The 72,089-nt window shown below is 36.2% G+C and overlaps 1 protein-coding gene across 1 annotated transcript; it reads right to left on the reverse strand.

Moving 5' to 3' along the window:
* Positions 1 to 1,411: 1,411 nt before the first annotated feature.
* On the reverse strand, positions 1,412 to 4,183 carry LOC129250532 (uncharacterized). Its single transcript, XM_054890150.1, has 6 exons — positions 4,079 to 4,183; positions 2,398 to 2,464; positions 2,196 to 2,323; positions 1,912 to 2,124; positions 1,695 to 1,851; positions 1,412 to 1,530 (listed from the first exon to the last, which is right to left on the reverse strand). The coding sequence occupies exons 1-6, from the start codon at positions 4,181 to 4,183 to the stop codon at positions 1,412 to 1,414; spliced, it is 789 nt and encodes a 262-aa protein (XP_054746125.1).
* Positions 4,184 to 72,089: the final 67,906 nt, after the last annotated feature.

Below are 72,089 nucleotides of genomic sequence, written 5' to 3' on the forward strand. Positions count from 1 at the left end.
CAAAAAACCGTAAAAAAAAATTTAAAAAATAAAGAAAAAATAAAAAAAAATAAAAAAAAAATTAAAAAAAATAAAAAAAAAATAAAAGTGGAGTCTTCTAAACCTGTAACCTCCTCGTGGTAGGCTCTGGAAACTGCAAATGTTCACCAAACTTTGCAGGCTAATAACAGGCTTATGAAAGTGCTGGAATTTTCAACTTAGGCGCTTGGTATAAAGATTTTTCAAATTCTGAGTCCAGATTCGAAATCAGCGACCTCGAAAACCCCTGTATGCAAATATTTGTATAAAAAAATTGATTTTTTAAAATTTCGGTCGCCATATTGGATCCGCCATATTGAATTTTTAAATCCTGAGTCCAGATTCGAAATCAGCGACCTCGAAAACCCATGTATGCAAATATTTGTATAAAAATATGGATTTTTTAAATTTTCGGTCGCCATATTGGATCCGCCATATTGAATTTCTAAAATCTGATTTCAGATTCGACATCAGCGACCCCAAAAACATTTATATACCAAGTTTCACGAAAAAATGTTTTGATTTCGATTTATGGCCGCTTTTCCTTGATGCCAGCCCATAGTGCAGAGTGCTCTATATGTAAACACAAAATAATTTTCGTTCGAGATTGTGACTATGTTTTTACATACTCAATTTTGCCAGTACAAGCACCCCCAGCAAGAAAAGTGGTGGTCAGGTTACCCTGCACATAACCGCCACGCGTGGTCGTTAAACTGTCATTAGCCCCGCCCCTTTACAATCACTTTGTTCAAAGCGTTGGGAAAATTGTGCCAAATTTTTTGTGTACGTGTGATTTTTTATCCCTTTCATACATATGGATTCGTTTGCCAGTGCCAGTTTCATATAAACGTAGCGACGAACAAAATAACTTTTAGGCCAGCGCCGGCAGCATAGCGCGATAGCCGAGCGGCTAGCAATGCAACTTTCCAATCCAAAATCCCCGGTTCGAATCACAAACAAATTTTTTTTTTTTTTATATTTATTTCATTTTGTTTTAGTTTAATGGTTTTCTTTTACAAATTGACGACAAATATAACGTAAATAACATTTATTTAGCTCTATTAATATATTTACACTTCTATTTAAGAAACTGTGTTTTCACGAAACTATTTTAATAACAAAAGTACGTTTACATTTAATTTGATTAGTATTTTTGATTAGTAATTTATTTATTTACTAGTTATTAGTATACCTACTTCTTTATATATGTATATTATAATTATATTTAAAAAATTATATTAAGGCAAAATTAGTGTGAAAATATTATAAACTGTAATATTCGAAGGCAAAAGGTAAATACATTCATTGATTAATAGTTAATTTTACATTTTTTTTAGTTCTAATTAATAATTTATTTACATATAACTTTTTTATATATATTAAGTGTTAAATATTATTTTTGATTTAAATTCCGCTGCCGATAATTTCGCTGCTTAAAACGGTGGTGACTAAGCTCAATTGACCTACGAATGTTCTTCTCGTAAGTTGTTCGTCCGCATAGCTGAAAAATATCTGAAACAAGAAAACAGATACAATGTTATAGATGCGGTGTATATATGTATATATGTTAATTTTTTTTTAATTTTTGTGCAAAATTTTAGAACTAGTTATTTACCATATTATAATTTTAAATAAAGTGAATAACCAAAAACAAAAGAAAGTACAAATTTACCTACCAAAAAGTATGTCCGAAACAAGAGAATATTGGGACAATGCTTCCTTGTTGCCCCTACCATCCCAGTTGCAAAGCGACAACATTTCATCACTATAAAGTTGACGAAGCAAATCGTCAACAGTCGTTTCAGGACCCTTAATTTTCAAAAGTAAAGTTTTCTAAAAATTAAAACAAAAACATCTATTAGACAAGAACGAAGAAATTATTTTTTTACTAACCATTGCCTCAAGATATTGTTGTTGCAGCAGCTTTTTTTCAAATTCTTCAGCTGCAGCTACCGTTTGCAATGATAATGTGGACGATATTTCCGTTTGAATTTCATCCACTTCTTCTCCAGTCATTTTACAAACAGAATGATGAATCCTGCGGAGTAGGACCTTACATTCACGCACCGTCTTAAATTCTGTAAGCTGCTCACTGGCTTCGATTTTCTGTATAGTTATCAAAATAAGAATGTAAATAAATAGTTTGATACGACAGTGGTATGCCGCTAAATACGTACATTTTCATTAAATATGTTTTCTAAATTAGTTAGTCGCTTGCCGAAATGAAAGAATTGGTCCATAACTATTTTCTGGTTTTCCAATAGTTTTGCTTGGTTTGTTAAAACCGTTTTTAACAATTCCTCAACTGCTGGGAAAAATTAAAAATTTAAGTTTAAATTAACAATATAAATATAATATATATATATGCATTTAAAATACCCTTGTCGCCAACTGGCTGCTGAGCCTCAATGCCAATGCTTTCTTCGCTGAACAAAAACTCCCATATCTGTAATAATAGCATAAAAAAACAGCAGTATCAAATTTCTTAATATTTTAAATGTTAAATCTAATTTTCAAAAACGTGGAAAAGGTGATGCAGAACTGGTATAAGTAAGTGTTTGCCTTCATGGGGTATGCAAAAGTATTTGTATGCAATGTCCTCTTTGGGTATTTTTATTTCTTCATTACCTAATTGATCACCTAGTATTATACCTAGTGCCGGAGAAGATTGTACCGGTTGGTCAAAATAGTTTTTAATTTGTTAATTTGCCAAAACTGTATCCTATTAAATAATCACCTATACCTATTATTTTGACAGGCCCAACTTTTCTGCTAAAACAGTAGGAATCTTTTTCTTTTTTGTGATCAATTTTGAAAGCACTAATTTTTAAAATATTCTCGACATCATTTCCTTCTTCTAGCCTAAAATGTATTTGCTCAAGAATTTTGTTTGGCTTTTTAACGATTTTCTTTAAATATTGCATATAGTTTTCAAACTTATATGCCGAAAAACTATCAAGAGTTCCATACTGCCTAGCACAATCTGTTATGTGCAACAACCCATGCACATTATAACTAACTAAATAGTCACCAAAGATTTGCCCAAACAAATGAAAAAACTCCTGCAAAATATTCTGTGCTACGTCTGCTTCAGTTTTTAATGATTTTTGGCTTGATAATAGCCGTATTCCAGTGTGCAATAGGAGGAAGAGAAAGTAAAAATCACTACCAATACAGTCTTTTAATACAAAAATTCCAATATACAATAAAAATTGTCTGTATTCCGTCGATTTCCAATTATTGATTTCATTGAAATCCCTGCACACGCGACCAAAATCTGTAGGAACATATTTTGACAAAAAATTAATTTTTTCATTAATTTTAGTGACATTAGCTCTATTCATTAACAACTGAGTCAACTTTTTAGTTACACCAAGATCCAATGCACCTAGGATCCAGTGGAAATTGCGACACCATTTTAAAACCTGATTTTTCTAAAATGCTTTCGCAAGTTCTAAAAGTAGAACTATGATGTGCCGGTTCTGCTCTATATTTAAAAGAAATATCAGAGCGTAGATTATGAACTTTTTTCGAAAAGCAAATCCTTTTATTTACATAACTTCCTACTTGATCACACTTTGAGCAACTATTTTTACCATTGTGAGACTGTACACCTGTGACAAAGGCACGGGCAGGTGTATCACAGCAAAATAAACGGATATCAAACTTTTTCTTTATGGGATTTGATCCCACTTGAAGTCCGTTTTCTTTCAAATAAATTACTTCCTCACAAAAATCTTTTAAGTAATCATTGACGTTCCACGGTTTTTCCGTCCCAGAAAAGCAAGCAATGGTAAAAGGGTACTCGTTTGGAAAGCCAACGATTGCTCCAAGGATGGGCCACAAAACTTTACTTGAACTGTTATACAACTTAAGCCCATCAATGCCTACGTCAATTTTTACTTCATCCTTATCGTGAAGAAAAGCAAATGCGCCTATTTTAAAATGGTATTGGATTGAATCACAGCTTTTTTTTATTTGTTTTAAAAAGAGTTTTAGCTGACAGGGGCAAATCTTTGACGCCTATTCTCCTAAGCACTTGAAGTAGATGTGTAACTACATTATGGGACACCCTATTTTCTATAGCCCATTTTTTTATTTCAAGCGCACTATCACATTCCACCGTATCATTTTCGGGAGCACTACCGCTAATTTCACTGGACATTACTGACACATTGGAATAGTCTGAGCTACTCTCCTCCAAGAAAATTTCACTATCATCACAAACCCTAAGCATTCGCGAATATTTTTCCGCACTTGCCCTCCACTCTCTATTCTCGCAGCTCATTAAATTTGCAAAAGTTTTTTTATTCATTATAGGTACTTACCCCTTTTTTAATCAGCAAAACACAACAAAAACACCACAATACAATATTGTATAATAATTATATATAATTATAACTTTTAACTTTAATTATAACGTTTCAGAGCGAAATTCGCGCGCACAATATGAATATCAATGACAATTTTTTGACAATTTGATTCGCGGCCTACTTCGATCTTTTTGACTTATTGCTTTGACAGCCACTTATCGTTTTCTTTTGTTCTATTTCTATTGATGCAAAAATGAGAAAAAATATATGAATAAAGTTTGCTTACTGCTTACACATTTGCCAAAGGTTGACAATTTGATTCGCGGCCTACTTTGATATTTTTGACTTTTTGCTTTGACAGCCACTTGTCGTTTTCTTTTCTTCTTTTTCTATTGATGCCAAAATGAGAAAAAATATATGAATAAAGTTTGCTTACTGCTTACACATTTGCCAAAGGTGACGGAGAAAAAAAAGTCGATTTCCAAAGAAATACGAGTGCATATGTGTTAGTAACATACAAAAAAGTGTAAATGTTGGGCTACTCATTTTTGTGAAGTATGACAATAGTTCCAAAATTTAAAACTATGGCATGTTGTGGTGCAATACAGCATATGTTTTAGAGGTCAGTTGATGTGTGAGCTCGAAATGTGAATTTAATATGTAAGTTTGTTGCAATTTTTGGAACGCTCCTGTGGCTACGATGTTTTATTGCTTCACTGAATTGCTCTATGATTGATTTTACAAGATCCGTAGTTGCTTGGCACCAAGTTCAATGATAAGTATTATTGTTTAAATTTCATAAAAATATAAACATTAATTTTATTTTGTTAATAAATTATTTATTTAAATATACGCCTTTATGTAGATCACTTACATAAACATATTTATTTAAATATACGCATTTATGTAGATCACATACATTTACACACATACATATGTACGTACGTACAAACATGCGGAATGGTGAAAGTTAAAAAATTTGTTTAAATTTGAACCAAAGAACTTGGAATTAAGAGACTGATAATTGATAAATGTGTTTTATCTATACCTACCTGGTTTACTGCTGAGTGTAGGGAACATAGGATTCAATTATTAGACTTTTTCGGCCCAGTGCTTCTGTGAAAGCACTGTTTCTGGGCCGTTGAAAAAGTTCGATCGACCAAGTCATCGTATTAGATCGTATTTAATTCAAATTTCAAAGCGTGTTAGTTCGACTTCATGGTGATATCATAATATTACTTACTAAATGCATAAAGATACACAAATCATCATACGGCTCCTATCGCGGTATAGAATTGTCACCGAGTGGCCTTTTTGGGTTTCTTCTTTAGTTCTGCGTTTTCCTCTTTCATCTTTATGTGTACACAAGAACTTAAGGCAATAACGAAATAAGGCACAATTTAATGCAAAAATAATATTAGTATATAGCCAAATAAGGAATATTTTATTAAAAAAATAATGAAAACACGAGTATTTATTACTTTGTTGGGCCGCCTTTGCCTTTAATAACTGCTTCCAAACGTCGTTGCATACTTTTACAAATACCTTGGCTTCATTAGCTACAATTTTCTTCCACTCAGCACTTAAAGCTGTCTTTAATGACGCCTTTGATGTTATTTTGTGCTTTCTGAACTTCCTTTCTAAGAGCTCCTAGACATGCTCCATTGGGTTTAGATCCGGCGATTGAGGTGAATATTTAAGTTGCTTACAGTGGTAAAAAAACGATTCTTACACGAGATAAAATGAGTGTTTTGGGTCATTGTTTTGTTGGAACAAGAGCCCTCTAGCATTCAGTCCAAGTTTAACGACACTATCATGCAAATTATTCTTCAAAATGTTTAAATGCAGATGTTTGCCCATTTTATCATCAATAAAAACCATTTTCCTGCTCCAGATGCAACTATGCACCCCCAAACCATTGCATTCCTCCTCCATGCGTAATGATAGGAATACGATTTTTTTCATTATGTCCTCTATTTTCTTTTCGACAAACTTTTGGAGGCCCCTCTGATCCGGAAACATTAAATTTTTACTTATCACGTTTTCCCAAAAAGAATCTGTCGCATTTATATAGCGTTTGGCGAACTTCAATCTCTTCTCTCTGTTAATATCTGCAATGTAGGACTTGCGGCGTGCCACTCAGTGTGAGTTTAAATAACGGGAGTTTTGTTTGCGGCAATTCATCAGGAATGTAACGTTCTTACACTGGCCCAAAAAAAAATATATTGTCACAGCAAATATTTTGCGCAAAGCTAAAGTTTTTTACGTACTACGCAGGGCGTACGAATAAATTGTGTGGCCACCGTACATATTTGTATTCTGAACTTCTAGCAAAACAATGCTTATTAGTATACACATTAGAGCGGGCCGAAAAAAATTTTTTTTTTGGATCGAATTCTGGTAGTGCGGAAAAGTTGCACTGTTAGACTTATAAAGTGTGTGCCAAATGTCAGCCCAATCGAGCGATATCTTCTGTCGCCAGTAGAGGTCTCAAATATTGAAATTTTAATTGATATTCTGAAAAATTTTACTTTTCCAGGATATTTTGTTTTCCTCTATGCATACATTCCGGAGCACATTTCATACCTATAAACTAATTAGACATAAATTTATCTAATATTAAGCACCTGTACACTATAAATAATAATAAAACGTTATTGTTTGTGCAGCTTTTTGGCTACCTTTTATTGCGAAAATATTTTTGTAGCCCAGAACCCACCACGTGGAGGTTGCTGCCATTGGGCTCCTATTTTGTGTTTTTTTTTCTTTTGTTTTGTTCTTTTTTTAATTTTTATTATTTAATTTTTTTTAAACTGGTTTCGTTCATTATTCATGTTTTGTTATATCGTAAAAAAATAATAAAATAGAAGGTATTTCAAGAAAACACTGCGGCTTTTAAACTTATTCATTTCATGTTTACCAAAGTTTTTTATTTTTGTCCACATTTGGTAATATTGATAAGAAATTATGAAATAAAAAGTATTTCAAGAAACTCAGCGTTTTTTTAACGTAAAGCTATAGTTCATTTCATATTTAACAAATCAGAGAGAGTATTGTGCTTTGTTGTCAAACTGAGGTATAGTTTGACGGGATGCTAAAATACACCGAATGAATCCATCACGAGCGTCACTTCCGCATACTTGAAGCGATGCTTCAATAAGGAGTTTCACACAATACGGCCTGTACGAGCACCTCTTTATCCTGACAGAAAAGCTTGCTTTTTATGAGGAACTTTTTTTCTCTTGGACATGATCAAGTTGTAAAATCTTAACACTTCTTCTTCTTAATTGGCGCGATAACCGCTTACGCGATTTTGGCCGAGTTTAACAAAGCGCGCCAGTTGTTTCTTTCTCGTGCTAACCGGCGCCAATTGGACACACCAAGTGAAGCCAAGTCCTTTTGCACGTGATCTTTCCAACGCAGAGGAGGCCTTCCTCTTCCTCTGCTACCACCAGCTGGTACCGCGTCGAATACTTTCAAAGCCGGAGCGTTTGTATCCATTTGGACGACATGACCCAGCCAACGTAGCCGCTGGATCTTTATTCGCTGCACAATGTATATGTCGTCGTAAAGCTCATACTGCTCATCGTTCCATCGTCTGCGATATTCGCCGTTGCCAACGTGCAAAGGTCCAAAAATCTTACGCAGAATCTTTCTCTCGAACAATCCAAGCGTCGCTTCATCGGATGTTGTCATCGTCCAAGCTTCTGCGCCATACGTTAGGACGGGCATGATGAGAGTCTTGTAGAGTGTTAGTTTTGTTCGTCGAGAGAGGACTTTACTGCTCAGTTGCCTACTTAGTCCAAAGTAGCACGTGTTGGCAAGAGAGATTCTACGTTGGATTTCAAGGCTGACATTGTTATCGGTGTTAATGCTGGTTCCTAAATAAACGAAGTCTTTTACAACCTTGAAATTATAACTGTCTACAGTGACGTGGGTGCCGATACGCGAGTGCGCCGACTGTTTGTTTGAAGACAGGAGGTACTTCGTTTTGTCCTCGTTCACCACCAGACCCATTCGCTTTGCCTCTTTATCCAGTTTGGAGAAGGCAGAACTAACAGCGCGGTTGTTAAGGCCGATGATGTCAATATCATCCAATGCTCTCCAACATCAGGTTAAAGAAGTCAGACGACAGCGAGTCACCTTGTCTGAAACCTCGTTTGGTATCAAACAGCTCGGAGAGGTCCTTCCCAATTCTGACGGCGCTGCTGGTGTTGAGCAAAGCCGTCTTAGTTTTGTGGGGATACCAAATTCAGACATCGCGGCATACAGGTAACTCCTTTCCGTACTGTCAAATGCAGCTTTGAAGTCGAAGAAAAGATGGTGTGTGTCGATTCTCCTTTCGTGGGTCTTTTCCAAGTTTTGGCTTATTGTAAATATTTGGTCGAGGGTAGACTTTCCAGGTCTAAAGCCACACTGATAATTTCCAATCAGTTGGTTGACGATGGGGCCCACCCTTTCACACAATACGCTCGCTAGAACCTTATAGGCGATATTTAGAAGACTAATCCCGCGGTAATTGGCACAGATTACAGGATCACCCTTTTTATGGATTGGGCAGAGCACACTTAAATTCCAATCGGTAGGCATGCTTTCATCCGACCATATTTTGCATAGGAGCTGATGCATGCACCTTACCAGCTCCTCGCCGCCATGTTTGAATACCTCAGCCGGCAGTCCGTCGGCACCTGCGGCTTTGTTGTTCTTTAGTCGCGTTATCGCTATTCTTACCTCGTCATGGTCGGGTAGCGGAACGTCAATTCCGTCGTCCTCGATTGGGGTATCGGGATCTTCACATTCTCTGTGACATGCGCAGCTATCACTATTTAACAGGTTCGAGAAGTGTGCCCTCAATAATTTAAGATTGCTCTGGATGTTAGTCACCAGATCGCCGTCTTTGTTCTTACAGGAAAACGCCCCGGTCTTAAAACCTTCTGTAAGCCGCCGAACTTTCTGGTAGAATTTTCGGGCGTTGTTCCTATTGGCCAGCATCTCAAGCTCCTCGCACTCACGTATTTCGGCCTCTCGTTTCTTCTGTTGGATAATACGTCTTCTCATCCGAGGCTTTGTTGCTGTTTTCATTGGGGGGGGGGATTTTTAAGTGGCGGGTCCCAAACCCAGCGCACAACCAGCAATGCTGGAATGCTTCGCCATCTCAAGTTAGCTCACTCCCGAACGGGTGTTCGGAAGCTTGACACTTACAAGCTGAAATATCAAAAAGTCGGGAAGCATTTGCCCTTAAGTAATCAGCACTTTTTTTTCAAAGCAGGACTTCTATGTGCAGAATACAAACCCTTTTTAATTTCTCTGTACTTTTTATGATACTCATTTATCATGTATGTATATTGCGCGTGAGTTTGAAACTGTGGGAATTGAAGCCTTGTTATAAATACAAATGATTTTCTTGGCAACTTGTCCGGCTATGATCGAAAACGCCGGCTCTCTGTTTCCTCCTGACTCTACTCCCAGTTCTTGTCTTTGAAAAAAAGAACAATTCATTACATTTTCATAACTTGGTAGTTGATGATCTGGCAAATCTTTAGGAGTTCGAAACAATGGGCATTTAAACGTTTGTCTTAGGGAAAATTTGGTTAATGCCATTGTCGTCATATAAACTTTTAATAAAAGATTATAATTAAATGCTTTTATACAGAACAATCGTCATCATCAGGTAGCGATTACAGCTCAGAGTGAGCTTTAGCTTCATGCACAATCCTCTTCCAATCTGCACGGTTCATAGCAACAGATCTCCAGCTCCTAACTCGTAGCTTTTTCAGGTCGGCTATGGATTGGTCAAGTCAGGTTAACCTTGGACGTCCTCGGGCTCGGGTCATTAGTCAATGCGCACAGTGTGCCCTATCCATCGAAGCCTTTGGGATTTAATGTATTTTACGACGTCTTCTCCCTCGCATAAGTTTAGCAACTCATCGTTGTAGCGTATTCAGTACGTTCCATCGTTGCAGCGTATGGGGCCAAACACCCTTCGGAGTACAGTTCGTTCGAAAACTCTTAAGCTACTTTCGTCTTTGCTTGTCAATGTCCATAACTCACAGCCGTAGGACATCACCACATCACATTCAGGTGTGAGAAGTTTGGACTTCAGCAATTTTGTGTGGACGTAATATGCTTTGTTTGCTGCCATTATTCTGTCTTGTATTGTGTCGTAACTACTGTTGTCATTTTTTATTAACACTCCCAAATATTTGAAGTGTTGAACACCTTCAAAGGTTCAAAGGTCCCGATTTGGATGTTTTCAGGACTTCGTCTTTCTTCGCTGCGGGAGACCTTCAGATATTAAGTTTTGGCTTCATTTATTCTAAGGCCTACTGATTTTGCACGAAATTCAATATTACAGAAGGTTTCAATGAGATATCTTTTGTTCCTTGCCACTATTGCGATATCATCCGCGTACGCGATTGTTATTCCTGAGCGACTAAAAAGGTTTCCAAACTTCACTTCATTTTTTATCGCATAGTGAAGAAGGAGATTAAATAAAGATGTGGAAAGCGCGTCGCCTTGTTTTACGCCACAGGAGATTTCGAAGGGCTTTGACACTGCTTCTTGTACAAATACTTTTCCAGTGGTGTTAGTTAGTGTTGCCATGACCAGCTGAATAAGTTTGTCGCTGATACCCAAGTTGGAGAGCGCTTCTGGGATTTTGTCTCGGAGGATACTTGTTTGAAGTCGACGAACAGGATGTGTACGTCTAAGTTGCATTCATAGCATTTTTCAAGATTTTGCTTAAACATAAAGATTTGATCTGTTGTTGATCGACCTAGGCGAAATCCGCCTTGGTATTCGCCCAAGATTTTTTCTGCTTCCGCAGTTAGCCGGGATGCGAGGATTCGAAAAAAGATTTTATGTGTGGGATTTAGGAGAGTGATTCCACGGTAGTTTTCACAGTTTAATTTGTCTCCCTTTTTTGAATAGGAGTTACCAACCCTACACGCCATACTTCCGGAATGCTGCCTCGGTGCCATATTCTTAAAAAGAGGTGTAGCAGAACTGGACGTCCGTTGTCGTCGAGGTACTTCAGCAGCTCTATGGGAATGGGTTCCGGTTCCGCCGCATTATTGTCCGGCGTAAAGTTTATGAGAGATGATGCGCTTGCTGTAACGGGGTTATATAGATCTGAAAAGAATTCTTTCCACCGTTCGATAACGCTACTTTCTTCAGATAATATAACTCCGCTTTTATCCTTACAGATGTTAAGACGAGGCAGAAAGTCTTCTGTTTGTTGTTTGACACGCATGTAAAATTTTCTAATGTCTTTGGTGTGATAATCCGTCTCGAGTTGTTCTGTAATAAATAAAAGACGATTTTCTGTTTGATAACCAATGCTGGATAACCGGCAGGTTGTATTGTCAAATATTTATTGATTGATCATTAAGATATGGTCGAGTTTTTATACTTATTTTACTTATTTCTACATATTCTATAACTCATGTTTACTTACCGTTTATTTAACAAATTTTCGCAACAAAAAGAAATGTAATTTGATTCCACTGAGTGTGCGGACAAAGAATTTAGGCTCATGCCGAGAAATGCTTGTTGTCAGCTTGTGCAGCTCATGCAATGAACCTTTGAAATAGGAAGCAAGCATTAATTAAATTAAAAACAACTGAGTATACTACGATAGGCATGTTCAACTTATAATCATACTACAGTTCAAGTTCCCTCTTTCGAATAAAGCGGAAGAAAAAATAACCAAAGTAATTGCTGTAACTTGAATTCAATTCGCAGTGCAAGGACGAGCTACTGAGAGTTCCATAAACGTATTGCTTGATCAAACAAACAGAGTGGAGTGTAGTGAATTAAATTGTTTCGGTGGGCCTTCTCATATAAAATTTGTATTTAACATTAACCGGTGTGATAACAAACAGTATTTTCAAAAAAGTTAAAATTGATCAGAATTTAAACTGAAATTTCAAAATTTGAGACCTCTGCTGGCGGCAGTAGATATTGTTCGATTGGGCTGAAATTTGGCACACACTTTATTAGTCTAACAGTGCAACTTTTTCGCACTATTAGAATACAATCCTAAAAAAAAAAATTTTTCGGCTCACTCTAATACACATATCCGCACACACAGAGCACTCACTTTATTCGTCTAAATGCGTATGTTGTCCAAAGCTAAAATTCTATGTCTAGCGTCTATAAGAACAAAATGCATTCATAACCACAGACGTAGTGGCCATGATAGACGGAGAGCTCATGACCAAAAAACCCAACATATTTTATACCACTTGAAATTTTGTGTGAGATTAGTTTTTTAATACTAGAATCGATATCCCGCGGGCTGGCTGCTCAATAGCGGTCTTAATTATGGGTTTTTATTTTTTAAAATTGTTTATAAAAAACATTTTCCCAACATATTTTATACCACTTGAAATTTTAACAGAACTTCATTTACGGTCTGTATAAAATGAAACGATGGTTGCCAGCCCATTCTCATGGTCCCAAAGTACTGCCAGCCCATGTTGAAAGTGCGTTGATGGAAGCACAAGTCAACATATTTTATACCGGCTGTCTTTTTTACACGACATTGGCAATACAATAAATTGATGAAATCTGTAGAGCCAGCCCATTCTGATGGTCCCATCACAAGGAAAATTTGGAAAATTTCATTCATTTCATTCATTCATGAGTGCGAGCGAGACCGACTTACGTGAATGTGGGCGCGCGAGAGAGAGCGTATATCGTTTATATCGTTTATATACTGTCTGTCGCGCGCGCTGGCTCTACTTTTTTACTAGGAATTTTGAATGGTGATTCATAATAGTCTAAGAGCTCATGACCAAAAAACCCAACATATTATTTAAGACCGCTATTGAGCAGCCAGCCCCCGGATATCGATTCGAGTATTAAAAAACTAATCTCACACAAAATTTCAAGAAGTATAAAATATGTTGGGTTTTTTGGTCATGAGCTCTCCGTCTATAAGTCGCCATCTGCCTGCAATACAATACGGGCGGTATTCAAGGACAACAGTGTCCGGACCCAAAGTACGACGTCAGGTATAGTTAGTTCTTTCCACAGTGTTGGCTAGTAAAGACGTAAATTTTAACTCTTCGTTCGATTTTCTTACTTGTTATTTAAAATGGAATCTTCCATCAAGTGCGTTTTTTGTAACAGTAAAAGAACAAATGATAAACTCGTTGCTTTTACCGTGCATACGTTAAAAAAGTGCCGGGAAGTGTTGGACATTCGGAAAAAATTTAATTTAAAATATAAAGATATTATTTTACCAGCATCAGAATGTAATGACGGCTATCATATAAAATGCCATAAAATGTTCTTAGCAGTCATGAAAAAGTATTATGAAAAAAAGGCAGTTACATCATCGGATATTTCAGTTCAAACAGGTATGAAAATATTTATTTTACTGTAATAAGGGAAGGAATATAATACTAGTTCCGATTATAATTTTTTTTGTATTCAAATATATTTTCACAGATGAACCGACACCAAGCACTTCATCTGCTCACGAAATAGAACAAACTCATCAGGAAGGTCAATCTGCCATACAAGAACCTTCAGGTGAAAAATTAACGGAGGCAGCATTAAGTGTGGAGCAGGATATTTGTGCATTTTGTAAAATTTCGACGCATCGTCTTTACCGCCATGTAGAACCGAGTTACATCAGCAACTTCTGCGAGCTCAATATATTGGAAATACATGGCGCAACGCTTATTTGAAATCTCCAACTTGTTATATCCCCGAATCGAGTGGCTGGGTGAGAAATGGAGAATTTCTTTCTTTTAATTGGTTTGATGGCGACCAATTCCCTCAATCAGTTCTTGGAGCTGTCATAGAAACTTCTTCAACGAATGACAACATTGAATCAGGTATAGTATTTTACGCCTTCATTCATAGTCCGAAATATTGCAACTATCAGGTATTTTGATTGACGGTATGATTTTCTTTCAGATGCTGAAGCTGAAGAAATAGAAAATGACTATTTCAGTTCAGACTCGGAATCAATTTCTGACATCGAAAATTAAAAATTTAATTTTGTTTTTTTTCTATTCATGTAATAAATTAAATAAATAAATAAAGGAATAATAAATTAGAAATAAAAACTTTTTTAAGAAAAGGAAAAAAAAATTCCATTCTCTAATTTTTTGATGAACAAACCTTTCATCCTTCCCATTTTTGCAAGACTGTACGGAGAGACAGAATATAAGCGATATACGCTCTCTCTCGCGCGCCCACATTCACGTAAGTCGGTCTCGCTCGCACTCATGAATGAATGAAATGAATGAAATTTTCCAAATTTTCCATGTGATGACCATCAGAATGGGCTGGCTCTACAGATTTCATCAATTTATTGTATTGCCAATGTCGTGTAAAAAAGACAGCCGGTATAAAATATGTTGACTTGTGCTTCCATCAACGCACTTTCAACATGGGCTGGCAGTACTTTGGGACCATGAGAATGGGCTGGCAACCATCGTTTCATTTTATACAGACCGTAAATGAAGTTCTGTTAAAATTTCAAGTGGTATAAAATATGTTGGGAAAATGTTTTTTATAAACAATTTTAAAAAATAAAAACCCATAATTAAGACCGCTATTGAGCAGCCAGCCCGCGGGATATCGATTCTAGTATTAAAAAACTAATCTCACACAAAATTTCAAGTGGTATAAAATATGTTGGGTTTTTTGGTCATGAGCTCTTAGACTATGACTATTCAATCACGACGGCGGTGAACATATTTGTATGAGCAAAGTACTTTCATACATAAAACGAGCCGTCCATATGCGAATTTTTCCCAACGATTACAAAAATATATGTATGTAAATATGTCTTCTAAATGCTCGACGACGGCAGCTGCTGTTCGTCTAGTGCGCGCATGAGCATAAGATGCAGAAGAAGCAAAAAGTTCTGTCCCGGACATTTCTATACTAGGAGAAAATTTCGACACAATTATTTTATGTTCTCTGATAGTAGGAAATAATTAATTAGTATGTTACTTTACGTATGCAACGGGTGATTTTTTAGCTATTATATTTTTAAACAGTTGGTTTAAACAGCTAACGCACGTTTCGTGTTTTGTTTCACTGTCAAACATCTTCAGTTGGGTCTATAATTTAACCATGTATCGTCTTACAAACGAACAAAGCTTACAAATCATTGCAGTTTATTATAAAACTGCGTGTTCTGTTAAGAAAGTTTAAAGTCGAAAAATTGTGTTCAGACACGAAGCTCATTTTTGGATCAATGGGTACGCAAAAGAGCAGAATTGTCGATATGGGAGCGAAGATCAGCCAGAAGAATTGCAAGAGCTACCAATGCATCCAGAAAAGGTCACAGTTTGATGTGGTTTATGGGCTGAAGGTATCATTGGACCGTACTTCTTCAAAGATGCTGCGAATCGTAACGTAACTGTGAATGGTGAGCGCTACCGTGAAATGATATCCAATTTTTGTTTGCCCAAAATGCAAGAGCTTGACTTGCATGACATGTGGTTTCAGAAAGACGGTGCCACATGCCACACAGCACGCGTAACACTGGACTTGTTGAGATGCGAGTTCGGTGAACAATTTATTTCACGTTCGGGACTTGTCAATTGCCCACCCAGATCGTGCGATATAACGCCTTTAGATTATTTTTTGTGGGGCTATGTTAAAGCTCATGTCTATGCAGATAAGCCTTCTTCAATTAACGCATTGGAAGACAACATTAAGTGAGATACCGGCCGAAACATTGGAAAGAGTATGCCAAAATTGGACTAAGCGGATGGACCATTTGAAGCGCAGTCGCGGTCAACATTTACATGAAATAATCTTGAAACATCAAATTATATGGACTGTATTATCGATTTAAATAAAAATGTCATGCATTATTCTGAATTTTACGTGTGTTTTTTTGAAAAACTTTCCTATAGCTCTTAAAAAAACACCCGTTACTTTAATACATGTTGAACTTCATCATACTACACCTCCCTTCTTTAGAAGAATGCTCATATAACTGTATTGTATGAACATTCGTTTATAAAAATGATTAATATTATGTACAAATTTAAGTTTAAGTGTTTTTATGAAAGATTTATAATTATATTTAAATTAACATTATATTATTTATTTGTTGAGGACCGCGCGGTACTATGTGTATAATTATTGTTGGTATATCTTAAGTCTATTTTTGTGAACTTTTTGTTCTTTTGAGGATTTCTTATCAACTATTATTACATTATGATTATTATTATCTATTGTTTTAATTTTATAAGGCCCACTATATTGGGGTTCTAGTTTATGGGTCGCTTCATTTCTAAGTAAAACTAGGTCTCCTATACTATAGTTGTAATCTAATGTATTCCTATCATAATTCGTTTTTTGCTTAAGTTTAGATTGTTCTAACATAATTTTAACTCTCCTATGTGCTATTTCTAATTTAAATTTAACTTCCTTAACGTAATTGTCTATGTTATAGAGTGGCGTTATTTTGTCTATATCTTTGAATTGACGAAATTCGTTGGGTATTTTTCTGAAAACTAATTCATATGGACAATAATTGTGTACTGTCGAAGATGTTGTGTTGAAACAGTATGTGAAATATTGTAACCATTCATCGCAATCGTGTTTGTCAATTGATACGAAGGATCTTACGTATGCATTAAACACTTTATGGACGCGCTCGACAACGCCTATTGACTGATGTCTGTATGCGATTGAGGTTAATTTCTCAATTCTTAGCAATTCGCATAGTTCCGTTAGGACTGAATTTTTATATTCTCTACCCATGTCTGAAATCAACGTCTTCATTGGACCGTAGTTAAGAATAAAATGTTCAAAGATTGCTTTTGCAACCGTTTTTGCGTTTTTGTTTTGTATTGGCATTGTGACCAAATACTTTGTCAAGTCGCATATTATCGTGACTGCATAAACATTTCCATTTATTGAGGTAGGTAAGGGACCAATTGTGTCAACAAAAACTGAGTCAAACGGTGTTGGTGTTAGAGTCATTGGGCTTTTTTGGTGCTTTGTTATTTTTGTTTTCTGGCATTTGTCACAAGTCTTTACGTATTTAGTAATATCTTTTGCCATACCCTTCCAAAAGTAATGTCTTTTTATTTTCATGAGTGTTCTTAAGATTCCGAAGTGTCCTCCAAGAATTGGACCGTCGTGATATTGTCTTAGAATATCATTTACAGCTTTAGTGTCTTTAATGTGGTTCACCTCGTTTAGTAGCGCTACTTTTACTTTATTTAATATTTCATTGCCCTTATTTTTAAAATCATTTACCGAGATAAATTCGAAAATTGTCTCGCTTGATGCCACTTCCACATTTTTAATTCCATGTATGTCGGCCACTTTATCGAGCCTAGAAAAAAGTGTCTCTAAAGACATGTTTCCGTTAACAAACAAGTCATTAATTTGTGTACAGTAGATTGTTTTTATGTCTGTATAGTCTGTTTTTATGCGGTATATACGTTCCGCAAGAAACAGCATAAAAAAACAGCATAAAAAAAACTACCAGTTCTATAGTAAAAATCGCATAAAAAAAGGGTACTAGTCCCATATTATAACTATAGACACGTTCCATAGACCGCACGAATCTGAAATAATTAAATAAAATCGCATAAACAAAAAATTGTATTTTTGAAAATTATATCTTTATTTAAGAAACGTCAGAGTCGAAAAATAAATTTACATCGTCAGAAATAGAATCAGACAATACCCGCATGTTGCGCATTCGTTTAGGATTTGGCGTAAAATCACTTCCGTCACCTGAGGATATGTACACGTCTGATCTGGATGGTGATGCAGGCGGTTCCATACTTGTAGGGTTAGCTTTTTTGATGTAATCTGTGATGAGTTTTTGCTTAGCTGGTTTAGAATCTTGTTTATATGTACAATTCCCGATAGGTCGACATGCATTTTTTAATTTTTTTAAAAACCGCATTATTTCAAAACCGAATAAAAACAGAATCTACTGTATATGCTTTTATAGATTTTCCCCGTTTGATGTAGCATCTCGTGGGAGTGATCTTTAATTTAAAAAATTTCCTGACTTCAATATTGTTTATAGGAACATATATACTGGGCTTATCATTATTATGATTGTATGCTGCTGTGTATTTGGACTAGCGTTTTTATTAGACATTGATCTTTTCACTATTTTATATATTTTGTTATTGTTCTCATTTATTTGTTTTAAATCTGTTATTGTTATGCGCGACAGAGCGTCCGCAATGTTATTGTCTTTTCCTCTATGATACTCAACTATAAAATCGTACTCTTCTAAGTCTAGTCTCATTCGTGTTAATTTAGAACTTGGATTTTTCATAGCAAATAGGTAAGACAGTGGTCTATGATCAGACCTTACGAGAAATTTTGTACCGTAGATATAGGGTCTGAAATATGTTATTGCCCAATGTATGGCGGCTATTTCTTGTTCTATAGTCGATTTGTTGCTTTCTCCTTTTGTGAAACTTCTGGAGGCATATGCTTTTGGTAAATGTTTTCCTTCATACTCCTGAATTAGTACTGCGCCACAGGCGTTTTTGCTTGCGTCTGTTGTTAATCAAAACGGTTTTTTAAAATCGGGATACTGCAATAGTGTAGGACTCATTAGTGCCTTTTTTAGATATTCAAATGCATCATTGCATTCTTTTGTCCATTTGAAGACAACTCCCTTTTTTGACAATTTTGTCAGGTGTCTTGAATATTCTGCGAAGCTTTTAATGAATCTTCGGTAGTAATTGCAAAATGCTACAAATATTTTTGCACTATCTCCGTCTGTGGGTGTTGGATAATTTTTAATTAAAGAGTACTTGTTATCGTCTGGAAGTATGCCCTTATTTGTAAATTTATGCCCGAGGTAAGTTACTTCGTGCATAAAAAATTAACATTTTTCTGGGTGTAATTTTAGATTATGTTTTCGACATAAATTGAAAACGTCTTTTAAATTCGAAAGCATATGTTGTTCAGAGCAACCAAGGACTACTAAATCATCCACATATAAGAAGGCTTGCTCAGATTTTAAACCGCTGAAGGCAATCGTCATCATTCTTTGAAATGAATTAGGGGATATTTTTAGACCATACGGTAATCTAGTGGATCTTTATGAACCATTGTTGGATGAAAGAGATGTTATATCCCTAAATTTTGTCTCAAGTTCTATTTGATGAAATCCGGTCATTAAGTCTAGACAGAAAAAGTATTTAGCTCTTCCAAGTTGATCCAAAATATCGTCCATTCTTGGTAATGGGAATTTATCTGCTATTAACTTTTTGTTTATTTGTCTATAGTCGATTACTAGTCTCCACCTTTTTTCAATTGAATTTGGTAGTGACTTTTTTGGTACTAGTAGGATTGGACTATTGTAATCAGAAAATTAAGGTTCAACTATTTCGTTTTCTATGAGTTTGTTCACAATTTTTTCGATCTGCTCCTTGTGTGTGTGGGGTATACGGTAATTTTTTATGTATACCGGTTGTGTGTCTCTAACCGTTAATTTTTCTTTGTACAAATTATTAGTTGTAACTGGTTCGGTGTCTAACCCAAAAATGTCGCTGTATTCGGAGCAAAGTTTTGTTAACTGTTTTTCATGTGGTTTTGGAAAATTGTTTGTCAATTTTTTAAGAATTTCCGATTTTCTATGTCTGTCATTTGTGCTATCAGTTATTATGTCGTAATCAGAGACATTTTCTGTAAGGATTTCGTTCTGTATTAAAGAGATTGTGTTGTGAGTGGTATTCATTATACGGATATAGGCATTGTTTGTTTTTACCAGGGTATTTGTTATAAAGATACCCGGCTGTGGTTCTTGGTTTGGGACTAGTGTGTCTTCTAGAGAATATGGTAGATTAATTTTGCGTATTACTTCTGACCGTGGTGGTATGGTTATTTCATCGTTATACGTTGTTGATATCGGTATTTCTATGTTATATGACAAATTATCCGGTCTTAATATTAGGATATAATGGTTTTGTGTAAAGTTCAATATGCAATTGAATTTTTTCATAAAATCCATGCCTATTATGCCATCGCAAGGTATTGGAAAATTGTCATGTATAACGTGAAATTCATGAGGTATTAGGTAGTTTCTGAATTTTAAATCGAAAAATATCGTACCAATGGATTTAATTTTGCCTTGTCCTATACCGCGCAAGTTTGTTATTTGTCCAGTATTGATTTTTTGAAAAGTGGATTTATTATATTTTAATAAGGATATATCAGCTCCTGTGTATACTAATAATGTTATAACTGTATTTGAGTCTGATATTTAGTCTATTTTGTCTGAATCAACCTCTATTGCTATTTCCGTAGTTTTGGTTACTATTGCCAAAACTGTTAATGCTGTAGTTGCCATTATATTTTGCTCTATTTGGATTATTTGAGAAATTTTTTCTTCTCTGTTGTTAGAATTATTAATTGTATTTGGCCAAAATGTAATATTGTATTTTGTTGACCAGTAGTTTCGGTACAACTTCCATAAATTTACTTATTGCCTCATTCATGTTATTGAATTGACCTGCTTCCATAATCAATTTCACTTTTTCAAGGCTGAAATTTTTGGCCATTGCTTTTACGGCTATTTGAGTAGAATATCTGCTGGCTAATTCAGTAGATAATCCATTCGTAATATAAGCATTTTCTAACGATTTTGTAAGAGTGTTACAGTAATTGTTAGCTGGCTTACTGTTTTGCTTTAGGTATATTCATTATTTTGGCCGATATTACTTCAACAGATTCACCTTTGACTGTCCTTTGAAGTGTAGCAATAACTGCTGCAATAGTGGTTTCCGCTGTAATAAGGTTTCTCGCGTTTCCTTTTAACTTTGTTTTAGTAAGTGATATAGCTGTAGTTTCGCGTTCACCTTTTATTGTAACTAGAAGTGCTAGAGCATCTAGAAATGAACGTAAATTTTCTGGCTTACCGTCGAAATCAGTCACTAGCCTTGCGGCTGTGTTTAGAAATTCTACTATGTTTTGTGTCATTTCAACTTCTTGATCAGAATCTATGACTGTATCGGAATCTGTTGTTTCTTCTAAAACTGCTTCTAATGTGGTCGTTAACAAAATTTCGTTGAAGTTAAGTGTTATTGGTTCACTTAGTGAATAAGATATATCTTGTTTAATGTTATACTTGGCTATTATTTTTACCAATAAGTCTCTTAATTGCCAAAATAAGTCACGTGTTTCTTTTTGATGTATATTAGTAAATTTGCTATAATTCTCTTGGATAATTTTTCTTATTGATTCTAATGTAATAACTAGATTTTCTAAATGTTTTCTAACTGTATCTGGCTTAATACATATATGTACTCTGACTTATGCATTTGTATGCTTTTTTAAAGTTGTCCCTTCTAAATGTAACTTTTTTTGTATAATTAACCATTTGTCCATCTGTTAAGTTTTTTTATTATTTAAGATTATAGTGTTTAGACTTGTTCTAAGTTGTTTGCTAAGCTATTACTGTATTTTTTCTTTAAGCACTTGTTGTGCAATCTATACATTGTTATGCAAATGTTTGCACTCACTAAAGCTACCATAATATTATAGTTAATAAAATTGTGATTGTTTCTAAGTCCGGAGAAGTAACGTCTACCTTGTTAATAACGTTTGCTGTTGAGTCTACCGTCTTTACATCCAAAAGTCCCATATTTGGATATGTCTTTAAAATTAGTATTGGAATGTCCAGAATAAAAAATTTTGCTATAGTGTCAACTCTTCTTCTTCTTAATTGGCGCTATAACCGCTTACGCGATTTTGGCCGAGTTTAACAAAGCGCGCCAGTCGTTTCTTTCTCGTGCTAACCGGCGCCAGTTGGACACACCAAGTGAAGCCAAGTCCTTCTCCACCTGATCCTTCCAACGCAGAGGAGGCCGCCCTCTTCCTCTGCTACCACCAGCTGGTACCGCATCGAATACTTTCAAAGCCGGAGCGTTTGTATCCATTCGGACGACATGACCCAGCCAACGTAGCCGCTGGATCTTTATTCGCTGCACAATGTCTATGTCGTCGTAAAGCTCATACTGCTCATCGTTCCATCGTCTGCGATATTCGCCGTTGCCAACGTGCAAAGGTCCAAAAATCTTACGCAGAATCTTTCTCTCGAACAATCCAAGCGTCGCTTCATCGGATGTTGTCATCGTCCAAGCTTCTGCGCCATACGTTAGGACGGGCATGATGAGAGTCTTGTAGAGTGTTAGTTTTGTTCGTCGAGAGAGGACTTTACTGCTCAGTTGCCTACTTAGTCCAAAGTAGCACTTGTTGGCAAGAGAGATTCTACGTTGGATTTCAAGGCTGACATTGTTATCGGTGTTAATGCTGGTTCCTAAATAAACGAAGTCTTTTACAACCTTGAAATTATAACTGTCTACAGTGACGTGGGTGCCGATACGCGAGTGCGCCGACTGTTTGTTTGAAGACAGGAGGTACTTCGTTTTGTCCTCGTTCACCACCAGACCCATTCGCTTTGCCTCTTTATCCAGTTTGGAGAAGGCAGAACTAACAGCGCGGTTGTTAAGGCCGATGATGTCAATATCATCCAATGCTCTCCAACATCAGGTTAAAGAAGTCAGACGACAGCGAGTCACCTTGTCTGAAACCTCGTTTGGTATCAAACAGCTCGGAGAGGTCCTTCCCAATTCTGACGGCGCTGCTGGTGTTGAGCAAAGCCGTCTTAGTTTTGTGGGGATACCAAATTCAGACATCGCGGCATACAGGTAACTCCTTTCCGTACTGTCGAATGCAGCTTTGAAGTCGAAGAAAAGATGGTGTGTGTCGATTCTCCTTTCATGGGTCTTTTCCAAGATTTAGCGTATTGAGAATATTTGGTCGATGGTAGACTTTCCAGGTCTGAAGCCACACTGATAATTTCCAATCAGTTGGTTGACGGTGGGCTTCAGCCTTTCACACAATACGCTCGCTAGAACCTTATAGGCGATATTTAGAAGACTAATCCCGCGGTAATTGGCACAAATTGCAGGATCGCCTTTTTATGGATTGGGCAGAGCACACTTAAATTCCAATCGGCAGGCATGCTTTCATCCGACCATATTTTGCGTGGAAGCTGATGCATGTGCCTTATTAGCTCCTTGCTGCCATGTTTAAATAGCTCAACCGGCAGCCCGTCGGCTTCCGCGCCTTTGTTGTTCTTTAGCCAAGCTATCGCTATCGGAACAAAAGTCCCGTCGTCAATGATTAGTTTATCCAGATCTTCACATTATCTGTTGCGCATGTCACTATTTAACAAGTTTGAGAAGTGTTTCCTCCATAATTTAGCACGCCTTGGATGTCACCTCTAGATCGCCGTCTTTCGGTTTGAGATTGGTCAGTATCTTCTCGCACTCACGTATTTCGGCTTCTCGTTTCTTTCTTCTTCCCAGTAGCAATCTCACATGGCTTGTTCTGCTTGTCCTGATCGCAGCATGGTCTTATCGGCAGGATCTTTTCTTTACGCGGCCGCATGATATTCCTCGTCGTTCCAATTAGTTTTTTGGGCACGCCGAAACCAATATCTACTTTTTTCGGCAGTACGTAATGAACGAGAAATATTGCTCAATCGCTCGTGCATGTCGGATGTTGGCAGTATTCTCTGAGAGCAGTAGGGAAGTCGAGTGGCGAATCTTCTGGCTGTCTGTTGTGATTGCAGCTTTTCGATGTCGAACATTCTTTGCGTAGGTAGATGCACGTTTTTTGCTGCACAGAGGTGTGTGCGCAGTTCGGCTGCAACAAGGTAGTGATCCGAGTCAATGTTGGGTCCTCGAATCGTACATACATCTAATACACTAGAAGCGTGTCTTCCATCTATCACAACATGATCGATCTGGTTTCGTGTTTTTCGATCAGGAGATAGCCAGGTGGCTTGGTGAATCTTCTTATGCTGGAATCTGGTGCTGCAGACTACCATGTTTCGGGCCCCGGCGAAGTCGATCAGCCTCTGTCCGTTACCGGATGTTTCGTTGTGCAGACTGAATTTTCCGACTGTGGGACCAAAAATTCCCTCCTTGCCCACCCTGGCGTTGAAGTCGCCAAGCACGATTTTTATGTCGTGGCGGGGGCAACGCTCATAGGAACGTTCCAGGCGCTCATAGAAAGAATCTACTATTTAGAAATGTATAGTCAAATTTTACCCATATATGAATTATTATGGGGAGCCTTATATAATTATATAAACAATTTAATTAAAAATGATTTTTATTCATTATTTTATATTTAATTTATTTTTTAACTTTTAACTTTGTTTTAATAAGTGATATAGCTTTGGTTTCGTGTTCACCTTTTATTGTATCTAGAAGTGCTAGAGCATCTAGAAATGAACGTAAATTTTCTGGCTTACCGTCGAAATCAATCACTAGCCTTGCGGTTATGTTTAGAAATTCTACTATGTTTTGTGTCATTTCGACTTCTTGATCAGAATCTATGTCTGTATCGGAATCTGTTGTTTCTTCTAAAACTGCTTCTAATGTGGTCGTTAACAAAATTTCGTTGAAGTTAAGTGTTATTGGTTCACTTAGTGAATAAGATGTATCTTGTTTAATGTTATACTTGGCTTTTATTTTTACCAATAAGTCTCTTAATTGCCAAAATAAGTCACGTGTTTCTTTTTGATGTATATTAGTAAATTTGCTATAATTCTCTTGGATAATTTTTCTTATTGATTCTAATGTATTAACTAGATTTTCTAAATGTTTTCAAACTGTATCTGGCTTAATATATCTATTCTGACTTATGCATTTATATGCTTTTTTAAAGTTGTCCCTTTCTAAATGTAATTTTTTTTTGTATAATTAACCATTTGTCCATGTGTTAAGTTTTTTTTTTATTTAATATCATAGTGTTTAGACTTGTTCTAAGTTGTTTGCTATGCTATTACTGTATTTTTTCTTTAAGTACTTGTTGTGCATTCTATAAATTGTTATGCAAATGTTTGCACTCACTAAAGCTACCATTATAGTTAATAAAATTGTGATTATTTCTAAGTCCGGAGAAGTAACGTCTACCTTGTTAATAACGTTTGCTGTTGAGTCTACCGTCTTTACATCCAAAAGTCCCATATTTGGATATGTCTTAAAAATTAGTATTGGAATGTCCAGAATAAAAAATTTTGCTATAGTGTCAACTACTATTTAGAAATGTTTAGTCAAATTTTACCCATTTATGAATTATTATGGGGAGCCTTATATAATTATATAAACAATTTAATTAGAAATGATTTTTATTCATTATTTTATATTTAATTTATTTTAAAATCATTTTGGGTAATTCTTTCATAGAAAAAACATTTTGGATATATTTATTATTAGCTTTGCCAAATGTCGAAAGTTTTAATTTAATAAAAAAATTTTTTTTTTTTAAATTGTTTCCATATTAAAAGGAAAAAAATGTGTTGGCAAATTATTTTTGTCTCGAGCGGTTAACGCTTTCAAACTCTAACTGTCTGCATTCAATCTTGCACAGTGTTTTATTTAAAAGATATACATTTACTTGATTTGTTTTCTGCGCTGGAGCAGGAATTCTAGTTGGGTTATGCGCTCCCAGATTGCGCTAGATTTCTCCCAAGATGGTGGAGGTTGCTGGTTTACCTCCCTGCTGAGTAAGCTTATTTCCCTCTTTAGTCTGGTGGTGTAGCCTCCTCTTCTTTTTGGTTTGCTCACCTTTGGGATGGAAACTTCTGTTGGTTTTTTGTTAAGGCCGTTCCGTCTTCTGTATTCCTCCAAGGAGATTGGTTGCGGGCTTTGAGCTGGGTTGGACAGCTATTTTTCTTCTGGTTGTATTGGCTTAACCAGGTTCTTCCTTTCGCAGCTGACGGATCGTTTTGGCTGATCATGTTAGGACTTAATAGTTTGTGAATTTTTGGTGCCGTTTAGAGCACTTGCAAATATATTGCAATTTTGGTGCAGATATGGTATAAGAAACTTGCATTTAACAGCCTAGCAAAATCAATGCTCAAGCTGGCAGGATCGCCATGTAATAAATAAAAGACGATTTTCTGTTTGATAACCAATGCTGGATAACCGGCAGGTTGTATTGTCAAATATTTATTGATTGATCATTAAGATATGGTCGAGTTTTTATACTTATTTTACTTATTTCTACATATTCTATAACTCATGTTTACTTAACGTTTATTTAACAAATTTTAGCAACAAAAAGAAATGTAGTTTGATTCCACTGAGTGTGCGGACAAACAATTTAGGCACATGCCGAAAAATGCTTTTTGTCAGCTTGTGCAGCTCATGCAATGAACCTTTGAAATATGAAGCAAGCATTAGTTAAATTAAAAACAGCTGAGTATACTACCATAGGCATGTTCAACTTATAATCATACTACAGTTCAAGTTCCCTCTTTCGAATAAAGCGGAAGAAAAAATAACCAAAGTAATTGCTGTAACTTGAATTCAATTCGCAGTGCAAGGACGAGCTACTGAGAGTTCCATAAACGTATTGCTTGATCAAACAAACAGAGTGGAGTGTAGTGAGTTAAATTGTTTCGGTGGGCCTTCTCATATATGCAAATGAACGTCTTCATTTGACCGTAGGTAAGAATAAAATGTTCAAAGATTGCTTTTGCAACCGTTTTTGCGTTTTTGTTTTGTATTGGCATTGTGACCAAATACTTTGTCAAGTCGCATATTATCGTGACTGCATAAACATTTCCATTTATTGAGGTAGGTAAGGGACCAATTGTGTCAACAAAAACTGAGTCAAACAGTGTTGGTGTTAGAGTCACTGGGCTATTTTGGTGCTTTTTTATTTTTGTTTTCTGGCATTTGTCACAAGTCTTTACGTATTTAGTAATATCTCCATTATGTTTCCCCTTCCTTTTAATAAGATCACCATGTCTGCCACGGTGGACGGTGATCGTACGAAACAGATGGAGTCCTTCAAACCAAAAATCTCTATGGACAAGCAGTCCTTAAATGCAAAGGAAACGATAGCTCCCACCCCCAAATCTGGATCAAACCAGATGTTTTCTAGTACGGCGGAAGCTGGGATACTCAATCCTAGTGGAAGTGTCAGTACATCCAAGCCCTTCACGGCTAGCCCATTTCGTACGGCGGAAGCTGGCGCTGAGGACAAACCTGGCAACAGCAGAAGTGGCGGTACTTACAGCAAACCTCTGACCAAGAAGTCAACTTCCTGTACCACCAATACCGGGACTAGCCCTGGTAAAGGTGGTAAAACTGAGTCTGAAACGACTGATACCTCCACAGTAGCAGAGCCTGCACGTCATGGCTACAAGGAGAGACGTGCTGCCTTCAGGCTACTGGAGCGCCTAAAAACGATTCCAGAGGGGGAGTGGTCTGACAAGCAAAAGCACTCTTTTAGCTGGGCGACAAGGGTAACGGAGGAGCCCCCTCGGGGTTCTGAACCGAACCCAAAACGTCAGTTGTCAGACGACCCACCCAGCAACCCCAGCTTGTTGAAGAAGCCCCGAAACACCAAGACTTCTCCAGCTACATACAGCGAAGCTGTCAGAGGCCAACAACTATGGGCGATGGTTGACAAAAGCAACTCTGACGGCACTATTTCGCCTGACAACTGGAAGAAAGTGGAAGCCAGGCTCTCAAGCGTTTTCTTCCAAATTCTGAAGGAGAATCCTGGTCCAGCTCCTTTTTGTCGCGATAGTGGATGGCATCAGAGCCACGTGAAACTTATCGCCTGTGCCGATCAGAGATCAACTGATCTGTATAAAATAGCGATTTCAAGGATCGGCGAAGTATGGCCTGGGTCTAAACTCGAGGTAATTTCAAGGGATGACATCCCCAGTTTACCAAGAGCTAGGGCCTGGTTACCAGCGGAGCCATCGGACCCTCAGAGGATCCTTGAAATACTTCGGGTATGTAATCCGGAGCTTCCCACATCGTCGGGGAAGGTCACAAGGCTGCACGATCCCAAAGGTGAGTACCGAAGCGCTACTTTCGTAGTCTGCAAGGACTCCGTGGACGCACTGGCGCGATCTGACGGTGTAGTAAGCTATGGGTTTTCGTCCATAACACTGAGGGTCTATAACAAAGACAAGACGTCTAATTTAAAGGACCCGGTTGGAGCTGAGATAGCCCCCACGGCGGAATCTGGCTCCGGTCCTAATACTGCTACAGCGCTAAGAAAGGCATCTGCTGACGGCAGTATCTCTTCCTTGTTAGATAGAGTGCTTGATACTACTCTCACTGATGAGGAGGAGTTACTGGCGTCAGACTAAGATGATCCCAACAAAACGGTGGTGGAGAGGAAGCCCAGTAACCATGATGTTACGGGTTCTTCAAATTAACCTTCACCACTCAAAGGTTGCGTCCGCAAACCTCATAATCCACCTGGCCAAAGGTAGACATCATATTGTCCTGATTCAAGAACCATGGGTATCACATGGACTTGTGTGCGGACTAAGGACTCAAAAATATAAACTGATGTATGCTCGCAACAAAGGTAACCCTAGAGCGTGCGTACTAATAAGAAAAGGGATAAATGCTTTCATGCTCTCTAATTACAGCGACACCGATCAACTGACCATTAGCCTGGAGTCGGGAAATGAACGGATGTGGCTATCTTCCTGCTACCTCGCACATGACCATGAGGAGCTACCGAGATTAATATTCAAAGATCTGGTAGCGCAGGCGCAGAAGCTTGGCGCAAAGCTAATTATTGGTGCGAATGTAAATGCGCATCACGAGATATGGGGCAGTACTGATACTAACGCTAGAGGTGAGTGTCTCTTTGATTATCTGATAGGTACTAAACTACAGATGGAGGATGGTTCCATGTGTAGAAGTCCACGCAAGTGGGGAAAGTTACTGATCGCCATTCACTTGGGAGTGGCCAGGACGATTCTTCTACATATGGTTCAAGCAGCTCACAACGTCCGGGATTAGCCCACGTATCCTCTAGTTAGCTTCCGAACACCCGTTCGGGAGTGAGCTAACGTGAGAAGGCGAAGCATCCCAGCATAGCTGGTTGTGCGCTGGGTTTGGGACCCGCCACTTAAAAAGCCCCCCCCCCAATGAAAACAGCAACAAAGCCTCGGATGAGAACTTCCAACACTGATGACGACCCCTGCAAACGAAATAAGGAATACGATTTGAGGGCATACACCTGGAATGTCCGGTCCCTTAATGGGGAAGGTGCCTCTGCCCGGCTGGTTGATGTCGTCGTGAGAGTAAAGGCTGACATCACTGCCATCCAAGAGATGCGATGGACGGGGCAAGGTAAGAAAAACATAGGACCTTGCGACGTCTACTACAGCTGCCATGTAAAGGAGCGCAAATTCGGTGTCGGATTTGTTGTGGGAGAGAGACTTCGTCGCCAAGTACTGTCGTTCACTCCGGTGGACGAGCGTCTCGCAACAATCCGCATCAAAGCGCGATTTTTTAACATCTCGCTAATTTGCGCCCACGCCCCGACGGAAGAGAAGGACGATGCGACCAAGGATTCTTTCTATGAGCGCTTGGAACGTTCCTATGAGCGTTGCCCCCGCCACGACATAAAAATCGTGCTTGGCGACTTCAACGCCAGGGTGGGCAAGGAGGGAATTTTTGGTCCCACAGTCGGAAAATTCAGCCTACACAACGAAACATCCGGTAACGGACAGAGGCTGATCGACTTCGCCGGGGCCCGAAACATGGTAGTCTGCAGCACCAGATTCCAGCATAAAAAGATACACCAAGCTACCTGGCTGTCTCCTGATAGAAAAACACGAAACCAGATCGATCATGTTGTGATAGATGGAAGACACGCTTCTAGTGTATTAGATGTATGTACGATCCGAGGACCCAACATCGACTCGGATCATTACCTTGTTGCAGCCAAACTGCGCACACGCCTCTGTGCAGCAAAAAACGTACATCTACCTACGCAAAGAATGTTCGACATCGAAAAGCTGCAATCACAACTGACAGCCAGAAGATTCGCCACTCGACTCTCACTCCTGCTCTCGGAGAGCACTGCCCAACACACCGGCATGCGCGAACAATGGAGCAACATTTCTCTCCCTACGTACCGCCGCCGAAGAAGAAATCGGATTCCGGCGAGCCCGAAAAAACAATTGGTACGACGAGGAATGTCATGCTGCCGCCGAAAGAAAAGATGCCGCCTATAGAGCCACGCTGCGATCGGGCGCAACGCGAGCCATGTGGGATCGCTACAGAGAGCTGAAAAAGGAAGAGAGACGTATTATCCGACAGAAGAAACGAGAGGCCGAAATACGTGAGTGCGAGGAGCTTGAGATGCTGGCCAATAGGAACAACGCCCGAAAATTTTACCAGAAAGTTCGGCGGGTTACAGAAGGTTTTAAGACCGGGGCGTTGTCCTGTAAGAACAAAGACGGCGATCTGGTGACTGACGTACAGAGCAATCTTAAATTATGGAGGGAACACTTATCGAACCTGTTAAACGGTGACAGCTGCGCATGTCATAGAGAATGTGAAGATCCCGATACCCCAATCGTTGACGACGGAATTGTCGTTCCGTTACCCGACCATGACGAGGTGAGAATAGCAATATCACGGCTAAAGAACAACAAAGCCGCGGGCGCCGACGGACTGCCGGCTGAGCTATTCAAACATGGCGGCGAGGAGCTGGTAAGGTGCATGCATCAGCTCCTATGCAGAATATGGTCGGATGAAAGCATGCCTGCCGATCGGAATTTAAGTGTGCTCTGCCCAATCCATAAGAAGGGCGATCCTGCAATTTGTGCCAATTACCGCGGGATTAGTCTTCTAAATATCGCCTATAAGGTTCTAGCGAGCGTATTGTGTGAAAGGCTGAAGCCCACCGTCAACCAACTGATTGGACCTTATCAGTGTGGCTTCAGACCTGGAAAGTCTACCATCGACCAAATATTCACAATACGCCAAATCTTGGAAAAGACCCATGAAAGGAGAATCGACACACACCATCTTTTCGTCGACTTCAAAGCTGCATTCGACAGTACGGAAAGGAGCTACCTGTATGCCGCGATGTCTGAATTTGGTATCCCCACAAAACTAATACGGCTATGTAAGATGACGTTGCTCAACACCAGCAGCGCCGTCAGAATTGGGAAGGACCTCTCCGAGCTGTTTGATACCAAACGAGGTTTCAGACAGGGTGACTCGCTGTCGTGTGACTTCTTTAACCTGATGTTGGAGAGCATCGTACGAGCCGCAGAACTTAATCGATCAGGCACAATTTTTTAAAAGAGCGTACAATTGTTGGCGTATGCCGATGATATTGACATCATCGGCCTTAACAACCGCGCTGTTAGTTCTGCCTTCTCCAAACTGGATAAAGAGGCAAAGCGAATGGGTTTGGTGGTGAACGAGGACAAAACGAAGTACCTCCTGTCTTCAAACAAACAGTCGGCGCACTCGCGTATCGGCACCCACGTCACTGTTATAATTTATAAGTTATAATTTCGAGGTTGTAAAAGACTTCGTTTATTTAGGAACCAGCATTAACACCGATAACAATGTCAGCCTTGAAATCCAACGTAGAATCTCTCTTGCCAACAAGTGCTACTTTGGACTAAGTAGGCAATTGAGCAGTAAAGTCCTCTCTCGACGAACGAAACTAACACTCTACAAGACTCTCATCATGCCCGTCCTAACGTATGGCGCAGAAGCTTGGACGATGACAACATCCGATGAAGCGACGCTTGGAGTGTTCGAGAGAAAGATTCTGCGTAAGATTTTTGGACCTTTGCACGTTGGCAACGGCGAATATCGCAGACGATGGAACGATGAGCTGTATGAGCTTTACGACGACATAGACATAGCGAAGCGAATAAAGATCCAGCGGCTTCGTTGGCTGGGTCATGTCGTCCGAATGGATACAAACGCTCCGGCTTTGAAAGTATTCGATGCGGTACCAGCTGGTGGTAGCAGAGGAAGAGGAAGGCCTCCTCTGCGTTGGAAAGATCAGGTGGAGAAGGACTTGGCTTCACTTGGTGTGTCCAACTGGCGCCGGTTAGCACGAGAAAGAAACGACTGGCGCGCTTTGTTAATCTCGGCCAAAATCGCGTAAGCGGTTATCGCGCCAATTAAGAAGAAGAAGACTAAACTACAGATTTGCAATAAAGGTAATAAACCTACTTTTGTCATTAGTAATAGACAGGAAGTGTTAGACGCTACTTTTGCTTTTGACTCCGTTATTAGCAGAATTAGGAACTGGAAAGTTTTGGAAGAACATTCCTTCTCTGACCATAGATATATCTCTTTCGAGGTTAGTAAAAATCTACCGAAACCTAAGGAAAACAGACTGGGAAAAGTATGTAGATTGTATCGGGTTACCCTAGGAACATGTCCATCAGTGGTACCGCAAAGCATAGAAGGACTAGAAGATTTGGTGCACAAAATTACCTACAACATGAATGCTGCCTTAGCGGAAGCCTGTCCCATAAGAAGACTGAGGGGTAAACCCAAGCCTAAGTAGTGGACGGTTGAACTAAGCAAGCTTCAAAAAACAAGCAGAAGTGCTTTTAATAAGGCAAAGAAAACACGTCTCGCAGAAGATTGGAAAGATTATAAAGATGCTCTGAAAATCTACAAGAAGGAAATCAGGAAGGCCCAAAGGCAATCTTGGAAATCCTTTTGTGAAGAAGTTGAGGGGGCAACTGAGACCTCCAGACTTCGTAAGATCTTAGCGGGAAGTCCTTAAAATTGGGAACTGCTACAGAAAAGTGATGGCACGTTCACTACAACCAGTAAAGAGTCTTTAGAACTTTTGCTCGACACTCATTTTCCAGGCTGCTCAGACATTACTGGGCAGGGCATGGAAGATACAGTACACTGTCGTGAAGTCAGAATAGATGCTATATCTGAGGATCGGCTCTTATGGGCGATTGGAAGTTTCAAACCCTTTAAATCACCGGGTCCAGATGGTATTTACCCAGTGGAACTGCAAAAGACCGCCGGATATCTAACACACTGGCTGCTAGCAATCTTCAAAGGTTGCTTTCTTTACGGTCATATACCTCTTAAGTGGAGACAAGTCAAAATTGTTTTCATTCCAAAAGCGGGTAGAAACTCACATACCCATCCAAAAGACTTAAGACCGATATCTCTTTCTTCCTTCCTATTGAAAACTTTGGAGAGGTTGATAGAATTTCATTTAAGCCTATCTATAGATAGAAATCTTATCTCTACGTCACAACATGCCTACACGAAAGGGAAATCGGTAGAGACAGCTCTACATAACCTTATTTACACGGCAGAGAGTTCACTGCACAAACAGGAATTTACTTTAGCCGCTTTCCTTGATATTGAAGGGGCCTTTAACAATGTTGAAGGGGGGGGCAATTACTGCAGCACTCACTGATCTTGGGGTAGAACCGGGCTTGGTAGGCTTCATTGGGAAAATGCTAAATAGCAGAATCATTGAAGCGGAACTAGGAGAATCGGTGCTCAGGAGATTGGTAAGTAGAGGTACACCGCCAGGCGGAGTCCTCTCACCGTTTCTATGGAACGCAGTTGTAAATAAAGTTCTGTTAATACTGGAATCGGTGGGCTGTAAGGTGATAGCTTACGCCGATGATGTTGTCATTGCTGTCTCTGGTAAATTTGTATCTATATTAAGAGACCTAATACAAAATGCTCTAGACATACTTTCTAGGTGGGCAGGAAAGTGTGGTCTAGGAGTCAACGCAGACAAAACACAACTTATATTGTACACTAGGAAACACAAAATCCCTCAACTAAGTCCAATTATGCTCAAGGGGGAAGCTCTTGTGATTTCGGAAGAAACCAAGTACTTGGGACTAAACATAGATAGGAAACTGACTTGGAAGTCGAACATTGTAGAAAGAGTCAGGAAAGCGAACCTAGCTTTTTATGCCTGTAAGAGAGCTTTAGGTAAGACCTGGGGAATTAAACCTAAGGCTGCTCATTGGCTTTACACTGCTGTCGTCAGACCCATTCTTCTATACGGAAATATTGTCTGGTGGTGTGCTATGCAGAAAAAAACCTATTCTAATTTATTGAATAAGGTGCAGAGATCAGCGGAATTAGCAATATGTGGCGTCATGAAAACCACGCCATGCATGGCTTTGGATATCATACTACATCTGCCCCCCCTAGATCTCTTCTGCAAATACTTAGCGGCCTGCTCCGCTGTAAGGCTCAAAGCGAGCTCACAATGGAAGACTGTCACACAGGGACATTCAACCATCTTAGACTCCTACACGGATATACCCAGTGACTGTGATTATCACTCTCCCATTCTCTGCTTCGAAAGGAATTTCCTAATGAAAATCCCTTCTAGACTGGAATGGTTTGAAGAATGGTTTGTTGGGTACACCCGTTAAGATCTACACGGACGGGTCTAAAATGGATATCGGTGTAGGATCAGGGTTATTTTGCGAAGAGCTTTCTATTAGTGAATCCTTTAAACTACCGGATCACTGCAGTGTTTTTCAAGCGGAAATAAACGCTATTCATGAAGCCTTAAAATGGCTAAAGATAAACAGAATATCATCAACGGATATCTGCATTCTATCAGACAGCCAAGCTGCCCTACGAGCCCTGGATGCATTCCAAACAACATCAAGGAGTGTCTTACGTTGTCGCCAATCTCTAAATGAGATGGCCAAACAATATCGTATAATCTTATGCCGGGTTCCAGGCCACAGAGATATACCAGGTAACTGCAGGGAAGACCAACTTGCAAGAGAAGGTACCTGTTTTCCAGACATAAGTAATTTTATGGAGATACCTCTCGCAACTTGTAAGCTTCTCATTAAGGACGCACTAATCAATTCTGCAAATCAGAGATGGATTAGCGTTAACACCTGTGAAATTGCTAGGCAAACATGGCCAAGGCTAAATTTACGTCTGTCCAAGAGTATTATAAAGCTGAATAGACTTCAAATCAGGACCCTAGTAGGGGCCCTCACAGGACATTGTCTCATAGGAAATCATGCAAAGAGATAAGGCGTTTACACGCATGATTTCTGTCGTAGCTGCAGAAATTAGGAGGAATTGGAAACAATTCAACACCTTTTTTGCACATGCCCAGCTCTAGCCAGAAGCAGGAACCGATTTTTAAAATCCTACTTCTTAACGAATATAGATAATCTATACATTTTAGGTATCAACAACCTTTTACGCTTTGTCAAAAGCTCAGGATGGTTTAATATGGCGAGGGAAATGTAGCTCAGCCCCCGCGGTTCACAACGGACCCATTTCGTGGTCTAAGTGGCATCGTTGTCCCCATGTGCGATGCGGCTGCCAAACCTAAACCTAAACCTAGTAATATCTTTTGCCATACCCTTCCAAAAGTAATGTCTTTTTATTTTCATGAGTGTTCTTAAGATTCCGAAGTGTCCTCCAAGAATTGGACCGTCGTGATATTGTCTTAGAATATCATTTACAGCTTTAGTGTCTTTAATGTGGTTCACCTCGTTTAGTAGCGCTACTTTTACTTTATTTAATATTTCATTGCCCTTATTTTTAAAATCATTTACCGAGATAAATTCGAAAATTGTCTCGCTTGATGCCACTTCCACATTTTTAATTCCATGTATGTCGGCCACTTTATCGAGCCTAGAAAAAAGTGTATCTAAAGACATTTTTCCGTTAACAAACAAGTCATTAATTTGTGTACAGTAGATTCTGTTTTTATGCGGTATATACGTTCCGCAAGAAACAGCATAAAAAACAGCATAAAAAAAACTACCAGTTCTATAGTAAAACTATAGATACGTTTCAAAAGTGCTAAGAACCACATAAATCTGAAATAATGTAATAAAATCGCATAAAAAAGGGTACTAGTCCTATATTATAACTATAGATACGTTAGATAGACCGCATGAATCTGAAATAATTAAATAAAATCGCATAAACAAAAAATTGTATTTTTGAAAATTATATCTTTATTTAAGAAACTTCAGAGTCGAAAAATAAATTTACCTCGCATTCGTTTAGGATTTGGCGTAAAATCACTTCCGTCACCTGAGGATATGTACACGTCTGATCTGGATGGTGATGCAGGCGGTTCCATACTTGTAGGGTTAGCTTTTTTGATGTAATCTGTGATGAGTTTTTGCTTAGCTGGTTTAGAATCTTGTTTATATGTACAATTCCCGATAGGCCGACATGCATTTTTTAATTTTTTTAAAAACCGCATTATTTCAAAACCGCATAAAAACAGAATCTACTGTATATGCTTTTATAGATTTTCCCCGTTTGATTTATCATCTCGTGGGAGTGATCTTTAATTTAAAAAATTTCCTGACTTCAGTGTTGTTTATAGAAACATATATACTGGGCTTATCATTATTATGATTGTTATGCTGCTGTGTATTTGGACTAGCGTTTTTATTAGACATTGATCTTTTCACTATTTTATATATTTTGTTATTGTTCTCATTTATTTGTTTTAAATCTGTTATTGTTATGCGCGACAGAGCGTCCGCAATGTTATTGTCTTTTCCTCTAAGATACTCAACTATAAAATCGTACTCTTCTAAGTCTAGTCTCATTCGTGTTAATTTAGAACTTGAATTTTTCATAGCAAATAGGTAAGACAGTGGTCTATGATCAGACCTTACGAGAAATTTTGTACCGTAGATATAGGGTCTGAAATATGTTATTACCCAATGTATGGCGGCTATTTCTTGTTCTATAGTCGATTTGTTGCTTTCTCCTTTTGTGAAACTTCTGGAGGCATATGCTTTTGGTAAATGTTTTCCTTCATACTCCTGAATTAGTACTGCGCCACAGGCGTTTTTGCTTGCGTCTGTTGTTAATCAAAACGGTTTTTTAAAATCGGGATACTGCAATAGTGTAGGACTCATTAGTGCCTTTTTTAGATATTCAAATGCATCATTGCATTCTTTTGTCCATTTGAAGACAACTCCCTTTTTTGACAATTTTGTCAGGTGTCTTGAATATTCTGCGAAGTTTTTAATGAATCTTCGGTAGTAATTGCAAAATGCTACAAATATTTTTGCACTATCTCCGTCTGTGGGTGTTGGATAATTTTTAATTAAAGAGTACTTGTTATCGTCTGGAAGTATGCCCTTATTTGTAAATTTATGCCCGAGGTAAGTTACTTCGTGCATAAAAAATTAACATTTTTCTGGGTGTAATTTTAGATTATGTTTTCGACATAAATTGAAAACGTCTTTTAAATTCGAAAGCATATGTTGTTCAGAGCAACCAAGGACTACTAAATCATCCACATATAAGAAGGCTTGCTCAGATTTTAAACCGCTGAAGGCAATCGTCATCATTCTTTGAAATGAATTAGGGGATATTTTTAGACCATATGGTAATCTAGTGGATCTTTATGAACCATTGTTGGTTGAAAAAAATGTTATATCCCTAGATTTTGTCTCAAGTTCTATTTGATGAAATCCGGTCATTAAGTCTAGACAGAAAAAGTATTTAGCTCTTTCGTGTTGATCCAAAATATTGTCCATTCTTGGTAATGGGAATTTATCTGCTATTAACTTTTTGTTTATTTGTCTATAATCGATTACTAGTCTCCACCTTTTTTCAATTGAATTTGGTAGTGACTTTTTTGGTACTAGTAGGATTGGACTATTGTAATCAGAAAATGATGGTTCAACTATTTCGTTTTCTATGAGTTTGTTCACAATTTTTTCGATCTGCTCCTTGTGTGTGTGGGGTATACGGTAATTTTTTATGTATACCGGTTGTGTGTCTCTAACCGTTAATTTTTGTTTGTAAAAATTATTAGTTGTAACTGGTTCGGTGTCTAACCCAAAAATGTCGCTGTATTCGGAGCAAAGTTTTGTTAACTGTTTTTCATGTGGTTTTGGAAAATTGTTTGTCAATTTTTTAAGAATTTCCGATTTTCTATGTCTGTCATTTGTGCTATCAGTTATTATGTCGTAATCAGAGACATTTTCTGTAAGGATTTCGTTCTGTATTAAAGAGATTGTGTTGTGAGTGGTATTCATTATACGGATATAGGCATTGTTTGTTTTTACCAGGGTATTTGTTATAAAGATACCCGGCTGTGGTTCTTGGTTTGGGACTAGTGTGTCTTCTAGAGAATATGGTAGATTAATTTTGCGTATTACTTCTGACCGTGGTGGTATGGTTATTTCATCGTTATACGTTGTTGATATCGGTATTTCTATGTTATATGACAAATTATCCGGTCTTAATATTAGGATATTATGGTTTTGTGTAAAGTTCAATATGCAATTGAATTTTTTCATAAAATCCATGCCTATTATGCCATCGCAAGGTATTGGAAAATTGTCATGTATAACGTGAAATTCATGAGGTATTAGGTAGTTTCTGAATTTTAAATCGAAAAATATCGGATCTAAAATCAATGGATCTAATTTTGCCTTGTCCTATACCGCTGAAGTTTGTTATTTGTCCAGTATTGATTTTTTGAAAAGTGGATTTATTATATTTTAATAAGGATATATCAGTTCCTGTGTATACTAATAATGTTATAACTGTATTTGAGTCTGATATTTTGAATTGTACGAAAATACTATAACTAAGGTTGAGTGAATATATCTTAAAGGAAATTTCTAGTTTTCCGGATTAATTTCTTCGGACTGAGTACATCTGGCATTGTTTGTTACTTTCCGGTTTTTATTTTGTCTATTTGATCTGAATCGACCTCTATTGCTATTTCCGTAGTTTTGGTTACTATTGCCAAAACTGTTAATGCTGTAGTTGCCATTATATTTTGCTCTATTTTGATTATTTGAGAAATGGTTTCTTCTCTGAAATCTAGCGTTTCTTGGAAATCGATTGTTAGAATTATTAAATAGTATTTGGCCAAAATGTAATATTGTATTTTGTTGACCAGTAGTTTCGGTACAACTTCCATTTACTTATTGCCTCATTCATGTTATTGAATTGACCTGCTTCCATAATCAATTTCACTTTTTCAAGGCTGAAATTTTTGGCCATTGCTTTTACGGCTATTTGAATAGAATATCTGCTGGCTAATTCAGTAGATAATCCATTCGTAATACATATAAGCATTTTCTAACGATTTTGTAAGAGTCTCGATCTCGTTACAGTAATTGTTAGCTGGCTTACTGTTTTGCTTTAGGTATATTCATTATTTTGGCCGATATTACTTCAACAGATTCACCTTTGACTGTCCTTTGAAGTGTGGCAATAACCGCTGTAATAAGGTTTCTCGCGTTTCCTTTTAACTTTGTTTTAATAAGTGATATAGCTGTGGTTTCGCGTTCACCTTTTATTGTATCTAGAAGTGCTAGAGCATCTAGAAATGAACGTAAATTTTCTGGCTTACCGTCGAAATCAGTCACTAGCCTTGCGGCTGTGTTTAGAAATTCTACTATGTTTTGTGTCATTGTGTCTTGATCAGAATCTATGACTGTATCGGAATCTGTTGTTTCTTCTAAAACTGCTTCTAATGTGGTCGTTAACAAAATTTCGTTGAAGTTAAGTGTTATTGGTTCACTTAGTGAATAAGATATATCTTGTTTAATGTTATACTTGACTATTATTTTTACCAATAAGTGTCTTAATTGCCAAAATAAGTCACGTGTTTCTTTTTGATGTATATTAGTAAATTTGCTATAATTCTCTTGGATAATTTTTCTTATTGATTCTAATGTATTAACTAGATTTTCTAAATGTTTTCAAACTGTATCTGGCTTAATATATCTATTCTGACTTATGCATTTATATGCTTTTTTAAAGTTGTCCCTTTCTAAATGTAATTTTTTTTGTATAATTAACCATTTGTCCATGTGTTAAGTTTTTTTTTTATTTAATATCATAGTGTTTAGACTTGTTCTAAGTTGTTTGCTATGCTATTACTGTATTTTTTCTTTAAGTACTTGTTGTGCATTCTATAAATTGTTATGCAAATGTTTGCACTCACTAAAGCTACCATAATATTATAGTTAATAAAATTGTGATTGTTTCTAAGTCCGGAGAAGTAACGTCTACCTTGTTAATAACGTTTGCTGTTGAGTCTACCGTCTTTACATCCAAAAGTCCCATATTTGGATATGTCTTTAAAATTAGTATTGGAATGTCCAGAATAAAAAATTTTGCTATAGTGTCAACTACTATTTAGAAATGTTTAGTCAAATTTTACCCATTTATGAATTATTATGGGGAGCCTTATATAATTATATAAACAATTTAATTAGAAATGATTTTTATTCATTATTTTACATTTAATTTATTTTAAAATCATTTTTGATATATTTATTATTAGCTTTGCCAAATGTCGAAAGTTTTAATTTAATAAAAAAAATTTTTTTTTTTAAATTGTTTCCATATTAAATGGAAAAAAATGTGTTAGAAAATTATTTTTGTCTCGAGCGGTTAACGCGCTGGAGCAGGAATTCTAGTTGGGTTATGCGCTCCCAGATTGCGCTAGATTCCTCCCAAGATGGTGGAGGTTGCTGGTTTACCTCCCTGCTGAGTAAGCTTATTTCCCTCTTTAGTCTGGTGGTGTAGCCTCCTCTTCTTTTTGGTTTGCTCACCTTTGGGATGGAAACTTCTGTTGGGTTTTTGTTAAGGCCGTTCCGTCTTCTGTATTCCTCCAAGGAGATTGGTTGCGGCCCTTGAGCTGGGTTGGACATCTATTTTGTGAATTTTTGGTGCTTTTTAGAGCACTTGCAAATATATTGCAATTTTGGTGCAGATATGGTATAAGAAACTTGCATTTAACAGCTTAGCAAAATCAATGCTCAAGCTTTCATGATCGCCATGTAATAAATAAAAGACGATTTTCTGTTTGATAACCAATGCTGGATAACCGGAAGGTTGTATTGTCATAATATTTATTATATGATCATTAAGATATGGTCGAGTTTTTATACTTATTTTACTTATTTCTACATATTCTATAACTCATGTTTACTTAACGTTTATTTAACAAATTTTAGCAAACAATTTAGGCACATGCCGAAAAATGCTTGTTGTCAGCTTGTGCAGCTCATGCAATGAACCTTTGAAATATGAAGCAAGCATTAATTAAATTAAAAACAACTGAGTATACTACGATAGGCATGTTCAACTTATAATCATACTACAGTTCAAGTTCCCTCTTTCGAATAAAGCGGAAGAAAAAATAACCAAAGTAATTGCTGTAACTTGAATTCAATTCGCAGTGCAAGGACGAGCTACTGAGAGTTCCATAAACGTATTGCTTGATCAAACAAACAGAGTGGAGTGTAGTGAATTAAATTGTTTCGGTGGGCCTTCTCATAAAAAATTTGTATTTAACATTAACCGGTGTGATAACAAACAGTATTTTCAAAAAAGTTAAAATTGATCAGAATTTAAACTTAAATTTCAAAATTTGAGACCTCTGCTGGCGGCAGTAGATATTGTTCGATTGGGCTGAAATTTGGCACACACTTTATTAGTCTAACAGTGCAACTTTTTCGCACTATTAGAATTCGATCCTAAAAAAAAAATTTTTTCGGCTCACTCTAATACACATATCCGCACACACAGAGCACTCACTTTATTCGTCTAAATGCGTATGTTGTCCAAAGCTAAAATTCTATGTCTAGCGTCTATAAGAACAAAATGCATTCATAACCACAGACGTAGTGGCCATGACTATTCAATCACGACGGCGGTGAACATATTTGTATGAGCAAAGTACTTCATACATGCGGTTGAGGTTAATTTGTAAATTCTTAGCAATTCGCATAGTTCCGTTAGGACTGAATTTTTATATTATCTACCCATGTCTGAAATCAACGTCTTCATTGGACCGTAGTTAAGAATAAAATGTTCAAAGATTGCTTTTGCAACCGTTTTTGCGTTTTTGTTTTGTATTGGTATTGTGACCAAATACTTTGTCAAGTCGCATATTATCGTGACTGCATAAATATTTCCATTTATTGAGGTAGGTAAGGGACCAATTGTGTCAACAAAAACTGAGTCAAACGGTGTTGGTGTTAGAGTCATTGGGCTCTTTTGGTGCTTTGTTATTTTTGTTTTCTGGCATTTGTCACATGTCTTTACGTATTTAGTAATATCTTTTGCCATACCCTTCCAAAAGTAATGTCTTTTTATTTTCATGAGTGTTCTTAAGATTCCGAAGTGTCCTCCAAGAATTGGACCGTCGTGATATTGTCTTAGAATATCATTTACAGCTTTAGTGTCTTTAATGTGGTTCACCTCGTTTAGTAGCGCTAATTTTACTTTATTTAATATTTCATTGCCCTTATTTTTAAAATCATTTACCGAGATAAATTCGAAAATTGTCTCGCTTGATGCCACTTCCACATTTTTAATTCCATGTATGTCGGCCACTTTATCGAGCCTAGAAAAAAGTGTCTCTAAAGACATGTTTCCGTTAACAAACAAGTCATTAATTTGTGTACAGTAGATTGTTTTTATGCGGTATATACGTTCCGCAAGAAACAGCATAAAAAACAGCATAAAAAAAAACTACCAGTTCTATAGTAAAACTATAGATACGTTTCAAAAGTGCTAAGAACCACATAAATCTGAAATAATGTAATAAAATCGCATAAAAAAGGGTACTATATTCCCATATTATAACTATAGATACGTTCCATAGACCGCATGAATCTGAAATAATTAAATAAAATCGCACAAAAAAAAATTGTATTTTTGAAAATTATATCTTTATTTAAGAAACGCCAGAGTCGAAAAATAAATTTACATCGCATTCGTTGCGCATTCGTTTAGGATTTGGCGTAAAATCACTTCCGTCACCTGAGGAAATGTACACGTCTGATCTGGATGGTGATGCAGGCGGTTCCATACTTGTAGGGTTAGCTTTTTTGATGTAATCTGTGATGAGTTTTTGCTTAGCTGGTTTAGAATCTTCAATTCCCGATAGGTCGACATGCATTTTTTAATTTTTTTAAAAACCGCATTATTTCAAAACCGCATAAAAACAGAACCTACTGTATATGCTTTTATAGATTTTCCCCGTTTGATGTAGCATCTCGTGGGAGTGATCTTTAATTTAAAAAATTTCCTGACTTCAGTGTTGTTTATAGGAACATATATACTGGGCTTATCATTATTATGATTGTTATGCTGCTGTGTATTTGGACTAGCGTTTTTATTAGACATTGATCTTTTCACTATTTTATATATTTTGTTATTGTTCTCATTTATTTGTTTTAAATCTGTTATTGTTATGCGCCACAGAGCGTCCGCAATGTTATTGTCTTTTCCTCTATGATACTCAACTATAAAATCGTACTCTTCTAAGTCTAGTTGTTATAGTAAAACCCTTAAGTATAATATAATACGCATAATAAGTTCTTAATATTCATAATTTAACTGAAATTGCATTTCCGGCATATGCCAATACCCTTTCACATTTCATAAATGCTGAAATGGCTAAAGAACCTTTCCCCACTTATTAATCGAAAGAATATTGAACTTGCTTAGCAAATGCTGAATTTGCTACAGAACTTTTTATCATATATTAATTAAACTTACTTAACAAATGCTGAATTAACATTTCCGGCACATGCCAATATTTTTGTATGGCAAAACAATTCCAAAGAATCGATTTGCAAATAATAATTTAATTTCCTGCTGACCAAATATGCAAGGTAGACATATAGAAAGGTATAAGTAAGACAATTGTAATAAACTTAAGTCAATCTGTAATTAGCCATCTAAAGATAGATTGGATAATTGAATAAAGTGAAATTTAAAATCAATTCGTTGTTTTTTTTCCTTTAAAACGGACTCAAAACAAAAGTGGCGCAGTCGGTAGGATCCCGTGTATCCTTATGTGAATTATTCAGTTTCGAGGATATTGGATATTTTAATATCCGTAACGGAAATTTTAGTTAAAGTAACGTTTTCGAATCCTTTAAAAGATTAAAGGAAATTCTTTGTGAAAAGAAAAGAACTTTAATTAAAAGAGACATTTCCGAATCCTTTAAAAGATTAAAGGAAGCACAAATTTTTTGTGAAAAAAAAAGGAAAAAATAACTTTAGTTAAATTTCCAAATCCTTTAAAAGATTAAAGGAAACACAAAATTTTAATTGAACTTCAAAAAAAACACAACAACGATAGGACACCGTAATTATCCTATCTATAAGATTAGTAAGGATAAGTGGGTTTTTCCCTTAATACAGTCCTTGGACTCTCTCGCGAACTTGTTGGCTAAAGATTGTAACAACGGTGAGGATACATTAAGTAAGCAAAAGATTGCTACTTTAAAAGCTCAAAATTTTTTTGTGTGTGTGAAAATATAGTTAGCAAAGGATTGCTACTATAGAACCAAAGTGAAAAAGGCGAAGAACAGCTTCATTCCGCCCAACAGAAGGAAAAAGGCGAAGAAGAGCTTCATTCCGCCCAACAGAAGGAAAAAGGCGAAGAACAACTTCATTCCGCCCAACAGAATGACATCGAGTTCCAGTATCCACCAGTATCTGGAAATCGTTCACCTAAAACAGATTAAACAATAACAGAAGATACAGAATTAAGTTCTATTAATGCACAACAGTATCAAATTACAAAGTGAAAGATAGTTTTAAGAAAAAGATACATAAAAAAAAAAAATTCTGTATTTAAAGAAGAAAATAGTTTTATATGAAAGTAGAAACAAAGAATATAAAAAAAGGAAAGAAAAGTGAAAATTATTGAGGAGGAAGCTAAAGAAATTAAGCAGAAACAAGCAAATATTCATACAAATTCCTTTTTAGTAAAGCAAGTAAACCTAGTTAAGTCATTATACATGAGTGACTCCGAATCAGACTATTTTACTGATTCAGAAATTGAAACAGTAGAAACCATTAGATACCTTCCTGATTCAGGGTTCGACTCGAACGACGGTTACAGCACGGACGAATTCATACCTACCAGACAAATCGATAGACCTCAAGTAGATAGAAGAAGACGTAGGACACACATATGAATGATTTACGAATTTATCGTTGAATACATATAGACATCGCAGAAGTGAGTAAAATTATCAAAAGTTATCATAAAAATATATAGTAAGGTAATATTGTAAAATACCGAAAATGGCCCAAATAACAGAACCCTCACACACAAAGGTCCAACCCCCTTCCAGTAGGCAAAATTACAACCACCCAGATAGAAGACAGCACTATCAAAATAGAAGAAATTTTCAACCACAAAATAGTGGACAATTTAAATCGAATTTCTACCCACAAAATAGTGAAAATGGCCGCCTACAAAATAACGGACAATTTAGACCAAATTTCTACCGACAGAATAATAGACAATATAATGAAAATTTCCAACCAAATAACAGACATCTGAGACCAAATAATTATTATGGGCATAACGAACAAAGAAATAACTTTACTCAACCAAACCAGAACAGTTACAATAAACAACCACCACCCGAACCCATGGATATAAATCAACACGAACTAACTAAAAATGAAAATTTTCATTATACCGCCTCGGAGAACTTCCATATATAAAAGTAAAGACAAAATTAGGACACATAAAACTAATAGTGGATACAGGCGCTACTAACTCAATCCTTAATCCTGGTATCTGCCACCCAAAATGGATTCAAAAAATAAATCCCATCTACATAAATACCTTGCAACACAAAATCTGTTTAAACGAAAAGGCAAAGATTAAAGTTTTTGAAGAATTCGGTACATTACTAGACGTAATCAAGTTCTACATAACAAAATTCCATGACTTCTATGACGGTTTAATAGGCAACGATTTATTAAGGCCTTTAAAAGCAAACATAAATTATGCGGATAATACAATTAAATTTGGAGAACGCATATTAACTCTTTTTGTCAAAAGCAAAGATGGCGACAAGACAGAAGAACACGTAACTTTAGGTAAAGACCCTTCTAATAACACAGAATTAGATTTAGCTTCCAAGTCAGACAGCGAATTCACACAGGAGGAAGATAACGTAAATTTCAATATCATCGAAGAAAAGGAATACAAACCACTTAGAGAACAGATCAGGATTCAGCACCTTAATCTTGAAGAAAAAGCTAAACTTTGGCCAGTCATAAATAAATATTCAGATATTTTCTATCAGGAAAATACCAAATTGAGTTTTACATCAACAATTAAAAATCAAATTAGGACTACTGATAATATCCCAATCTCTACTAAATCCTATAGATATCCCTTTATTCATAAAAAAGAAGTAGAGATGCAAATTCAAGAAATGCTTAAAAATAAAATAATAAGACACATCAATTCCCCATATTCAGCACCCATATGGATCGTAGCAAAGAAGGCTGATGCCAGTGGAAAGGCTAAATGGAGACTTGTAATAGACTATCGTAAACTAAACTAAGTAACTATAGATGATAAATATCCAATTCCAAATATCGATGAAATATTAGACAAATTGGGCAGATGCCAATACTTCACCACCCTCGATTTAGCGAAGGGATTTCACCAAATAGAAATCGAAGAAAACGATATTCACAAGACCGCCTTCAGTGTCGAAGGAGGGCACTATGAATTCTTACGAATGCCGTTTGGTCTGAAGACAGCACTAGCGACATTCCAAAGACTCATGAATAATATCCTTAAAGATTTCATAAATAAAATTTGCCTCGGTTATTTAGATGACATTTTTCTACTTCTCTGCAAGAGCACATCGATTCCATTAAACTAATTTTTAACCGCTTAAAAGAAGCCAATCTTAAAGTACAATTGGATAAGTCAGAATTTTTGAAAAAAAAAACCGAGTTCCTTGGACACATAGTGACACCCAGTGGTATAAAGGCAAACCCCAAAAAAATAGAATGTGTCAAAAATTTCCCAATCCCTAAAACTCCTAAACAAATTAAACAGTTTCTTGGTTTAACCGGCTATTATAGGAAATTTATAAAGGATTACTCTTTAATCGCCAAACCCATGACTAAGTATTTAAAAAAAGGACGCAAAAATAAATATCTCCGACCCGCAATATCAAGAAAGCTTCAATACTCTTAAAACATTGTTAATTCACGATCCGATTCTTGCATATCCCGATTTTTCAAAAAAATTTACTCTCACAACGGACGCTAGTAATTATGCCTCAGGTGCAGTACTTTCACAAGATAACCACCCCATTTGTTACGCGAGTCTCACTCTTAACGAACATGAAATTAACTACAGCACTATAGAAAAAGAACTACTAGCAATAGTCTGGGCAACTATATTAAATACTTTAGACCCTACCTTTTCGGACGCAAATTCCTAATCGAAACCGATCATAAACCCTTAACATGGCTTTTTTCCATTAAGGAACCTAATTCAAAACTCGTTAGATGGCGATTAAAATTATCTGAATTCGACTATGAAATAAAATACAAAAAAGGAACGAAATGCATTAGAATCTGATCCTTTAACCATTAAAGAAACTTCGTCTCCATTAAATCTGTTTAAAAATCAAGTGATTATAAAGAAAATTGCATCAGGATCCGTACGAATAAAAAAACAAGTTAATTTTTAAAAATAAAAGGAAAATTATACAAATTAAGGAGTTAGATAGAAATACAACTCTTACCCTACTTAAAACTCATTTCAGCCCTGCACAATTAAATGCAATTTTAATAGATGACGTATTTTACAACACTTTTAAGACTACTTACGAGGAATTTTTCTCTAATAACAAAGATTTTAGAATATTAAGATGTTTTACTTTATTAGAAGATATAGAAGACGAAAATAAATTAAGTGGCATTATTGAAAAAGAACATTTAGATAAAAACCATAGAGGTATACAAGCAGTTTTCGGATAAGGATAACGCAATTTATAAATAATTGTGAAGTTTGTAATTTAGAAAAATATGATAGAAGACCTTCTAAGATACCCTATAAAATTACCGAAACACCCTCTAAGCCTCGTGAAATCATTCACATCGATGTCTTTTACACATTACAAAAACAAATTTTTATGACAATAATTGATAAATTTACAAAATTTGCGGTAGCTTATAGAATTAATGGAAGGACATGGACAGAATTAAAAACCAAACTATTACTTTATTTTAACACTTACGGTAAAATTGAGAAAATTATTGTCGACAATGAACTTGGCTTCAAAGCTATGCCAATGCAACAGTTTTTAAAGGACGAAAATATCACAATACACTACACATCTAACAGTAACCATACATCAAATGCAGACATTGAAAGATTACACAATACGATTAATGAACACATTAGACTTTTACGACATGACGAAAAGTATCATCATGAAACGGTGGAAGAAAAAATTCTAAGGATAATAGGTTTTTATAATAACACGATACACAGTACTACAAAAGCTAAACCAATTGATTTCATAAATGGGAAAATTCATGGAGACAAATATGAAGAAATCCATGATTTGATTTTGAAGAAAAAAGAAAATTACATAAACAAATTAAATAAAGATAGAAAAGATGTTAATATTCAAGAAGGAACCAACTTCATAAAAGAAGTTAATGGGGGCAAAAACCACAGAAGATATAGAAAAATAGATGCCAGTATAATTGATACCGAACATTTAAAAGACATTAAAACCGGACTAAAATGTTACAAAAAACATGTGAAGCAAAATAAGAAATATCAGGATAAAAATAACCCCTAAATAAAAGCTAGACATTGAAAACCCATACACATTATTCCGGATGACACCCTGGATTTTGACGATTACATTTTTAACGACCATCTATGCAAAATCTATCGACATTCAAGACTTAACTACCAATAATGGATACATACCGATCAAAACAGGAGAACAAAAAGTGATTGACCGACATAGCAAAATCTTCCATATTGTCAACGTAACTGCCTACGCGGACACATTAAACTTAATCTTTGAAAATATACAAACACTTAATGCTGGCACGGTTGAAGCCAAGACACTATTAGATACCATAAGTAAAAATTTTGCGCTATTAAAAGGAAAAATAGAAAATTTAAATCCACACGTTAGACAAAAAAGAGGACGGATAAATGTACTAGGAAAAGGACTTAAGTTTATTGCAGGTACTATGGACAACGACGATAAACTAGAAATAACCAACTCACTGAAATCATTATATAAAAACGAAGAATCCTTGACAAACAAAATTAACAACTTCACCTACGTCAACCACCTCATATCCTCTCAAATACAAAACATTACCAACCACATAAACCAAAAACAAATTCTGATTGGAAATTATTTAAATAAATTCAAAGACTTTATGCAAAATAAAATAGCGACAATAGAAGACGAAATAACATTTATAGAACAAATTTACCAAATAAACAATGACATTTCACTCTTAAGAGACCACATCGATATGATGGTTACACAAATATTAAAGTAGCCGTCGCCTTACACGACAATAGTATCGTAATAATTCTTCAGATTCCTCAATATTCAAAAGAAATTCTATCGAAAATCAAATTTGAGCCAATTCCCAATGTAAAAAATAAATCAATTATATTGAATACCTACGAAATACTAATATATTTCAAAAATAATATTTTTGATGTAAACGTTAAAGATAATCTTAAGAAAAATTTAATTCAAATTTCGAACGAATGTATTTCAAACATATTAAACTACGAAGAAGCATACTGCGATATGCGAACGTTAGACGAATCAGTCGTAATAGAAATTTTACCCGGTATACTAATATTCAAAAACTTCTACTTCAAAGTCGAGCATAATTGTAATAAAATTCATATCAGAATAAACGGAAACTTTTTAGTAAAATGTGAAAGTTGTGAAATTAGAGCAATGAACAAAACTTTTAGTAATGTCAAACTAAAATATTACGACCAATTTATTCTACCTAATGTTATAACAAAAATCAAGGAAAAATCGAATGCAACTTTTTCAAATTTAAAGTTAGAATCATTATATTTAGAACAAATTAAACATGTAAAATATATCGAACAAATACAATATCAAACAAAGAAATCAAATTTTATAAATATAAGCATAAACATAATAATTGTTCTCACGATCATAGTGTTAACAATATTTATTACATACTAGCAAACCCGGCCCCCTTCGCTGGGCACACTAAAATAGAATAGATATGGTTTAGAACAGAAAATATATGGTTTTCATATTATTTATTTCTTTATTCTTTATTCAAGCGCTTTGGCATAAACAATATTTTTTGTTTTTCTATTTGGACAAAACGAAGTACCTCCTGTCTTCAAACAAACAGTCGGCGCACTCGCGTATCGGCACCCACGTCACTGTAGACAGTTATAATTTCGAGGTTGTAAAAGACTTCGTCTATTTAGGAACCAGCATTAACACCGATAACAATGTCAGCCTTGAAATCCAACGTAGAATCTCTCTTGCCAACAAGTGCTACTTTGGACTAAGTAGGCAATTGAGTAGTAAAGTCCTCTCTCGACGAACAAAACTAACACTCTACAAGACTCTCATCATGCCCGTCCTAACGTATGGCGCAGAAGCTTGGACGATGACAACATCCGATGAAGCGACGCTTGGAGTGTTCGAGAGAAAGATTCTGCGTAAGATTTTTGGACCTTTGCACGTTGGCAACGGCGAATATCGCAGACGATGGAACGATGAGCTGTATGAGCTTTACGACGACATAGACATAGCGCAGCGAATAAAGATCCAGCGGCTACGTTGGCTGGGTCATGTCGTCCGAATGGATACAAACGCTCCGGCTTTGAAAGTATTCGATGCGGTACCAGCTGGTGGTAGCAGAGGAAGAGGGCGGCCTTCACTGCGTTGGAAAGATCAGGTGGAGAAGGACTTGGCTTCACTTGGTGTGTCCAACTGGCGCCGGTTAGCACGAGAAAGAAACGACTGGCGCGCTTTGTTAAACTCGGCCAAAATCGCGTAAGCGGTTATAGCGCCAATTAAGAAGAAGAATTTGTTTTTGAGTAAATATAAAATATAAATTGAAAATCAGGAAAAAAGAAGATTGTTTTTAAATTTCAAATCAACGCATATGAATAAACAATCGTCTTTTTTCCTGATCATCCATGAATTTTTCGTTTCAATTTATATGTTTTATTAAGCATTGGAGCTTTTTTAACCATTATCCATTTATATTTTTCAAAAAAAAAAAAAACGAAAAAAATTGTTTTTTCCACGAACACATAATTTCATTCGGATTTCACATTAAATTCTCAAATTTCGTAAGAAATTATTCACTGTTCCAAAATCCACTCCAAAAAAATTCACAAATAATTTTTACATGTTGCACTTACGTTTTTTCCTTATGGCATCCAAATCAGAAAGAAATATTGACACATTGTAACTAACACTGTCAATTTGACAGTTCAGTTCCGCCCCAAGCGTTAAAAAAGTAAGCGACATTATGGCTGGCTCAAAAGAACGCTGTACCCGTTGCCACTGCTCCGAATTACAACCAAACTTTACGAAACCCATTTTCAATACTTACTTAACAATGTGCATAAGTTTGGTTTAATTCGGTGCAAAGACACGGCGGGTCCACGTTTTGGCATATATTTCGAGACCCTAGTCATCAATAGGTATGAAAATTACCCCGTATTAAAGCACTTATCAACAGCTTTCATTTGATACCTATATTGTACATACACAACCAAATGTTACCCGGGTCCACGTTTTGACCTACATCTCGAGACCCCAGTCACGTAGCGGCATGAAAAATACTCTGTACTAAAGCATTCACCAACAGCTTCAATTTGATACCCATATTGTACAAACACATTCTAGGCTCCACGTTTTGGTCTCTATCTCGAGATCCTAGTCACGGAGCGGATGGAAATACTCTGAACTAAAGCATTCACCAATAGCTTTCATTTGATACCCATATTGTACATACACGTCCGAAGGTTATCCGGGTCCACGTTTTGACCTATATCTCGAGACCCTAGTCATCAATAGGTATGAAAATTACCCCGTATTAAAGCACTTATCAACAGCATTCATTTGATACCCATATTGTACAAATACATTCTAGGGTCCACGATTTGGTCTCTATCTCGAGACCCTAGTCACGGAGCGGATGGAAATACTCTGAACTAAAGCATTCACCAACAGCTTCCATTTGATACCCATATTGTACATACACATCCAAAGGTTACCCGGGTCCACGTTTTGACCTATATCTCGAGACCCTTTCTACCAATAGGTATCCAAACTATACGGAAACCATCTTCAATACCTACTTAACAATGTGCATAAGTTTGGTTTAATTCGGTGCAAAGACACGGCGGGTCCACGTTTTGGCATATATTTCGAGACCCTAGTCATCAATAGGTATGAAAATTACCCCGTATTAAAGCACTTATCAACAGCTTTCATTTGATACCTATATTGTACATACACAACCAAATGTTACCCGGGTCCACGTTTTGACCTACATCTCGAGACCCCAGTCACGTAGCGGCATGAAAAATACTCTGTACTAAAGCATTCACCAACAGCTTCAATTTGATACCCATATTGTACAAACACATTCTAGGCTCCACGTTTTGGTCTCTATCTCGAGACCCTAGTCACGGAGCGGATGGAAATACTCTGAACTAAAGCATTCACCAACAGCTTCCATTTGATACCCATATTGTACATACACATCCAAAGGTTACCCGGGTCCACGTTTTGACCTATATCTCGAGACCCCAGTCACGGAGCGGCATGAAAAATACTCTGTACTAAAGCATTCACCAACAGCTTCCATTTGATACCCATATTGTACATACACATCCGAAGGTTACCCGGGTCCACGTTTTGACCTATATCTCGAGCCCTATCCACCAATAGGTATCCAAACTATACGGAAACCATCTTCAATACCTTCTTAACTATGTGTGTAAGTTTGGTTTAATTCGGTGCAGACACGGCCGGTTAGCGAACACACACAAAAAGTTGACTTTATTTTATATATAAGATTTTTTTCAGTTTGTGTCCGAAAAATCCAAATATCTTACGGAACCCTATTTTTTTCCAAAATAAAATGTAATCCATGTTACTCGTGGATAACGTAGTTTTCGAATGGTGAAAGAATTTTTAAAATCGGTCCAGTAGTTTTTGAGCCTATTCGTTACAAACAAACAAACAAACAAACAAAGTTTTCCTCTTTATAATATTAGTATAGATATAAGATTTTTTTCAGTTTGTGTCCGAAAAATCCAAATATCTTACGGAACCCTATTTTTTCCAAAATAAAATGTAATCCATGTTACTCCTGGATAATGTAGTTTTCGAGTGGTGAAAGAATTTTTAAAATCGGTCCAGTAGTTTTTGAGCCTATTCGTTACAAACAAACAAACAAACAAACAAAGTTTTCCTCTTTATAATATTAGTATAGATAAAACAAATAAAAAACTGTCTATATTGCATATTTCGTCGGAGCCTCAAACTAACGGTGGGGGTGTTATAGTAAAACCCTTAAGCATAATATAATACGCATAATAAATTCTAAATATTCATAATTTAACTGAAATTGGATTTCCGGCATATGCCAATACCCTTTCACATTTCATAAATGCTGAAATGGCTAAAGAACCTTTCACCACTTATTAACCGAAAGAATATTGAACTTGCTTATCAAATGCTGAATTTGCTAAAGAACTTTTTATCATATATTAATTAAACTTACTTAACAAATGCTGAATTAACATTTCGATTTGCAAATAATAATTTAATTTCCTGCTGACCAAATATGCAAGGTAGACATAAAGAAAGGTATAAGTAAGACAATTGTAATAAACTTAAGTCAATCTGTAATTAGCCATCTAAAGATAGATTGGATAATTGAACAAAGTGAAATTTAAAATCAATTCGTTGTTTTTTTTTCCTTTAAAACGGACTCAAAACAAAAGTTCTAGTCTCATTCGTGTTAATTTAGAACTTGGATTTTTCATAGCAAATAGGTAGGACAGTGGTCTATGATCAGACCTTACGAGAAATTTTGTACCGCAGATATAGGGTCTGAAATATGTTATTGCCCAATGTATGGCGGCTATTTCTTGTTCTATAGTCGATTTGTTGCTTTTTCCTTTTGTGAAACTTCTAGAGGCATATGCTTTTGGTAAATGTTTTCCTTCATACTCCTGAATTAGTACTGCGCCACAGGCGTTTTTGCTTGCGTCTGTTGTTAATCAAAACGGTTTTTTAAAATCGGGATACAGCAATAGTGTAGGACTCATTAGTGCCTTTTTTAGATATCCAAATGCATCATTGCATTCTTTTGTCCATTCGAAGACAACTCCCTTTTTTGACAATTTTGTCAGGTGTCTTGAATATTCTGCGAAGTTTTTAATGAATCTTCGGTAGTAATTGCAAAATGCTACAAATATTTTTGCACTATCTCCGTTTGTGGGTGTTGGATAATTTTTAATTAAAGAGTACTTGTTATCGTCTGGAAGTATGCCCTTATTTGTAAATTTATGCCCGAGGTAAGTTACTTCGTGCATAAAAAATTAACATTTTTCTGGGTGTAATTTTAGATTATGTTTTCGACATAAATTGAAAACGTATTTTAAATTCGAAAGCTTATGTTGTTCAGAGCAACCAAGGACTACTAAATCATCCACATATAAGAAGGCAGGTTTTAGGCCGCTGAAGGCAATAGTCATCATTCTTTGAAATGAATTAGGGGATATTTTTAGACCATACGGTAATCTAGTGGATCTTTATGAACCATTGTTGGATGAAAGAGATGTTATATCCCTAAATTTTGTCTCAAGTTCTATTTGATGAAATCCGGTCATTAAGTCTAGACGGGAAAAGTATTTAGCTCTTCCATGTTGATCCAAAATATCGTCCATTCTTGGTAATGGGAATTTATCTGCTATTAACTTTTTGTTTATTTGTCTATAGTCGATTACTAGTCTCAACCTTTTTTCAACTGAATTTGGTAGTGACTTTTTGGTACTAGTAGGATTGGTTCAACTATTTTGTTTTCTATGAGTTTGTTCACAATTTTTTCGATCTCCTCCTTGTGTGTGTGGGGTATACGGTAATTTTTTATGTATACCGGTTGTGTGTCTCTAACCGTTAATTTTTGTTTGTAAAAATTATTAGTTGTAACTGGTTCGGTGTCTAACCCAAAAATGTCGCTGTATTCGGAGCAAAGTTTTGTTAACTGTTTTTCATGTGGTTTTGGAAAATTGTTTGTCAATTTTTTAAGACTTTCCGATTTTCTATGTCTGTCATTTGTGCTATCAGTTATTATGTCGTAATCAGAGACATTTTCTGTAAGGATTTCGTTCTGTATTAAAGAGATTGTGTTGTGAGTGGTATTCATTATACGGATATAGGCATTGTTTGTTTTTACCAGGGTATTTGTTATAAAGAGACCCGGCTGTGGTTCTTGGTTTGGGACTAGTGTGTCCTCTAGAGAATATGGTAGATTAATTTTGCGTATTACTTCTGACCGTGGTGGTATGGTTATTTCATCGTTATACGTTGTTGATATCGGTATTTCTATGTTATATGACAAATTATCCGGTCTTAATATTAGGATATCATGGTTTTGTGTAAAGTTCAATATGCAATTGAATTTTTTCATAAAATCCATGCCTATTATGCCATCGCAAGGTATTGGAAAATTGTCATATATAACGTGAAATTCATAAGGTATTAGGTAGTTTCTGAATTTTAAATCGAAAAATATCGGATCTAAAATCAATGGATCTAATTTTGCCTTGTCCTATACCGCTTAAGTTTGTTATTTTGAAAAGTGGATTTATTATATTTTAATAAGGATATATCAGTTCCTGTATATACTAATAATGTTATAACTGTATTTGAGTCTGATATTTAGTCTATTTGGTCTGAATCGACCTCTATTGCTATTTCCGTAGTTTTGGTTACTATTGCCAAAACTGTTAATGCTGTAGTTGCCATTATATTTTGCTCTATTTGGATTATTTGAGAAATTTTTTCTTCTCTGAAATCTAGCGTTTCTTGGAAATCGATTGTTAGAATTATTAAATAGTCTTTGGCCAAAATGTAATATTGTATTTTGTTGACCAGTAGTTTCGGTACAACTTCCATAAATTTACTTATTGCCTCATTCATGTTATTGAATTGACCTGCTTCCATAATCAATTTCACTTTTTCAAGGCTGAAATTTTTGGCCATTGCTTTTACGGCTATTTGAATAGAATATCTGCTGGCTAATTCAGTAGATAATCCATTCGTAATACATATAAGCATTTTCTAACGATTTTGTAAGAGTCTCGATCTCGTTACAGTAATTGTTAGCTGGCTTACTGTTTTGCTTTAGGTATATTCATTATTTTGGCCGATATTACTTCAACAGATTCACCTTTGACTGTCCTTTGAAGTGTGGCAATAACCGCTGTAATAAGGTTTCTCGCGTTTCCTTTTAACTTTGTTTTAATAAGTGATATAGCTGTGGTTTCGCGTTCACCTTTTATTGTATCTAGAAGTGCTAGAGCATCTAGAAATGAACGTAAATTTTCTGGCTTACCGTCGAAATCAGTCACTAGCCTTGCGGCTGTGTTTAGAAATTCTACTATGTTTTGTGTCATTGTGTCTTGATCAGAATCTATGACTGTATCGGAATCTGTTGTTTCTTCTAAAACTGCTTCTAATGTGGTCGTTAACAAAATTTCGTTGAAGTTAAGTGTTATTGGTTCACTTAGTGAATAAGATATATCTTGTTTAATGTTATACTTGGCTATTATTTTTACCAATAAGTCTCTTAATTGCCAAAATAAGTCACGTGTTTCTTTTTGATGTATATTAGTAAATTTGCTATAATTCTCTTGGATAATTTTTCTTATTGATTCTAATGTATTAACTAGATTTTCTAAATGTTTTCTAACTGTATCTGGCTTAATATACAATATCTACTCTGACTTATGCATTTATATGCTTTTTTAAAGTTGTCCCTTTCTAAATGTAATTTTTTTTGTATAATTAACCATTTGTCCATCTGTTAAGTTTTTTTTTATTTAATATCATATTCCATATTTGGATATGTCTTTAAAATTAGTATTGGAATGTCCAGAATAAAAAATGTTGCTATAGTGTCAACTACTATTTAGAAATGTTTAGTAAAATTTTACCCATTAATGAATTATTATGGGGAGCCTTATATAATTATATAAACAATTTAATTAGAAATGATTTTTATTCATTATTTTACATTTAATTTATTTTAAAAACATTTTGAATAATTCTTTCATAGAAAAAACATTTTGGATATATTTATTATTAGCTTTGCCAAATGTCGAAAGTTTTAATTTTATAAAAAAAATTTTTTTTTTTTAAATTGTTTCCAAATTAAAAGGAAAAAAAAATGTGTTGGAAAACTATTTTTGTCGCGAGCGGTTAACGCTTTCAAACTCTAACTGTCTGCATTCAATCTTGCACAGTGTTTTATTTAAAAGATATACATTTACTTGATTTGTTTTCTGTGCTGGAGCAGGAATTCTAGTTGGGTTATGCGCTCCCAGATTGCGCTAGATTCCTCCCAAGATGGTGGGGGTTGCTGGTTTACCTCCCAGCTGAGTAAGCTTATTTCCCTCTTTAGTCTGGTGGTGTAGCCTCCTCTTCTTTTTGGTTTGCTCACCATTGGGATGGAAACTTCTGTTGGGTTTTTGTTAAGGCCGTTCCGTCTTCTGTATTCCTCCAAGGAGATTGGTTGCGGCCCTTAAGCTGGGTTGGACATCTATATTGCAATTTTGGTGCAGATATGGTATCAATGCTCAAGCTGGCAGGATCGCCATGTAATAAATAAAAGACGATTTTCTGTTTGATAACCAATGCTGGATAACCGGCAGGTTGTATTGTCAAATATTTATTGATTGATCATTAAGATATGGTCGAGTTTTTATACATATTTTACTTATTTCTACATATTCTATAACTCATGTTTACTTAACGTTTATTTAACAAATTTTAGCAAACCATTTAGGCACATGCCGAAAAATGCTTGTTGTCAGCTTGTGCAGCTCATGCAATGAACCTTTGAAATATGAAGCAAGCATTAATTAAATTAAAAACAACTGAGTATACTACGATAGGCATTTTCAAAAAAAAATTTTTTCGGCTCACTCTAATACACATATCCGCACACACAGAGCACTCACTTTATTCGTCTAAATGCGTATGTTGTCTGTGGAGACCTGGCAGCCCGGATGCGAGAAAATGATATGGCAACACGGAAAGTGACTGACAGCGGGAAGGGACTAAAATGGCGCCTTTGCGGTTATATATATTAGAAGAGATTCGTTCGTGTGTATCGACTGGTTTGATAAAAATAAAATCTATTAATAAAATCCAAAATATTGTCGATCTAATTTATTCGTATTTGATATTGGACATGCGGAAAACAATAAAAAGAAAAAGGCATGCAGTCACACATGTGCATATTCACATAAATGTTCATACATACATACATGTGTGTGCATGTTTGAATGCAAGAATGTACATATGTACATTCTGTGATCTAAAATATGATTAAAAGTGCTAATGGAGTTTCGTTTTCAGAAAACGCATTAGCAAGTCATTTGGAATCAAATGCAGATCCCTTGGAAAGGGACGAATGCGAATTTAACGAAAGTGAAATGTAAGTTTATGTTGTTAATGGAAAAGAAACGCAAAGTGTTAGTGTTGTTTTGTTTCAGAAGCACACTGACAAGTCAATGCCAAGCATGCGTGACAAAGACTTCCATGTAAAAACAAGAACCAGAGAACGTAAATTCATAGAGAAGGCGCAGGAACGAATGGACAGGTTAAATGTCAAAACACATCAAAACGGGGGTAGGAAGTTAACAGAAGAGAGTTAACATAGCGGAGCGTAGTCAACAGAAATAAATATAGCGTTTGCATTGAAATGTTAAATGCCATGATTTGGTGTTAGGGAAAAGAAAATAACAGAAGACTTGTACATTTTTCTTTCATGCTTATTTGCCGTCGGCATTTTGCATGCGCAAATGGATTATTTCTTGTGAGATGATAAATTAATTCTAAGTAACGCAATAGCACCGTAGGCCTAAGTAACTAGTGTGCTCTATCAATTAATGTTATATTTCATATTTCTCTAATAAATAATAATAATAATAATTCTAAGTATACGCATGCATGAATATGAAATTTTAAGTATCTAATTGACTAAATTGTATTGAATTTAGGTCTATTATCAAAATTATTCAAATATCATAACACAAAAAATAACTTTGTAAACCATTCATTTACATCAAGGTTTATCATTCAGCAAAGTGTTGAATTAATATAACATATACCATCCATATTCATGTGGGCAGAAAAAACATGACTTGCCTCAAAACCCAGCTCATACACCTCTCATACACATCTACATATAAAGAATTCAAAGGAAATAGACAAACGTATGCAAACATATTTCTAATATACATATGTATGTATGGATGCAAAAATCACATTTCTCTTTCATGCTTATTTCCCGTAGGCATTTTGCATGCGCAAATGGATTATTTGTTGTGAGATGAATCAATTAATTCTAAGTATATGCATGCATGAACGTGAAATTTTAAGTATCTAATTAACTAAATTGTATTGATATTAAGTGCATTATCAAAGTAATTTCAAAATACATATTCACATAAAAAATTGGCTTTGTAAACCATTCATTTGCATCAACGGTTATTATTCAACAATATGTGTCCTTTTTAAATTTTTATATCCATATGTATGTATATTCATATACTAAATAGATATAACATCTACCATCCATATTCATCAGAAAAAAATCTTGACCTGCCCAAAACACAGCTCATATGTATGTATCTACATATAAAAAATTCAAAAGCAAATAGACAAACGTATGCAAACATATTCCTAACATATGCAAAAAAACTCATCTAAACAGTATTCGCGTACATATATAATATATACATATATGTATATACATATGTACATATGTACGTAAAAGTTTCTATTCTAAGCAAATCAATGAATATTCGTATATACATAAATATAACCGCACATACTTACTTTATACCTCTACATGTGTATGCTTCCAAAACTAAAATTCTAAGCCTAGCGACTACAAGAACAAAATGCATTCCTAGGCGTAGCTGTTGCGGCCATGATTATTTACCCGCGACGGCGTTGAACAGTTTTAAATATTAAAAAGCACAACAAAAACAAATTCATTGATAAGTTCGAGCTCATATTTCTACGAGCAAAGTACTTTCATTCATAAAACGAGCCGCCCGTATGCCAATTTTCTCGTCCATTCGAAAATAGTCAATATTGGAATATTTCGCGTTGAATTATTTGCCAATATTTGGTAAATCTTGAATTTTTGTCAAGTCGAGTGGCCGCGGCTCCGTACATATGTATGCATCAATATATGTATGTAAATATGTGTTCTCAATTCTCGACAGCAATAGCAAATCGAAATATTTTTTCTGTCGCAAGTGCTCGCAGCCTCATATGTAAGTATGTCTATGGAAGTTTGTAGGCAAGTATTTATGTGTATGCGTGTTTGCTTTTGCACGTCCATAAGAACGATTTTTCATATGCAGATATTCATTTGATTTAGCTGAACGAATATATTGATTTTGTAAGGAAATCCTGTCGAATTAAATTATTGGTATATGTTCATTTAAGTTCTTCTTACCAAATAAATATTATTATCCTTAACAAAATGAAATACTAGTTTTTTTAATTTTTTATTTTTTTTCACAAGTAATTTAACTACTCTTATATGTATATATGTATAATTCAATACTATAAATAATAGGTATTTACATTTCCTGAAATGAAAAAAAAATATACATATATAAAATTGTGAAAGCACGAATTACGAAATTGTTCTCATACTATAACAATTTCTCACACGACTTCGATATTGACATCGATTAAGTCAATGCGATTTACCTGATTTTTAAAACACTACTCTCAATCCATCGTGATTAAGTGAAAATTGTAGTGGTTTAAAAATCTAGGCTCAGGTGCTACCTGAAAAAGAAGATAAAAGGAAAACCTGAAAGATAGAGAAAAATCTGAAAGATGGAGAAAACCCTGAAAAATAAAAAAATCTGGAAAATAGGAAAAATAAATATAAATGAATACATATAAGAATAAACAATAAATAAACGCTGGTTTTACTTACCCTAAGGACCTGCGCAACTCACCTTGTTGGAGCCTGACCTACAACGTACGACAACTTTTTTAGTTTATCGTTGCGCTTCTGACACCTGACTTGGGTATTTTCTTTCCGTAAAACCCATTTCGCATTTTTGAATAGAAGTACATATATCAAAAAATCGAGTAGCTTGATGCGATGATCTTGACATTCGCCAGGTATTGCGAACCAATGGGGAAATACTTCTTCGGCTTTTTGTTTTATAACTGGCAACATTACATTGCGAATATTACCTACGTGAGCATATTTTGCAAAAAGCTGACGGTACCACATCATCTGAAGGCGACACACTTCGAATACCCTGTCTTCGGGATTCACCAGTCTCAAATCGGTGTCATCCGTGAAATTTTTAGACCTTATCAGGGCTTCGGAATGCAATTTTAAGTGTCCTTGTGTTTTCATCATAATGTGGGCGCATTTGTCGCATTTTAGCTTACACAGTAATTTTTGGTAAATACCATAGCCAGTGTAATAACGCTGGACCTGTACCTCAGCTATATTTTGTTCTTCGGCAAAATTCTCGTCTGCTACCTCTATATTTTCTAAAACGAGTTGCTCATTTAGCGGTTCTCCTACTTCTTCCTCCAGATGATGATCCTCAGTCCCTATATTCCAGTCTAAATTAATATCATCATCATCTTCGCAATTATTGCCTTTGTTTTCGAACCGCTGTCGTAAAATTTTCATAGATATCAATCGCTCTACTATATACTGTACTTCGTGTTCTGTGGGATGAGTATTAATACCCTGACTAGCTCGGACCCGATAAAAGAAATTTTCTAGACAATCTTGGTTTAACTTTCCAAGGAAAATAAATTTTAAATTTTGATGCTGTTGAAAAAGTTCCTCGCACATTTCCAGGATGGATTTTATGGTAGTACGAAAGTCTTGGATACATTTAATAGTGGAATATGCACGCATTGTAGACATTGGACTAAAGAACTCGAAGTAACTTAATAGTCTTTTAACTTTGCCCCTATCATCCCGCTTCAGGGGAGACCTTAATGGATTTGTTGACTGGAAATGCTTTGCATCGAGTTCATCAAAAAGATCGTTCATTTATTTAACAAATATCTGCGTGGGCTTGGCAAAATTTATCAAGTTTTCGTCACTACCAAATAAATTTTGACTACACATCATGTCAATACCTGACGCTACCGAATTGCTCAATACTTGTGTTGCGCGTGAAACGCTCATTTTTTCGAAAATGCTTGGATAAATATGAGCCTCCGTCAATTTTGGGCAAATTTTAAAATTGGAATTCTTTTGATCAATATCAAATAACTTCCTAATGACCTTAAAGCTTGCAGTGCCATGAGCGGTTGGAATATCATATTTCATAAATACTTTACGGATGGACTTTATGAAATGGCAATAGTCAAACATACAAAAAATTTTATTGTTTTCGTGCATGAAAAAAGTGTTAATTTCAGAAATCTTCAATTGATTAAATAAAGTTATATTCGCGGGCCTTTGATCCCAAATCATAACTTTTATATTCAGTCCAATTTTCGTAATTGCGGAAATGTTACTCATCACAATTTTATGTAACTCTGTACCATTAAAACCATTTTTGGAAATATAGTAGGAAAATACATACTTCCACTTAGAGCACAACCCTTTAACCATAAAAAAACAACATCTGTTCCCTATTCTGCTTTGACGTTGGCCTTCCCCATGGTCCACAAACCCATCAATTATATCCCTACTTTTATTATAAGTAAGATCCGGCTTGATGCTAATTTCATCAAATAATAAAATGCATATGCGTTCTGTGCCGGACATTTTGCTAGCAATTTTGCTTAAATTGTTAACGACATTGGCGTCGAAACCTGGAACAACATACCTGATAGGGCGCCAACGCAAAAGAGATGATTTGTGTGGTAAACAAAAACCTAGATCGTCACGCATAAAAGAATATGCTTTAGTGGACATATAGTTCAAATTTTGTGCCAATGCCTTTTCGTCCTCATTATACCAACCTTTTTTGGTACTGACTATCATTTTTGCAAAAGTTAAAACATCGCTGCTACAACTTTCTTCCGCAATTATTGCACGTTTCAACAACTCAGAATATTTATTTTTTAGGTCATTATTTTCTTTTTCAAGCTCCTCAATACGTTTATTTAATTTGACCGCGTTGCTCTGATAATAGCGAGCAGACTGAGCAAACCGTTCGCGAGCGGTTGTGGTTTCTAAGTCCACGCAGATCTGATTACTATAACTAGCCTGCCTGTTTTCCTCTAATATCGAATATTTCTCAAACTCTTCCAGAGTTAAATCTTCTTCTACTTGCTTAACTACCTTACTATAAGTTGCAGTGACGGGCGGGCAAACCCAATCAGAGCCAGCACTAGGCGAGCGACTTCTATTTACTGGCTCTAAATTGAAGCAAGGAAAAGCCCCTTTCAAGAGTTTATATTTTGTAACCAATGTGGGTTCAAAATGGCGTTGGCAAAGAAAAACCCTGTCAGTGCTTGACACTTGCACGTTGCAAGCCAAGGCCCAATTCTTACGGGTCTCTTCGTCCCTAGGAAACGCAAAAAGTAACTTTATCCTTAGGCACGCAGCTCTCGATACAGCAGCTCCTTTTTTTCTTTTTTTCGGTCCACTTGTTCGGTGGAACATCATCATAGCCTAATTCAAATTTTTATTTTAATTTTTACAAAATTTAAATTCAGGTATATTCAGTATAATCATATATAGCGTTTTTCAATAGGTGCGCTTCAACTTTTTTCCGATAGGGAGGGCGGACGACGCAATATTTTTTATTTTTCGCTTGTCATTTGTAAACTTCATTAGTATACATTTCATCATGGAACGCTACACACTTGAGCAACGATTGCAAATCGTGCAAATTTTTTATGAAAATAATCGTTTTGTTGCTGCTACCAGATCCAGATTTTTTCCAAAAAATCATCTTCAGTGATGAAGCTCACTATTGGCTCAATGGCTTTGACAACAAGTAAAATATGCGTTACTGGGCAGAAAGCAATCCACACGTGATTCATGAGGCACCGTTGCATCCCGAAAAAATCACTGTTTGGTGCGGTTTACATGCCGGCGGGGTAATTGGCCCATATTTTTTCGTTGACGAGAACGATCGCCACGTTACTGTGAATGGAAATCGATACCGCGACATGATAAACGATTATTTTTGGCCGCAATTGAATGGTATGGACTTAGACGACATGTGGTTTTAACAGGACGGGGCCACAAGCCACACAGCACACGCTACAATTGATTTGTTGAAGAGTAAGTTCGTTGAGCGCATAATTTCCAGAAATGGACCGGTCGAATGGCCGCCGCGCTCGTGTGATTTGACGCCTCTAGACTATTTTCTTTGGGGTTATGTGAAGTCATTGGTCTACAGTAACAAGCCGGCGACGATTTGTGAGCTCAGAGCCAATATTGAACCTGAAATTGCTGGAATTTCGGCCGATTTATGCAAAAGAGTGGCCGAAAATTGGGTTCAACGATTGGACTTCGTAAAACGTGCACGCGGTGGTCATGCAAAAGAGATCGAATTTCGTACTTAAATGTATATGTTCAAACTCGATAATAAAAAAAAAACTAGTTAAAAAAGTCAAACCGTTTGTGTTTTATTAAAAAAAAAAGTTGAAGCGCTCTTACTGAAAAACGCTTTACATATATAAAACTAGAACCCGCACCCTCCGGGGATTTATAGTTTTCATCTAACATCTCAGCCAAGTTTCATTAAATAAATCATTATACTTGGCCTAAAATTGCCCATACGGCATTATCCTAAACCCGATCTTTTAAATTGAAAAGTTTTTTATAAATATGTAAATAAAATAATGAGAAAGTGCGCATTCTAAATAAATAAATCCCTTCTCTGCTTTCTATTTCATGCATGCATGCATGGATGTGTATATTAGCTTTTCAATAGGCACGAAGTATTGAAAACGACATCCAAGCATACGATTATCAGTTTATGTATGTACAGTGAACCAAAAAGAAACTGGGACACTAATATTTAAAAAAATATTCACAGATTTATAAGAAACTAGCAAGCCCGGCCCCCTTCGCTGGGCACACTAAAATAGAATAGATATGGTTTAGAACAGAAAATATATGGTTTTCATATTATTTATTTCTTTATTCTTTATTCAAGCGCTTTGGCATAAACAATATTTTTTGTTTTTCTATTTGTTTTTGAGTAAATATAAAATATAAATTGAAAATCAGGAAAAAAGAAGATTGTTTTTAAATTTCAAATCAACGCATATGAATAAACAATCGTCTTTTTTCCTGATCATCCATGAATTTTTCGTTTCAATTTATATGTTTTATTAAGCATTGGAGGTTTTTAACCATTATCCATTTATATTTTTCAAAAAAAAAAAAAAACGAAAAAAATTGTTTTTTCCACGAACACATAATTTCATTCGGATTTCACATTAAATTCTCAAATTTCGTAAGAAATTATTCACTGTTCCAAAATCCACTCCAAAAAAATTCACAAATAATTTTTACATGTTGCACTTATGTTTTTTCCTTATGGCATCCAAATCAGAAAGAAATATTGACACATTGTAACTCACACTGTCAACTTGACAGTTCAGTTCCGCCCCAAGCGTTAAAAAAGTAAGCGACATTATGGCTGGCTCAAAAGAACGCTGTACCCGTTGCCACTGCTCCGAATTACAACCAAACTTTACGAAACCCATTTTCAATACTTACTTAACAATGTGCATAAGTTTGGTTTAATTCGGTGCAAAGACACGGCGGGTCACCGTTTTGGCATATATTTCGAGACCCTAGTCATCAATAGGTATGAAAATTACCCCGTATTAAAGCACTTATCAACAGCTTTCATTTGATACCCATATTGTACATACACAACCAAAGGTTACCCGGGCCCACGTTTTGACCTATATCTCGAGACCCCAGCCACGTAGCGGCATGAAAAATACTCTGTACTAAGGCATTTACCAACAGCTTCAATTTGATATCCATATTGTACAAACACATTCTAGGCACAACGTTTTGGTCTCTATCTCGAGACCCTAGTCACGGAGCGGCATGAAAAATACTCTGAACTAAAGCATTCACCAACAGCTTCCATTTGATACCCATATTGTACATACACGTCCGAAGGTTACCCGGGTCCACGTTTTGACCTATATCTCGAGACCCTATCTACCAATACATATTCAAACTACACGGAAATCATCTTCAATACCTACTTAACAATGTGTGTAAGTTTGGTTTAATTCGGTTCAAAGACACGGCGGGTCCACGTTTTGGCATATATTTCGAGACCCTAGTCATCAATAGGTATGAAAATTACCCCGTATTAAAGCACTTATCAACAGCTTTCATTTGATATCCATATTGTACAAACACATTCTAGGGTCCACGTTTTGGTCTCTACCTCGAGACCCTAGTCACGGAGCGGATGGAAATACTCTGAACTAAAGCATTCACCAACAGCTTCCATTTGATACCCATATTGTACATACATATCCGAAGGTTACCCGGGTCCACGTCTTGACCTATATCTCGAGACCCTATCTACCAATAGGTATCCAAACTATACGGAAACCATCTTCAATACCTCCTTAACAATGTGTGTAAGTTTGGTTTAATTCGGTGCAAAGGCACGGCGGGTCCACGTTTTGGCATATATTTCCAGACCTTAGTCATCAATAGGTATGAAAATTACCCCGTTTTAAAGCACTTATCAACAGCTTTCATTTGATACCCATATTGTACATACACAACCAAAGGTTACCCGGGTCCACGTTTTGACCTATATCTCGAGACCCCAGTCACGGAGCGGCATGAAAAATACTCTGTACTAAAGCATTCACCAACAGCTTCAATTTGATATCCATATTGTACAAACACATTCTAGGGTCCACGTTTTGGTCTCTATCTCGAGACCCTAGTCACGGAGCGGCATGAAAAATACTCTGAACTAAAGCATTCACCAACAGCTTCCATTTGATACCCATATTGTACATACACAACCAAAGGTTACTCGGGTCTACGTTTTGACCTATATCTCGAGACCCCAGTCACGGAGTGGCATGAAAAATACTCTGTACTAAAGCATTCACCAACAGCTTCAATTTGATATCCATATTGTACATACACATCCGAAGGTTACCCGGGTCCACGTTTTGACCTATATCTCGAGCCCTATCCACCAATAGGTATCCAAACTATACGGAAACCATCTTCAATACCTTCTTAACAATGTGTGTAAGTTTGGTTTAATTCGGTGCAAAGACACGGCGGGTCCATGTTTTGGCATATATTTCCAGACCATAGTCATCAATAGGTATGAAAATTACCCCGTATTAAAGCACTTATCAACAGCTTTCATTTGATACCCATATTGTACATACACAACCAAAGGTTACCCGGGTCTACGTTTTGACCTATATCTCGAGACCCCAGTCACGGAGTGGCATGAAAAATACTCTGTACTAAAGCATTCACCAACAGCTTCAATTTGATATCCATATTGTACATACACATCCGAAGGTTACCCGGGTCCACGTTTTGACCTATATCTCGAGCCCTATCCACCAATAGGTATCCAAACTATACGGAAACCATCTTCAATACCTTCTTAACAATGTGTGTAAGTTTGGTTTAATTCGGTGCAGACACGGCCGGCTAGCGAACACACACAAAAAGTTGACTTTATTTTATATATAAGATTTTTTTCAGTTTGTGTCCGAAAAATCCAAATATCTTACGGAATCCTATTTTTTTCCAAAATAAAATATAATCCATGTTACTCGTGGATAATGTAGTTTTCGAATGGTGAAAGAATTTTTAAAATCGGTCCAGTAGTTTTTGAGCCTATTCGTTACAAACAAACAAACAAACAAACAAACAAACAAACAAACAAACAAACAAAGTTTTCCTCTTTATAATATTAGTATAGATAATAATATTGACGGTAACTACGTTTATTTTTTTTCACTGTACATACATATATGGAGACATAATAATAAATTAATTTACTTACCCAAGTTTAAAGTTAGAACCGCTCCATTCTTGAGATATTTTGGTCCCACGGCATCCTCCTCAAAATGCTTAATGCATACAAATGAATTGTGCATTGGCATTTGCATTGAGGGTGAGATCCTCAAATTCTCCTTCCACAAATTTAATAATTCCCGATTTTTGGGAAATGCAAACGAACGAACATTTTGTTCACTATAACACTCCCGAACACGACATTTCGAAGCTTTAGGCATTTTTTTTCTTTTATTAATTGCTTATTAACAATTTCAAAATGTTTGCTTCACCGCGCACGTGCACTTCAATTGACTTTCTTTTCGAATTAAAATTCAAACCAAAGTTGAATTGGTTACAAGCAATCACAAGAGCTTTCCAATATTTGGCGCAATTTTCATATAAACCTAATATACATACATACATATGTCCTTTGCTAATATACGTATATAAACATGCATACATAATATTTCGCGCAATTTTCATAACTTAATTACATACATAGGTATGTCCTATGCTAATATAAGTATATAAACATGCATACATACAATTTCGCGCAATTTTCATAACCTAATACATATGCTATGCTAATATATAATATGTATATAAACATGCATACATACATGCATTTCTTTTCGAATTAGAATTGAAACCAAAGTTCAATTGATTACAAGCAATCATAAGAGCTTTTCAACATTTGGCGCAATTTTCATATATGTACATATATACATTTATCCAATCAAAATCAAATCTAATGCAATCATACATTTTTTCCAATATTTGGCGCAATTTTCATATATGTAAAGCTAATATACATATGTCGTATGCTAATATATGTATATAAACATGCATACATACAATTACGCGCAATTTTCATAAAAAGACCAAAAAGAACAAATCTGTAAACATGCATACAAATCATATGGACATATCAAATGAACAAATCTGTTCTGTACGCAAGCAAATGTAAGCTAATGTAAACTACATTAAATTAAAGATTCGGTAAAGAAACGCAATAAGTTATTGCACCTAGGTGGCATACAACTCCAAGAAGTAATATATAACATTCCTGGTGCGGTGATAGAACCGACCTCAAATGAAGATGCGTTTGAAATTCTAGTTAAAAAGCTAAACGAATATTTTTCGCCCAAAAGAAACTCAACGTTTGAGCGCCATTTATTTCGATCACTACTACCAGAAAGTGGTCAAAATTTAAGTCATTTAATTTTGCGGTTAAGAAATCAGATAAACAAATGTCAGTTTGGTCAAACTAAAGAAGAGGTTATAAATTATAATTTGAAAGACAAATTGATATATTAGATGCTTGGGCCCCGAAAGATCTTAAAAAACGATTATTGGAGAAAGAATATTCACTTAATGAGGTAATAGAGATGTGCCACGTATATGAGCAAATCAACAGTCAATCTGGTGAGATGACAACGGCTCCGACTTGCTCTGGCATTTGCAAAATTTCGTCTTCTGAAACCAGTAAACAAACTGGCCAAGAGTGTAGCAGATGCGGACAACAGGGACATCTCGCTAGCAATGTAAGATGCCCAGCGAAAAGCGCGAAGTTTAATAAATGCAGTTTTGTTGGACATTTCGCTCGCATGTGTCGCACAAGAAGTAATAAACGTAAACCAGATTCCTTCAACAAAAATGCTAAAAGAGCGAAGCCCGGTACGTCGAACGTAAAATAAGTTTCAGTTGCAGATAATTTCGAGCAAGAAACAAAAGATAGCGATGTACAAGCTTTTGATTGTTTCAAAATTATGTTAGAGGATGGCTCAATTTCTAACATGGATGAGAAAATAGAGTGTTACATTGGGGGTCATAAAATATCGATGCTGATTGATTCCGGATCTCAGTTTAATTTACTGAGTGATGATGACTGGGAAGTTTTAAACAGGCGGCAAGTAACTATGTGGAATACGACAACGGATTCAGAAAAGAAATTTCGTGCATACGCTGGGAACGACTTGCTAAAAGTTAAAGTTGTTTTTGAGTCAGTTATTGGAGTACAGGTGACATCAGACTTGATTTCTACGTTTTACGTGATTGAAAACGGTAGACAATCTTTGTTAGGGAGGGATACTGCGATTAAACTAAATGTGTTGAAGCTAGGTCTTGGGGTGAACCAGATACGTGAAATTCAGCCGTTTCCAAAAATCAAAGATATCAAAATTTGTTTAACAATTGATAACTCTATCAAGCCGGTTCAGCAACCGCTTAGAAGAATTCCAGCAGCATTGGAAGGAAAAATTGAAGCGAAGTTAAATGAAGCTTTAATGCAAGACATTATCGAGCCGGTAGTGGGACCGAGTGCATGGGTGTCTCCTGTGGTTATAATACGTAAAGAAAATGGAGATTTGCGCATATGCATTGACATGAGGAGAGCAAACAAAGCCATTTTGAGGGAAAATTACCCCCTTCCCACATTTGATTCATTTATGACCAGACTGAAAGATGCCAAATATTTTACAAGGCTAGATCTAAAAAGCGCTTATCACCAGCTGGAACTAGATGAGAGCAGTCGTGAGATAACGGCTTTTATTACCCATAAAGGTATTTTTAGGTACAAACGTCTTCTGTTTGGAGTGAACTCGGCTCCTGAGATTTTTCAGAAAACCATGGAAAATTTACTCGCAGGTTGTGAGAATGCTTTGAACTATCTTGACGACATAATTGTAAACGGAAAAACAGAAATAGAACACGATAAGAACTTAGCAAAAGTTTTAAAAACTTTCAAGGAATACAATGTGCAACTAAACGACGAGAAATGTTTTGGAAGGTAAGAAAACTAAAATTCTTGGGTCATATCTTATCAAGTGGAGGTACAGATCCTGATCCTGGAAAAGTAGATACTATTTTGCAATTTCGAGCACCTTCGAACAAGGAAGAAATTCGGAGTTTTTTGGGATTAGTAACTTATCTTGGCAAGTTCATTCCAGACTTAGGTAATGTCACAGAACCTCTTAGAAAGTTGACTAAAAAAGACGCGAAATTTGTGTGGGGCACACTTCAAAATGATTCATTTCACCAATTGAAACAAAGGCTTGCTATGTTGCCAACATTGTCGTATTTCAACCCGAAGAGTCGTACCCAACTCATTGCAGACGCTAGTCCAGTAGCTTTGGGAGCAGTGCTTCTGCAATTCGAGAATGAAAGCCCACAGGTAATATCGTTTGCTAGTAAAATATTATCTGAAACCGAACGGCGGTATTCACAAACTGAAAAGGAAAGTGTAGCTTTAGTATGGGCCGTCGAAAGGTTTTATTACTACTTAGCAGGAATTGAATTTGAGCTGGTTACAGACCACAAGCCGTTAGAAACGATTTTTAAACCTACATCAAAGCCTCCTGCACGTATCGAGAGATGGGTCCTACGGCTCCAATCATTTACGTTTAAAGTTGTGTACCGCTCAGGTAAAACAAATATTGCTGATTCGTTTTCCAGACTTTGTACGGGTAAGTCCGAAATTTTTGATAAGGGCTGCGAACACCATATAAGCACAATTATTGAGAAATCCATACCGCCGGCATTGACAATTTTGGAAATATCGCGCGGAAATAATTCGGATCCGGATCTTATGGATGCAATAAGCAGAGTAAAGAACGATAGCTGGAGTATTGATCACAAAAGCAAATATTTTCCATACAGGTTCGAACTATGTACGTTAGGAAATATTCTATTGAGAGGAACCAAAATAGTGATACCATCTAATTTGAGGTCCAGGGTATTAGAATTAGCACATGAAGGACACCCAGGAGAAACTGTAATGAAGTGACGAGTCCGATCTAAGTTATGG

The sequence above is a fragment of the Anastrepha obliqua genome, chromosome 6 (genome assembly GCF_027943255.1).
Source record: "Anastrepha obliqua isolate idAnaObli1 chromosome 6, idAnaObli1_1.0, whole genome shotgun sequence".
Lineage (NCBI taxonomy): Eukaryota > Metazoa > Arthropoda > Insecta > Diptera > Tephritidae > Anastrepha > Anastrepha obliqua.

Excerpts from the sequence above, each read along its gene's own strand:
- LOC129250532 (XM_054890150.1), bottom strand. The coding sequence starts at position 4,183 with ATGTCCAGTGAAATTAGCGGTAGTGCTCCCGAAAATGATACGGTGGAA. Across the intron at positions 2,324-2,397 it reads GCAGCCAGTTGGCGACAAGG|TTGAGGAATTGTTAAAAACG; the intron begins GTATTTTAAATG and ends TTTTCCCAGCAG. Across the intron at positions 2,125-2,195 it reads AAAACATATTTAATGAAAAT|AAAATCGAAGCCAGTGAGCA; the intron begins GTACGTATTTAG and ends ATAACTATACAG.